The sequence below is a fragment of the Kogia breviceps genome, chromosome 6 (genome assembly GCF_026419965.1).
Source record: "Kogia breviceps isolate mKogBre1 chromosome 6, mKogBre1 haplotype 1, whole genome shotgun sequence".
In the NCBI taxonomy this organism is placed as follows: Eukaryota; Metazoa; Chordata; class Mammalia; order Artiodactyla; family Physeteridae; genus Kogia; species Kogia breviceps.
Genome location: NC_081315.1, coordinates 95,883,785 through 95,955,659, shown reverse-complemented (window position 1 = coordinate 95,955,659; position 71,875 = coordinate 95,883,785). Strand labels below are relative to the sequence as shown.

The 71,875-nt window shown below is 45.7% G+C and overlaps 1 protein-coding gene across 3 annotated transcripts; it reads left to right on the top strand.

Annotated features, from left to right (window-relative positions):
- The first annotated feature begins 13,372 nt into the window (after positions 1-13,372).
- On the top strand, positions 13,373-70,054 carry SMIM20 (small integral membrane protein 20). Of its 3 annotated transcripts, XR_009336349.2 has the most exons (4): positions 13,390-13,591; positions 14,032-14,086; positions 23,914-23,970; positions 24,710-24,742. XR_009336349.2 is itself a non-coding variant. In XM_059067748.2 (3 exons), the coding sequence occupies exons 1-3, from the start codon at positions 13,483-13,485 to the stop codon at positions 24,745-24,747; spliced, it is 204 nt and encodes a 67-aa protein (XP_058923731.1). In that variant the 5' UTR covers positions 13,373-13,482; the 3' UTR covers positions 24,748-25,393. The 3 variants fall into 3 exon arrangements, 2 of the variants coding, with proteins under 2 accessions (XP_058923731.1, XP_066892424.1); XM_059067748.2 differs by lacking the exon at positions 14,032-14,086 and having other exon boundaries at positions 13,373-13,591; positions 24,710-25,393; XM_067036323.1 differs by lacking the exons at positions 23,914-23,970; positions 24,710-24,742 and adding an exon at positions 70,045-70,054.
- The last annotated feature ends 1,821 nt before the right edge of the window (positions 70,055-71,875 follow it).

Sequence of the window (71,875 nt, the reverse complement as noted above, 5' to 3'; positions counted from 1 at the left end):
AGTGGGAACTGGCAGAAACTCCATTCAAACTCCATTCAAAAAGCAGCCAGGGAGGTATTTATTAGCTCACATAATGCCCTACTCTTTAGCTTCAGGCAAGGCTTGATCCAGAGTGCAAACAATGCAATCAGGGATCTCCTGTTTCTCCAAGAGGCCCTTGTTCTGTGGCTAGCAGAGCCTCAGACTGAAATCCTCCCAGCCTAACAACCCCAGGGGAAAGACAAGGCCTTTCCTGATTGCAGCATCAGAAAAGATCCAAAAAAGATCCCAATTTGCTTGATTTGGATCATGTGCCTGTCGGAACCAGCCTACTGACTGGTTAATTAGCCAAGAGCATAGGATACGTGAATTGGGCAGTTCCAGACTCCTTTGAAATGGAGTCCCTACAGAAAAAAAGGTTCTGTTACAGAAAGAGATGCTGAAAAGATTTAAATAGGAAATGCCCCTGATCCTTAAAATTGCCCATAGAACAGAAAATATTTAATGAGGCTAAAAACCATGAGGCTTCTGGAAAAGTACCCAGTGTAGTTTTTGAAAAAAAATAAAAGCAGAAACCATAGCTTATATATAATAACTTGCTGCTTCAGTATAAAAATACTGCCTTTGTGGTCCTCATAGCACATCAATTACTGCTGGGATAAGGAGGGCTGCTGGGAGTGACATAGAGTGAGAGGGCCTATCAACGTATCAGTTGTTAACACTAGGATGTCCCTGCTAGGAAGACTGGACCACAGCCAAGTGAGGCAACTCCTCATGGATACACCGAGGTCTCCCCAGGCTGGGGACGTGGGGTGGGGTGGGAATAAGAGGAGGTTCTGTGGCAGGAGTGCCGGTGTGCTCAGGAAAGCCCTGCCTGAATCCACTTAGGTTTACCTCACAGTGTTTTTTTAACTTGTTAGTTTTATACTAGACTTTGCTTTATGCAAAATACTCCATAACTCAGGTTTAACTTCCCTGGGGGAGACAGATTTTGAAATAACAATCAAATCAGGTTTTTTCCTCCTCTTTTTGCTGCTCTAAGCAAACTGGGAAATATTTCCCCCTGAAGGACGATAGTCCGGTCACTCATGCAATCATCATTTAAATGCTATTTGCTTTTTTCTTTTTCTTTCTTTTTAAAAAATTTTTCAGCAGTGTTTGCATACAGCCCTCCCCATTTTATATTCCTACATTTTTAAAAACTGAGTAAGAGAGACGGCATGTCCATGTTTAGGGTTTCATTAGAAAGTCAACTTAACTTAATGGCCAGGGGTAGATGCAGGTGACTCATTGATGAAAGTAGCTAGGATTTGTACAGTGCTTTTGATCATTTATCTTGCATTCTTATTTCATCGTCACACAATCACATTATCCCCATTTTATAGATGAGGAAACTGAGGTCCAGAGACGTGAATTAGCTTGTTAAGGTGCCACACACAGACTTGAACCCAAATAATATCAGCTGACATTTACTATTCTAAACAATTGCATGCAGTGTCTCACTTAACCCTCTTTAAAAAATTGTGTGGTAGGTTATAGTTATCATCCTCATTTGACAGATGAAGAAATTGAAGCTTAGAAGGTTAAATAAAATCGGTAAGATGCAAACCCAGATCTATCTCACTGCAAAGCTGCATCCAAATACAGAACAGGCCAGAGTGGGGAGTGGTCAGATTTACCCCATGCTCCACTGAGAAGCCTTCACCTGCCGAGCAGGGTCTGTGGTTGAACTATTTCCAGACCTTGCTCATTCAGAAGTGCTGAGGCAGCCTAGATGGAGGTCCAAACACTGAGATGAAGGTGCCCAAATGACAAAGCGTCAGAGTGAGCTGCTGCCTGCTGGTCTCACCGGCTGAAAACTTGGGGACCCCCATGTCCACAAAGATGCTGTAGACAGAAAGAAACGTCTGATCAGCAGAGAGGTCCCAGCAAGTCCAACCACCCACTGCAGCCAACAATCGTGTGCATATCCTTCTTCCCACGTCGGGTGTGGACCACATGGATACAGGGTGGAAGCAGCTAGAACATGCCAATTCCTTCACCAGCAGCTAAGGGCAGCCCTGGTATCTCTCATCAGCCCTAAGCACCCTTCTCCAGACTCCTCTAAATGAAAAGCTCCCACTTACAAGTTAATCAAAATCCTGACCATCAATGAGAAAGAAAAAAAATACTCCATTAATTAAAATCTCAAAAGATGCCAATGGTAACAGTTTGCAGATGCGTTCTTGCTGTACTAATCCTTTCAGGAGACCAGACACCACCAAGCAGTATAGAGTCACAGTATAATCAAAATCCTGACCATGAATGAGAAAGAAAAAAAATACTCCATTAATTAAAATCTCAAAAGGTGCCAATGGTAACAGTCTGCAGACGCTTTCTTGCTGTACTAATCCTTTCAGGAGACCAGACACCACCAAGCAGTATACGAGTCACAGGTGCTATGATTAGGCCTAGAGCATGTAGCTGTGATACGTGGAATAGGGAGGATTTTTAATCTTCCTGAAATCCCAAGCTTTGAAGGTAATTAAATAATTAATGAGAAGCAAAGCTTTCCCTGCCTTCCCAAGAGAGGTTAAATTTCCAACTATCTTCCCTGTACAAGAGTTTTTCTAAAATGCCTGGAGAACATAAGAAAACAGATATCTTCAGTCATTCAACAAATATTTATTCAGCATCTACTATGTGCCAAGTATTCTGGAAGGTGCTAGAGATGCAGTGGGGAAGTAGATAACATTTGTGCACTCATGATGCTTACATTCTAGAGTAAGGGGCAATGGTGAATGTGTAAACAGGTAGGTTGAGGGCGCTGTAGAAAAGAGAGCAAGGAGACAAATGGAGGGTGAATGGAGGGAGACGAGATTGGAAGAGGTAGGCAGGAGCAAATGATCTAGAACCTTCTAAGGACATGATAAGATGTTTGGATACTATTCTAAGTGATTGGGAAGACTTGTGTGTATTTTCGCAAGAGGTCATACAATCTGATTTCAATTTGTCAAAGTTAGCTCTGGCTTATAGGTGAAGAATGGTTATGCGGGTGACTGGCAGGGATAAAGGGGACGAAAACATTCAATGGGACCAACAGTCCATGTTAGGTCATATTGCCTCTGATAGAACCCAATTTTCTATTGACTTTCCTACACAACTAGTTGGTATTTTCAGGACGAATTTTCTCTGTTGTTTGGCAGAGTTCCATCATTTCAGACTTTCTAGGGTCTTAAGGCAGTATTTTTATAAGCTGACCTACCCTTTTATCGTTCTTGGGGCTGAGGAGTGGACCTGGAACAAGGAGAATTGACTAAAGGATTAAGAGTGTTGGCTGACCAGGCCAACCAGTGAAATTCTTTTTTCATTTCCAAGGTACATACATAGAGGCTGCATGACTGTGTCCTTTAAATAGTACAGACACACCTGCATTGTGATGTCCAAGAACTTTCCAAGGCAATGTTCTTCAGGCATGGTGAGCCTGTGGGCAGGGGACCATCAGCCCTATGAATGTGGGAGTGACAGGAGAGAGAGGCTAAAAAAATCTGTCTCTGTTTTCTGCACCGACTGTTCACATTCTCATTGAGGAACTGCTATGGTCTGAATGTTTGTATCCCCTTAACATTCATATTTTGAAATCCTAACGCTCAAAGGTGATGGTATTAGGAGGTGGGGCCGTGTTTAAGTCATGAGGGTGGAGCCTTCATGAATGGGATTAGTGCCTTAAAAATAAAGAGGGTTCAGAGAGATCCCTCCCCGCTTCCACCACATGAGGACACAGCAAGAAGGACCCAACTTATACAGAATTAGGGCCCATACCAACCATGCTGGCACAATGATCTTGGACTTTCAGTCTCCAGACCTGTGAGAAATAAATGCTTGTTGTTTATAAACTACCCAGTCTAGGTATTTTGTTACAGTATCCTGAATGCACCAAGACTGGAACTAAGGCTGTTTTTTTGGACTTTTGGTCCATCGATGCCCTTATGTTCATAAAGAACAGAGGTGTAAGAGGTGGTTTAATGTAAGAAATATTAAAATTGTATTTCTCATCTCCCTGGATATGAATTTTCCACTTATTTTTTGTTTCAGTGTCTCTTCTTCCACAGAGAGGGGCCTTCTACACATAGATTGATGTCACCAGGATAAAAGTGGAGTCTTCTAAAACTAGGATCTCATGGAGCACGGAGGATGTCTTGTTCCTGATAGGAAGTAAATCTAGGTTCACTTCTAGCTAGAAGGAAGCAGGCCAGAAATTCAGAATTGTAGTTCCCTGGGCTGGGTGGATGTGCTAGAATGGGAACCATAAACCTCCATCACTTATCTTGGCAGATAGAAAATCGGGATTTGGGAGGAAAGTTTTGCATCAGGTGCTCAGACCGAATAAATACTCCCACTTCTTGCTGAGATCCCAAACGCTCTGCACTCTGTCTACCAGACTGCAAAGGACTCTCAGCCCTGGACTCCTGGACCATGTATTGACTGGAGCCACCTGGAGCACTTGATGACAATTCCATGCCACCATTCACTTTCTGTGTTGCTTCCTTTCTTCTTTCCTTTTGTTCTTCTGCCCAGCGACACTTCTGTCATGCCAACACAGATTGACTCGAGCACGTTTCCTTGGTGCCAAAACTGTAAGGTGACAATAGAACAGAGAATGAGAACACAGATTCATCAGTGGGTTCAAATCCTGGCTCTGCCACTTACCAACCATGTGGCTTTGTGCAAGGCTGAATTTCTCTGTGCCTCAGTTTCCCCATCTGTAAAATGGAGATAACGTCTACCATGTCTGGGTAGAGATTAGACGAGATTGTATCTTTATTTAGATGAGATCAAGTACATAGCAGGCACTTAATATTTGTTGTTGCTATTGTGGTTATCACATTGAAAGAATTGGGTTAAATAAGAGGTAATCTCTCAGCAGGGACTTAAAATCTAGTATGTGAGGTAAAAGACACTTAAATAATTTTAATATAGGCAAAAGGAGATAAACATTCTAATCAGTATGTGGGAAAATCACTATGCGAGCTATGGTGGATTAAAAATAACTGCAGAGCTAGGGGCTAGGCCCCATCCCATGCCCCACCTCCCAACCCCTTAAAACTAGTCCAGCCATGACCTTTGACCAATAGAATGTATCTGAAATGACTCCAGGTACCTTCCAAGTCTAAACCATCAGAAGTCTTGTGGCTCCCTCCTGATTTCCTTGCGATGCTCCCTCTTGCAGTGGAGTCTCCATCTGAGAAATGCCACCTATGGGTGCTCCCATCGGCCCCGGCTAAGCATCAGCTGTCAGCCATGGGAGTGAGTCGTCTTAGATGGTCCAGTCTGGCTAGGCTCCCAGATGGCTTCAGCTGTACCAGCGCCCAGCCACACCTGTGATGTGCAAGAACACCTAGTAAAGTCACAGCATTTCAAGAGATAGTAAATTGTTGTTTTAATTCTTAAGCACTAAGTTTTGGGTCATTAGGTATGCAGCCAAAAATAATACCCATGGGGGTTTAGGAGAGAAGAGTCCATTTCCAGTCAAGTGATCTAGAAGGTTTCCTAGAAGACGTGGGATTGGAGAACGTCCTAGGAGAGAAGGACTGCGACAAGAGGCTCTGGAGAGAATGTCATCCAGAGACAGGGAAGAGTTAAAGCAAAGCTTGGAGGCAGGCAAAGGCGGGCTGCATTTAGCACCTGGCAAACAGATCCGCGGCTGGAGTGAGGCCCTGGGACAGACGGGTGAGACGGAGAAACAGAAACCCAGAGCGTCGTTCAGGGTCAAATCATGGGACGCGCTCACTTTGTTGCCAGGAAGGAAAACTTGTTCCTGCTCTTCTGAGTAAAGGGGCTTTGTGGGAAACAACGGGGCCCCATGGGTAAGGCAGACAGGCGTCTGCGGGAAGAATGCAAACTGCATTGCAGGTGGACTTCCCTCGGAGACCCTGGCACTGGAAGGTTGCTCCGGATCCCCCAGTGGCTCTCCACCGCCCCACCCCCGACGCCAAACTCACCCGCAGTGATATCCTGAGCGCTCCACAGCCTCCGAGGTCCGAGGTCCCCGGCACGGTGCTCTTGCCCCGGCCGCATCCATGTCCCCTCCGCTCACTCAGCTCCAGCCACACCACCTCCTTGCTGCTCTTGGAAGAGCAAGCACATCGTGGGCTCAGCACTTTTGCACTGGTAGGTCCCTCCACATGGACGGCTCATCCCCCAGATATTCACATGGGCCCCTCCTTCCGTTCATTCAGGGGTCTGTTGCCTTCGTGGAGAGACCTTCCTCGACACCTAAATAAAAACAGTTGTCCCCCACCTGGTCCCCAGTCCTCTTGCTGGTTCTGCTTTTCTTTCCAGCACTTACTACTCCATTTATTTGTTTATTTATTTATCTGTCTTTCTAGGTAGTTAATTATGATTGTCCCTTTAGTTTCTTTTAATCTGGAGTAACCCCTTCCCACAGTGTTTTGTTACGAAATAGATTTTTTCCCTCCTCAGAATCCATTCCTTCCTCCTATGGCTCCATGATGCCAGAGCTTACTAAACCTCTTCTACTTTTGGAGGGGTGGGGGAAGAGGACTTTGCTTTTACATAGACTTTATTTGGTAGAGCAGTTTTAGGTTCCCAGCCAAACTGAGCCGAGAGTACAGGGAGTTCCCGCATACCCTCTGCCCCCATATACACATACCCTCCCCCACTATCAACACCCTCCCCCAGAGTGGAACATGTGTTACAAACCATAAACGTACATTGACACATCGTTATCATCCAAAGTCCATAGTCCAGAGTTATGGTTCACTCTTGGTGTTGCATACTCTGTGGGATGGGACAAATGTACAGAGACAGGAATCCATTATTATGGTATCATACAAAGTATTTTCCCTGCCCTTAAAATCCTCTGGGTTCTGCCTGTTCACCCCTCTCTGTGCCCCAGCCCCTGGAAAACACTGATCTTTTCACTGTCTCCATAGTTTTGCCTTTTCCAGAAAGTCATGTAGTGGGAATCATACAGTATGTAGATTTCAGATTGACTTCTTTCACTTAGGCTCCTCCATGTCTTTTCGTGTCTTGATAGCTCCTTCTTTTTAGTGCTGAATAACATTCCATTGTCTGGATGTTCCACAGTTATTTATCCATTCACCTACTAAAGGGGATATTGGTTGCTTCCAAGTTTTAGCAATTTTGAACAAAGCTGCTACAAACATCCATGTGCAGGTTTTTGAGAGGACACTCCTTTGGGATTTTATGGGAAGAGTTTGTTTAGTTTTGTAAGAAATTGCCAAACTGTCCCCATTTATTTTTTTTAATCCATTTATTATTTACCTCCCCAACTAGAATACAAGCACCATGAAGGCAAAGACTTTGTCTAAAGCTTAGAATAGTGTCTGGCATATAACAGGTGCTCCATAAAACTGGTAGAACTCAATGAATGAATAAATGAATCCCAGGCAGTCCTCGGGCTTAAGGTACCTCGTTACTTCTCAGCAGCAGGGATTTGTGGATCTTGGTTTTCACTCTCCTCCATGGTGCTCCACTTCCTGTTATTCCCAGGCAATTCCTTCCCCATCTCCTCAGCCCAGCTTTTCTCTCACAGCTTCTGCTAACTCATCACCATGGCTTACTCACTGCTCCTCCCGTCTTGCTACCGCCTCCCCCGTGCATCTGTCCAACCTCTGCTCTCTCTGCCGACCTCTCAACTCTCCCTGACCTTCCAGTTGAAATTCCAGAGGCAGAGAGTCTGACTGGGTCAGCCCATTCCCCATTTAGGCAGAGATTTGGGGCCTTTGACTATGTTCTGGGTCTTACATACCTGCTGATTCAATCAGCCATGGCCATGGGCACAGAGCATGGCAACCAAGACATAGAGCACTACTTTCACGCAGCAGAAGCCCATGGATGCAGCGGTGACCTTTAATGGCCTGTTGACCAGAGCCTGGGGTCCAGGATGAATAATTCATCCTTTAGAGAGATACTGAAAGCTTCTGAGAAGAGCAGTGATTGACCAGATCTATGGTTTCAGAAAATAACTTTGGCTGCCCTGCAAATGAGACAATTAGTGACTGAAGAAGATGATGCATGCAAGACAGGTTGGGCCGCCGTGGCCAAGTGAGCAGGTGAAGCCTCAAGCCAAGCCAGTGAGCTTGAAAATGAGGAGGAAGGAGCAGGAACAAGTGGGTCTCGGACCTGAAGATGGCCATCAGGCCCATGAGGCTGGAGTTTAGCAGAAAGGCTGGGTCTAGACACCTGGAAATCATAAAGCCCCTCACCCTACAGTTAAAACTGTAGGGTGAGGCGCTTCCCTGGTGGCGCAGCGGTTGAGAGTCCGCCTGCCGATGCAGGGGACACGGGTTCGTGCCCCGGTCCGGGAAGATCCCACATATCACGGAGCGGCTGGGCCCGTGAGCCATGGCCACTGGGCCTGCGCGTCCAGAGCCTGTGCTCTGCAACGGGAGAGGCCACAACAGTGAGAGGCCTGCATACCGCAAAACAAACAAACAAACAAAATTTTAAAAACCCTGTAGGGTGGATGGTGTGGCAAGAGATAAGCCAACATGGACATTTGGGGAGACCTCTTAGCTGTAAAAAAAACAGATCAAAGAAGAAAAACTTGACAAGTAATCTAAATTGGAAATATTTATACAGATGGGTAGGGACTCAGAGAGTCACAGAGCCTAAGAAAAATAGGGAAGCATTTCCCCAGCTTACTCTCATATTCTCAAAAGTACAGGTCCAGAGGGTCCTGTATTAGATTTTGCCCCACTCCAAACCCCAAGCTTCTAGTCTGTTTTCCTGCAGAAGGTAATGATACTTCTTGGGAATCCACAATAGTCTAAAAATACAGCAGCTGGGCTGCAGTGCCACAATTAGAGGAGCTGCTGTCCCAGGAAACCCTCATCACATTTTGCTTAGATCAGAGAGTGGATTAACTTTGAGGTCTGTCTGAACTCTGCAAGACACCACTGGTGGTCTGCTTCCGGCAAGCATTCAATCTTCACATCCAAGGGAAGAAGGAGGAAGTGCCGGATAGGAGCCCAAAGCAATTTTTCTCTCGGTGACTGAGATGAAAATATGCACCCTAGGACTCCTGACATATTTGATTTGCATCCTGTCTCCCTACGTCCCTTGAGCTCTCTCTCCCTTTGCATGAATACCTTCCCCAGACCTGAACCTCCTTTGGCATTCACAAACATTAGCACAGCTATGAAGCCCCAAGCCCTTCATCTATGTCATGTGTTGGAAATAAATGTGGGAATTTCTTTATCTATTAGGGCTCCTAATGGCATGCAACTGAAACTGACTCTGACTAACTGAAATCCAAAGGGAGTTTACTGGAAGCATACGGGATGACCTGCAGAAAGAATACAGCGAACAATCGAGACTCAGACTGCAAGGCGGGAAAACAAGGGAAGCTCCAGGACCCCGGCAAGTGGGAGATGTGTATTAATCTTACCAGAACATTAGCAATGGAAGAAATCCACTGCAACAGTGCTGTCTGTCCTTGTGTCACCATCTTCATGACTCTTATTTCTGGGAGAAAGAGAGCAATTGGACCCGGTTGGAATTGAACCCATACTCAGACATGAACTCACTAACTTTGCAAGGCAGTTTAGACTGATGGTAAGAGCAGGTCTCTGGTGCCTCATGGATTTGAATCCAGGCTCTGCCACTTACTAGCCATGTGACCTTGAGGTAGTCCTTTTTGCAATGATCCAGCTTCCCCCTCTGTAAACGGGGATGCCTATCCTTGGGGATTGGTGAGTACTAACTAGGTAAACCTGTGTTAGTAACTGGCACAAAGGAAGTGTTCTACAGCTTCGATATTAATACTGCTAGGAACGCACAGGGTCCCTGGATTTACAGTCCAACCAAGAATGACAAGATGAGAGGTCATTCTCTGAAAGGAACCAGGAGCTATTATTAGGGGAGGCTGAGCATCCACAAAGCAATTACTATCCACAGCCAATATCTTATCCCTCCGCCAGACTGTAACCACCATGAGGACAGCAGACTCTCTTCTTAATTCACCGCTGCATCCACCAGCACTTGAGAAGTGCCTGGCTCAGTGAACCTTTGTCAAATACGCAAATGTTGACTGCTTCCTTTTTGTGCTCCTGATCAACCAGCACAGCGCTTTGCCTGCACACAATAAGTATTTGCTGATTGAATCTATAGGCCAGTGGGATTCTTAGAAAGGGGAAGAACATTGGGATCAAAGAGATGAACTTATATTTAATAGGACGAAGTGGCAGGCAAGTGATGGTATAATGATGATAATAAGCTGTAGATGGACTACATTGTTTGTATAGATTAGTGTATTTGTATAGATTATAGGCTGGCTGCTGGCCAGCCTGAAACCTCTAGATCAGCATGAGGGGACAGAGAAACCACCAGTTACTTCCCTCATCACCTTGGAGAAGGGGTGGCTCATCTGTCCCACATTGGTCCTGTCCCTGCCTTGGAGGCACTGCTGGTACCTCATCAGGACACCCTGGCACCCTCCACACTGGCTTTCAGAGGTTCTGAGGATAGGGCTCAGCCAGCCATCTGCCAAGCTTGCTCGCAAAGACAGTAGGATGTCATGGAGGAGCATATTCGATTAGGAATCATGAGAGCTCAGTCCTGGTCCTGGCTCAGCCAATGGTGTGAGGTCTCTTGCTCTTAGTGACCTGATCTAAATCACAGAGTAATCCTTGACTTGGAACTCATGGAGATGTTGAGCAAATGAAATCACACCTGTGGTGATTTCATCTGGAACTCCTTCTGTTTTAAAAGAGTCATGCACCACAATGTTCATTGCAGCACTATTTACAACAGCCAGGACATGGAACCAATCTAAATGTCCATCGACAGATGAATGGATAAAGAAGATGTGGCACAAATATACAATGGAATATTATACTCAGCCATAAAAAGAAACAAAATTGAGTTATTTGTAGTGAGGTGGATGGACCTAGAGTCTGTCATACAGGGTGAAGTAAGTCAGAAAGAGAAAAACAAATACCGTATGCTAACACATATATATGGAATCCAAAAAAATAAATAAATAAAATGGTACTGATGAACTTAGTTGCAGGGCAGGAATAAAGAGGTAGACGTAGAGAATGGACATGATGTCATGGGGTGGGAGGGTGAAGCTGGGGTGAAGTGAGAGTAGCATCGCCATATATACACTACCAAATGTAAAATAGTTCACTGGTGGGAAGCAGTAGCATAGCACAGGGAGATGGGCTCCGTGCTTTGCCATGACCTAGAGGGGAGGGATAGGGAGGGTGGGAGGGAGACACAAGTGGGAGGGGATATGAGGACATGTGTATGCATATGGCTGATTTGCCTTGTTGTGCAACAGAAACTAACACAGTATTGTGAAGCAGTTATACTCCAATAAAGATCTATTAAAAAAAAAAAAAGAACCCAATTCAAACTGGCTTCAGTGAAGAGGAGACTTTACTGGTTCATGTTACTGAGAAATCTAGTTTGGGGCACAGTTGGCTTCAGGGGCTCAAACGTAGTGTCAGCATCTGATTTCTCTCCATCTCTCAGCTCTCCTTCTGCTATAATGTCCTCATTTTCAGTTTCTAAACCATGGTCCCCAGCAGTTCCAGAGTCCCATCCCTTCAGGTTCAAATCCAGCCTCCCAGCAGCTGGGATAGACTATGGTTGGCTCAACATGGGTAATGTGGCCAGGCTGGACAATCTGGATGCAGCCACCCTGGACAATCAGGCCTGGGTCCAGTGCCCATGATCCCCTTGATGAGTGAGGGAGCTTGGTCAGGCCTGGTTATCTGCTTAACCTTCGGAGCTGGGAAAGAGTAAGGGTTGGGGTTGGGGGGAGAAGCCCCAGTTTACCTCACAGATCGGGAGAGTAGTGGTTTGCCAAAAGATATTTGGGATACTGTTAACGAAAGAGAAGTGGATGCTGGGTGGCTAAAACAACAAATGTGCCGTACACCTGGGCTTTTATATCACGTGATACAAAGCATGCATTGCAGCTTCCCTCTTAGCTATGAAGTCTTTTGTCTTCCCCCTAACAAGCTCCTGCAAGCGCCTGAGGAGGAGCTGTCTCACCCTACAGTCATCTGTCTTCCTGTTCTGAACTTGGTAGCCCACAGGACCGTATCACTCACCAGCAACAGGTGGTGTCGGGTCATTAGTTACCTTTTTATGTACATGTCCTGTCTCTTCATCCATATAGCAGGATCCTGGAGAACAAGGGTCACGTCTTATTCATCTTTGTGTCCCCTAAAGCACTTTGCCTGATGTTTGGGGCATAGCAGACAGTCCCTAAATCTGCTGACAGATCAAACACCTGGTTTATATGCTTCTGGAACTACGGAAGGAAATAGCTTGACTCAACTACAAAACTACAAAGAAAGAGCAAACCTGTGTCCTCTACACCATTTCTGAAAGATCGTAGATCTTTTCTGGACTAACTAATGGTGCCGGGGTCAAGATGTGCTGGGGTCTTTTTTCCTCTGCAGCCCCCAGCCACTGGTATCATTCTTTTTAATAAAGGACTGAATGAAGGCCCAAGGAATCTTAGTCTCAGCTGCCCAGTACCCTTGGGTGGGTCATATGCCGGCACAGCCCACCTGGAAGCACGGAGGATGGCAATCTCAGGAAGAGGAAGCAGATGTCTGTCCTCAGTGACTCCCACCTCAGGCCACAAGGCAGAGCCCCAAGGTCCCATCAGTGGGACTGGCTGCTGGCTCCCCGCCCTGTGCTGATCTCTACTCCCCATCCTCATTCGTAACCCTGACATCCAGCAAAGGGAAGAACGAGAGAGGAGGGCATGGAAAATCAGAGTCAGATGTAGCTTGGATGTTGAAACCGTCGGTTCATAAGCCCCCTGTGGCTCCGATTTCAGAATCCCCTCCGATTTCAGAATCCTGGGCCAGGCGATTTGCACCTTTGTCTCTAATCCCCTCAAACCGCCCTTTAGGCCAAGTGACTTGGCCAAATCCGCGCAGCCAAGCCAGTTTTCCCTCATCTGTAAAAAACACAAGGATTAAATCAACGAGCCATAGAGAGCATCCACCTCCTGGTATAGTCACAGAAATCAAATCAATGGGTGAAGAACGAAAAAACGTGGTTGGTAAAGGAGGGAGTGGTAAATGATGTCAGAAGACCGGTGGGTGGAGCGGCTGAGAGAAAAACCAGGCTGGGGGATAGGGGGTAGAACAGGGAATCACCTAAAGCTCCAGTCTGCAGCCGCGGCTCGCACTCGCCCCGCGCTATGAGCTGCCAGGGAGCGCCCGGGAGGCGGTGCACCGGCTACCTGGCCCCGCCCCGCTCTAGCTCCACCCAGTCCTAGGCCCCGCCTTTGGTTCCACCCCTGCCCTCAACCCCACCCCTGCCCTCAACCCCACCCCGCCCCCGGCCCCGGCCCGCCTCCTAGGCCCGCCTTCTAGCCCCGCCCACAAGGCCCGGAAGCGAAAGCAACTCCTCCTCTTCCGAGCGGGGTCACGATACCGCCGGCGGGATCCGGGTTTCCGAGAGTGAGGGCTGCTCGGCGGGTCAGGGCGGCCACGGGCTGGAGCCATGACCTCGAACCTGCGCACCGCGCTCATTTTCGGCGGCTTCATCTCCCTGATCGGCGCCGCCTTCTACCCCATCTACTTCCGGCCCCTAATGCGGCTGGAGGAATACCGTGAGTGACCTCTGACCCCACGCGGTGGCCAGGGCCCAGTAACTGAGAGTGACCTCTGACCCCACGCGGTGGCCTGGCCTCAGTAACTCCCCTCCCTTCCCCACGTGGGGCCATGGTCAGAGCTTGGTTCGCCAGTCAGATAGATCCGGGTTCGAATCTCGCTGTGTGCAGCTTTGTGACAGTAGACAAGTGACTCAATCTCTCAGAATCTCAGCAACCCCTTTAGTAGTTATCTGTTTGTATAATAAAATCATCTAGCCTCCGGTGAGACTCAAAGGTGGTAATGAAAGCAATCTGCACATAGTAGGTCGGCACTAAATAGTAGTTCATACTCGTAGTTATAGTCACTGAAGTCTTTTTATGTATCTCATTAGGCACGCATTGGAACATTTAATTTACACAACCTCACTTTGAGGTAGATATTATTATCTGTTTTACAGATGGGGAAACTGAGGCTCAGCGAGGTTGTTCAACATGCCCCAGGACACACAGCTAGTAAGTGGCAAGACAAGTATTCCTACTCCTGCCTCTGTTTCCAGACCTTCCAGACACTGAAGCTGGGAATGATGATGTTGAGGGGAGGGAGATGGACCCTAATTATCCTGAGCTTGAAGGTGTTTTTATTGCACTTCATTTCCACTCCCAAAGATGTCTGTGAGTGGAAATGTTTCAAACCTAAACTGTTAACCTGGGTTTTTGAGTTTTTCCTCTCCTTTTTCCTGAAATATTTTTTCAGATTCTGCTGTCTTCCTTCATTTTAAGCTGGTTGCTCACATGACAATGGTCAATATCCTGGGAGTCATTTTCTTCCTTAATCATTCAAGTCCTATCATTCTAAAAGCCAAGCTTTCCTTCCTTGAGACCTATACCTCAGCAAGGATTAGCACTTTGATACGTCTGAAACCATCTGTCAGAGAGAAAATATTAGGCGTTAGAGGCTCATTTTGTTCTCCAGGAAACCTGAACCATCTTGAAGATGGAAGAGGGCCAACTGTGCCCCTTGACAATATTAGCGAAGGCTGAAAGCTTGGCGATTTGCAGGCGAAAGCTCGGTGTAAATGCTCTGCCCATTACAAATGCTACAACATTTGGTTTCTGAGTTAGAGCGTTTTAAGTACACAGATTTCCTTGTGGCTTCTTTTCATCAGCCAAGATTGAAATGGCCTCTGCATTCTGCCTTCCAGCCTATCTCCATGCACCATGTGTGAGGGTGAACATGGGGCTGTGTGAAGCCCTGCATAATCTATCTGCATTATCCTTCCTTACTGCATCCTTGCCCCATGCTGTTTTATGACAGCCTCTAGAGTTGAACTTGGGACAAGGGGGACTGCTTTGGATCCCACTAGAAAAGTTTCAGTCACGAAGACTAGAGCAGTGGTTTTCAACTGGGGATGGTTTTTGTCCCCCTAGGGACAATTGGTTCTATCTGGAGACATTTTTGCTTGTCACAGAATGGGCGGCATGGGGTGGGGTAGTGTGAGTGTGCTACTGGCATCTAGTGCATAGAGGCCAGGGGTGCTGCTAAACTTTGTGCAATGTACAGGACAGCCACCCCTGACAAAGAATTATCCAGCCCAAAATGCCAATGGTGCCAAGGTTGAGAAACCTTCCTCTGGGTCAGATGCTTAGGGTGTGGGTTTGCGCTGTGTCTCCCAACAGCAGTCTTATAGGGGTAGTCCGGAGTCTATGGTTGTCTGAGTCGCCTTGAGACAGACAGATTAGGCCTTTTAAGTGAACATTTAGTGCGTGTGGCTACAATATCTGCATTTTTAACTGTAAGGCAGTCAACACCTGCCCACTTTTCTGGCTCAGTTTTAATTAATTTGGACACTCTTATCTGAGAGTTATAACTGATTCCTTAAACAGGTAATGATACTAAATAGCTGATATTTATTGGAAGCTTATTATATGTCTGACACTCTTCTAAACACTTCTTATGTATCAATCCATTTGGTGCTCATAACAACCCTTCATTGTAGCTGCTGTGTGATCATCATCCCCATTTTATATGTGGACAGACTGAGGTATGGAACAGTTAACTTGTACAAGGACTCACAACCGATGAGCCCCAGATCTGGGATTTGCACCAGTACCCTTAATCGTGACACCAGAGCACCATACTGCCTCTCTAAGAGGGTGAGAGAAGTAAGTCAGATGAGGGTCTAAATCCCATACTAGAGGAGGACCTTAAGGTGCGTTACTTAACCTCTCTGAGCCTGGCCTGTTTCCTCATCTGTAACAGTGGAATTTGCAGGACTGAATTTACATGTTTTGGGGTGAATTAAATGAGATAACAGGTGTGGAAACACATAGTATACTTTTACACTAGGCATCCCATAAAAACATTTCAAAAATAAGGAACCACAGGGGCAGGGAAGTGAGACAAGGAGATTTAAGCAGGTGGACCGACCCAGGCAAGGCATTCGTCACCAGGTCATAGGGACCCACTGTGAGGACAGAGCTTCAGTTCATTTCAGTGCGTTCAGCTAGCATTTAGTTAGCTTCCTTTTCATTTTTTTTTAAACCTGGATTTTAGCAATTCTGGCGCTATGTTAGGTGCCGGATGTATGTGACTGGACAAGACGGTCAGAGCTCTTCTCTCACATCACTGTCCTCACACGTGCCTAGTCCCCCACCCACTCCCTGCACTCTGAGCTGGTCTCCCTGCTCCACTGGTCCCCAGGACCACCCATTCTTTACCCAGCAGCCACTGTGGTCTTTCTGGTTAGTGTGTTGCTGCTGATCTACCTTCTTTGCATTTGTGGTCAAAGAATTCAGACTATATGATTTTGATTTTTTGATAGGTCAAGATTTGCTTTGTGACTTGGTACAAGTCAGTTTTTGCAAATGTTCACTGTGTGCTGGGAATGATGTATATTCTCTTGTTTGGGAATACAGAGTTCTGTATATGATGGTTCCAGATCATTCTTAATTCTGTTACTTAGATATCTTGAGGCCATATTATTCTGTGCACACAATCTAGAATATTCTGGGGGGGGTTTTCAATTATTATTATATGAGTCCTCTTTACCCCTAATATTTCTCCCAAATTCTGTTTTATCTGATATTATCATAGTTACCAGCTATCTTTTGGTTAGTGTTTTCCTGGTGTGTGTGTGTGTGTGTGTGTGTATGTATCTATATGTATATATATAGATAGATATAGATATAGATATCCTCTTATATTTAGCCTTTATTTGTCCTTAAGTCTTATAACCAGCCTAAACTGGGATTTTTAAAAAATCCAATCTCATAATCTTTTTAAACTGTTGGATTGAGATCATTTTCACTTATGTTTACTGATATATTTACATTTATTTTTCCTATCTTATGTTTTCTATTTATTCTTCTGTTTCTTTACTTCCCTTTTTTCTCCTTTTCTGCCTTCAAGCCTTCTTTATTTAATTGTCTTCCCCTCTACTAGTTTGAAAGTTCTACAGTCTCTTTTTCTTTCCTGGTGACAGTTTAAAGTTAGTCAATATCTTTATCTCCTATGAAATATACAAAGACCTTAGAATGCCTTAGCTCCTGTCCCAGATGCCCCACCCATCCTGCCTCCTGTTTATTACTCCCCAGATCACTTAGTACCATCAGTGTTTTATACAGTCAATGATTGTTTCTCTTTACCCTCATTCTTTACTCACTGATCCTTGTTTCATCTCACACCTTTCTAGTTTCAGTTTTCTTCATTCTGAAATACATCTTTGTGTTTCTTTGGTGAGAATTTGTAACTGGGAATATCCATTCTTCTGTGTCACAGAATGTATAGAACTCCAGGTCTTCCACTGTGGCTGTCGAAAAGTCTATTGTGCTGTTTGCTCTTTGAATTTGATCCTCTCACTCGCTTAGTCAAAATACTTCAGTAACCCTCCGCTGTCCTCAGAGTCCAGGCAGTGGAAAATCATTGAACAGTTTGAATCCGGAGTGCAAGGTGATCAGATTCACTCTTTCCAGGAATCTCTGACTGTGTGTGACGGAGGGGCTGGGAGGGTCAAGGTTGGAAGTAAGAAGGCCAGGTATGGGAAGGCTGTGCTTCCTGTGACCTCAGGGAGAGGTGACTGTAAGCCTTAATCAGAGTGGTGGTGGTTATGGGACTGGGGAGAAGGACTGAATTCCGGAGCCAGATTTAAGAAATAAATCCTCTACAGGGATTTGTGACTGATTAGCTCAGGGGTGAGGGAGGCAGAGGAAAGAGATTGACACCCAGCTTTCTGGGTCCAGCAGCTGAGGAGATATGGTACTAGGCATTATGAAATACAGGAAGTCTGTGTAGGGGACGAGAGGACATGCTAGTTCGGTTTGGGGTGTATTGAGTTTCAGCTACCTGGATGTGCTCCTGGAGATTTCCTATAGGCGATGGGAGCTGAGCCACAGGATCTGAGCTGGAGCTAGAGATGGCACGTCACTGGCATTGGATGGGAAGCAGAGTCATTGCAGTAGGTGGGGCTCCCAGGCAGCATTCAGAGATTGAAAAAGACAGGCTGATCCAGGGCAGAATGCAGGTGAACACTAGCATTTGAAGGTCTGAAGAGCAAGTGGTCAGAGGAGGAAGGGTCCTCAAAGGAGTGGCCAGAGCGCAAGGATTAAAACCAGAAGAGGCTGCAGTCACAAGCCCCAAGAAGATAGCTCTTCATGAAAAGGGTGTGGTCAGCAGGGCTAGGCTGCTTGAAGACGGTAAGAAAGAAAAAAAAGTGAAAATATCCATTGGATTTGGCAAAAAAGAAGGTAAAGCTCATTGGTTGTTTTGTTAGAAGTGCTTTCAATGATTTGATGGCAGATAGCAGTGGATTGAAGAGTAAATAGTATATTAGGTTGACTGTTTAAAGATGTTGGGCTGTATGGAGAGGAGAATGACGAATTATTTTGCAGCTGGTCAAGGGGCCTGTTGTGTTTTCGTTTTGGCTGGGAGCAGTGGGAGAGCCAAGAGAGCCTCTGGACAAAGAAGACTGCTGGAGAGAGAAGACAATCCATAGAGTGGGAGGTGGCATGGGATCTTGAGATCAGATGGAGGAGGGAGACTTGGACCAAAGGCAGGACACCTCTTCCAGCAACTGAGGAGGAAGGGCAGGTGTGGATACCGCTAGATGTAGCTGTGATGTTGGGACGTTGTAGATGCTTCCTCTTTGTTGTGGCTTCTGTTCTCTTTGTGATGCAGGAGGTCAGGTGACTATGCGTGAGAGGCACACAAGCCCCAGCCAGACTCCCCCTCCTTGAGACACTCTCTTCCCTGGGCTTCGTGACTGCCCCTCCGCCAGTACTCCTGGCTTTGCTCTTTTGCTCCTGCCTTTCATCCACTCCTTAGCCTCTCTTGTTGGCTGTTTCTCTTCTGAGCGTCCTTCATACATTTATGGTCCCCAGAATTCTGGGCAGACCGAGGAGAAGCCCACAGTCCTTGGAAGGGCCGGGCAGACACCCAGTCCTTGAGAAGGGGAGCCAGAGGCTAGCAAGCAGCCCAGGCCATGTAGGGCCCAAGTGTCGAGACACTGCTGACCCTTCATCTGGGCCAGCCTGACTGATGCTGGCCGGCCTGGGCCTGGTTATGGGGGACAGGTAGGCTCTAGGGCCCCTGCTGGAGTAAGCCTTAAGGCAGTAGAAAAGAGGCACAAGGCTGCTTAGGTAAAATAAAGCCAAGGAGATCTTCTATGATTTAAAAGCAGACATGCCATTATCACAAGACTGCTGTGTTGAATTTCATTTTGACATTCAGTGTGATCTCTAGCTCTTTCACTAACTCAGCCAGACTTTACCAAGTATTAGGGGGAATACAAGGTCAGTTCCACACATGATACCTGAGTACTGAAATGAGCACTGGGGAGATGGCAGTTGGCATTGGCAGTTGTCAGTCCCACACCAGAAGTATGGGGACAGTTCTGTGCTTCTGGAGGGAATCCAGACGTTGCTTATTAGCTTTCAGCCTATCGGCACAGCATGGTTCGTGGGAAGAGCCCACATTTAGGGAAGCATACTTGAAGCTATACATATAGCACACATTCAGGCGCTATAACTTGAAGCCTGGTGTGCCTTTTGTCTCTGCATCCTGGAACCAGACAGTGATCCTGAATGTGGCTTTAAAAAATAACAGCATTTCAGGGCAACCTGTGAAATGAGACAGAATAAGATCATTTTCTGTGATCCTGTTCATTTTTAACTTTAGTTAGGTGTGCAGAAGCACAAAGGGTTTTGCCAGAAATCTTGTGTTCATTCAGTCCCCTCATTTAGGTGACTTGTCCAAGGTCACTTAGCACATTTATTCCTGGATAGACACTAGACCCTAACTCCCCAGCCTTGTCTGCTGCTTAATGATGCCCTGTTTCACCTGCTTTTAGGACAGGGGAGAGTGTCTGCCAGTAAAGCCAGGTTACGTGGTAGAGCTGTGATACCTCACTTCTCCTCCCGTTCCCCTTCCGCCCCCAACCTCAAGTGTGTGGTACAGAGTCAGAGCAGGCCTGCGAGAAATCACTTGACTCAGAAATGCCTCTTACCTTGGCAGGGCATTTTCCTGATTATATGGCAAGTGCTCAGAATATGCTTTTTATTCCTTTCACCTTAGAGTCGAATGAAATGCACAGACTAAAGTCTTATTTTCTAACAGGCCTTACAAAGCTGCCTGGATTCTACCACACAACCTGGTGAGAAACTAAAGTGTTCATGGTATTGGAAGGAGTCCACGCTTCCGATGGCCATTTGGTCCCCTCAGCCGCTGGCTCACACTCACCCCCAATACAGACATGTAGTTCTGGATCACCCCGAAGTCAGACCGCAGCAAAGTGGGAGCACTAGAAAAGTATTATTTTATTTTTGCTATTTTAAAAAGATACTTTGAATTAATCATCATGGAATAGCCACAGTGCTGTTGGACTTCCTTATACTTGTTTTGCAGTTGTGTATTTTTGTTGTTAAAAAAAAACAATCCAAACCAACAGAGATCTAAGAATAGTACAATAAATCCCTTTATGTCCAGTTGTTAACATTTTGCCACATTTGCTTTCTCTCGCTATATATATGTTACACATATATACATACATATGGATATGCATATGTTCATATATAATTATATTACATATATAATTATATATTATAATTGTTACTGCTATTTTGCTGAACCATTTGAGAGTGAGTTGAAGACCTTGTGAGCTTTGATGCCTAAACACTTCAGCATGTATTTTCTGAGCACAAGGACATTCTCTTACATAATCACAATCATCCAATCCAGGAAATTTAATATTGACACAATGTTATTATGTAATATACAGTCCATATTCCAATGTTGACATTTGTCCAATTACCTCAGGTTGTGAGTTGCTTTTATTTTAACTGTGCATTAGCAGGAGGAGATGGAGGGGTGTTCCCCAGGTGGTGGTTTCACTGTGTAGGGCCCCCCGAGGTCAGATTCTGTACCTGCTTTTAGGTTTTTATCTGCTGGTCCTCCCCAAGAGCACCCTCAACTAGTCAGTAACAAGCCCACTGAGGGGGCTGGTGTTTGGGCATGCTGTGTCAATTTACTGTGAATCTTAAATAAAGTAGCAAGTCGCACAGATTTCACAGTATGGACATTTAATATAAGGATAGGTTTCATGTTCAAAGACTTAAACATTACGAGGTAGGTTCTTTTGCTACCATGAAAAAAATGAGCCTATCTCCATGTATTACTAAATTGTTTGGTTTTTTTTTTTTCAGTACGCTGGCCTCACTGTTGTGGCCTCTCCCGTTGCGGGGCACAGGCTCTGGACGCGCTGGCTCAGCGGCCGTGGCTCATGGCCCCAGCCGCTCCGCGGCATGTGGGATCTTCACGGACCGGGGCATGAACCCGTGTCCCCTGCATCGGCAGGTGGACTCTCAACCACTGTGCCACCAGGGAAGCCCTGTATTACTAAGTTTTAAATAATCTACCTTGGCCCTTTGAGTAGAGCTAAGGATCCTCAATTAAAACTACAAATCAGCTCACTGCCTTAGCACCAGGGGGCAGAATCGGGCTTGCTGAGACACCAGAGAGGGAACTTCTAAGGGGCATCGCAGAGCTCCAGGCCCCATGCTGCATATTTGCGTTTCAATCATTTCACTCCTGATAGAAGCATGCTCACTACTAAAAGGTCAGTAATTAGCTTACCCTGATTTGCCCACATAGTTAAACCCCTGACTTCTGTGTTGCCCTTTTTTCCAGAGGTTGAGAGACATTTGCTGTTCCTCGAATGATAGCAAAACAGAAACCTGTCAACCTCATCAAGATGTGCTTGCTAAGTCCCAAGGGACCAGTTTATTTTCCCTTTAGCATATCTCACATTCACCAATAAAGATTCTTTGTGTCATATCATGAATTTATATAAGACTGCTTTGGCCTTAGAGTATTTATAAACATTAATGGATTAAAGAACCAGGGGATGTAGATAGGATGCTAATACTGGTTATCACTTGGTAGGAACTCGTTCTGCAAATCCTGCAAATCGGTTTAAATTGCCCATCCAAGCCAAAAAAAAGAGGTGGTTGCATAGGACAAGGATTATAAAGAGATTATGGTCTATTTAAAATAAATCCTCAGCCTCTCTCCAACCTCATTAGCAATTAGCAAGGAAGTGTGAAGACAGGGATTCTTTTCTCTTCACATGGTTCTCCATTTCATTGTAAGAGGTGAGAACACAATTAGGCATTCTTTTGCCACCAGAAGTCAACTTCCTTTGATGCTTGGCAGCCTTCCAGCTTCTTTGGCTTTGCAGGACCTGCCTCTTGGAGAATGTGTTCCGTTCACCACGTTGTCTGATTCTCTCAAACCTGGACATCTAGAATGCTTTCTGGCAATCAAGCATGTGTTAAAAATTCATCTCTTCCTTCTTCCATGATACTGGAGAATGGACCTTTTAGGTGTGAAAAATGATATCTGTTTTTGTTCCTGGCACGATCGATGACAGTGTAGTCTTTTACTAGTTGGCATTTTCTAAGAGCATGTTTGAGACACATCCATACTTGGAGACTTACATGGTGACAGCATGGTAGGGCTCAATCCTACAGGAATTTAACTTCTTAGGAATTGAGATCGCCTTTTGTGTTATTTTAGAAAGTCTGACACCTCAGAGGTCCCATTGTCACCCACTCTTTTGGCATCTCTTGGTCCACAGGGTCTTGGTTGTTGTTTACCTGCTACTTTTCAGAGAGGCCCGGTGGAGCCATCAGACCATTCTGTATAAGCAGCTTCCTTGTGCTGTGTCTTCTCTGTCTTGCTTAGAATTGGATGTCAAGATTCAGAGAATCCCTGTTGCCTGGTGTTTTATTTGCCAGAGCAAAACTTAGCATTGATAAAACTCTCAGACAGGTCACTTAGGATTGACTTTCCGTCACATCACTGGAGAAGCAAGTTCAGTGAATATTTGATTTGGAAAAGCCCTGTTTCCTATACCTTTATGCTTGTGTATCTTTATGAGAATAAAGAAAACTGCCTAATATTAAATAAGAGCTAAATGTGGATTTAAAGAAACACTGTCAGCCAGATTAAAACAAAGGTTTGATTACAACACTTAATTACTATAATATAGTGGTAAACATGCTCTGGCTGCAAGTCTTTCTGCTGAAAAGCCACCATTTGTTTTTCAAGATACTTAAAATAATAAGTCTTTGTTTTCACAGGCCTTAGGTTTATTCGACACCACTTAGAAAGATGTGTCAGAGGGCTTGAAGCCCACAGACATAAAATGCCCAGTTTCTCTTGGCCTTCCCTGTGGGACATCTCCAAAGAGACTGGCTAAGCTGCTGTCCCTAAAACGTGCTTACTAATTGGCGTAGCACCTGCAGTCAATTAGGGAAACTTCAGTTATCCAAACCAAAGCCACCCACCCAAAGATTAATTTTCTGCTCTATTTCCTATCAAAAACATAGCATATTTAGTTCTGGGTCTAGGCCCTCAGTGGAGTACATTTTAGACACCTAAACTGCATCGTTTTCTCGTGAATTGTACTTGTCCCTGCAATTCAGCAGCCTTGCTCTCCTCACAGCACACCCACCACCACCACCAGTTCTTTCAAAATTCTTCTTTTGCTGTTGTTTCTGTTGCCTTTCCAAACTGCTGAGATCACTGGGAAAAGATGTTCGTTAGGAGCTTTTCTTCTGAAATACGCCTTGCTTTCTTTCACTGAAAATATCCAGTCTTTTTGTTTGATAGGATCTAACTTTTGTAACCTAAAAGCTTTGGACAATGGCATCTCTGAATTTAATAGCACTCAGATATATTGTTTCCTGATTGTCCTGTGTCATTGTTCCACATAGATACAAAGATCTCCACTGCCCTGCCCCGCAGTCCCCTCTCTAATGAGTAATTTTTCTGTTGTGTTTCTCAGAGAAGGAACAAGCCATAAATCGAGCTGGTATTGTCCAAGAAGACGTGCAGCCACCAGGTAAATGTAAAAATCAAAACTAAGTCTCACATGTACTAGTGTGTTGTCATTGGGAGTGGTGCTTTGCAGCGGAAGAAATCGCTTCAATGCTAGATTGTAACTGTGCCATTTTAGAGGTTGCCACCCCAAGACTTCCTCTAAATATGTCACTCCAGAAGAGTTTTTGCAAGTTTGCACGTTTCTCTTCTGCATTTGATAAGTGGGCATAAATGTGTAACGAGTGTGCAATTAACTATGAAGCGTAAGTAGATGTTTTGCAGACATATTTACCAAGCACCTATTTAAATACCACCCTCATGGGAAAATACTGTTTACTTATGAGCTATTTTAATCATTGCAGGATTCTGCTTTATACAGAAGCTCAAAAGTTCCCTGTATGGCTGAATGGTTAGTTACTTTGAGAGGATCCAAGTTGGCTGAGAATGAGAGGTTTCTAGCTTATTAGCCGAAACTCTTGTAATCTGTGGCAGCGGTCTTTTTTTATTCATTTATTTTTTAACTAGGCCAGATACATATCTCCCTGCTGTGGGGCAATTTCTGAGCCATTTAAAAGTCTCTTGTCAGCTGCCACAGCTTCCCAGCCGTCCTGTTCCGGGATTCCGGCAGCTTGCCCGCACTAACTCCAACTACATGGAAATAGCACAACTTCATTCTGATGTCATCTTATTTGTTTGGGGTTGAGGGAAGTGGTAGGAAATTTTAAAACGAATCCTGTTTTTATTCGTGTTTCTTTCTATAGGGTTAAAAGTGTGGTCGGATCCATTTGGCAGGAAATAAAAAGGCTATCACCACCTCTGATTATGAAAGTAGAGAGTCTTCATGCTTTCAGTTCTGCAGCAAGTACAATAAATCACCTGGCTAAAGAATGATGGCTGGAGAAGAAAACTCTAGAAGGCTGTAAAGAAGAGTAGTGTGCACCAGGATTAATTCCCTTCTTAAGTATCAAAAGAACCCTGAAACAAATCACACCATTACGAAGGTTTTCATGATTTGGTTTCCTTTCTAAAAATGAAACTTTCTCACCCAGCTGCATTTGGAGGTGATCTACTTATTATTCAGTCTCTACCTCTTACCCACCTGAGCTGTGATATGAATACAAGCAACCAGTAGACTTGGGAAGATCCTAGTCTGTTTTGCCATCTTCCAAATAAGAAGTTTCAGTGAAAACCCACCATATTGAGCAGCCTCATAGGGGGTCTTTGAAAACGTTAAAGTTGATAAAACTCTTTGGGGACAAGGTACATTGTACTCTTTAAGAATAAAGAGTTCAACTCAGCTATCTCATTGGGAGGGTTGCTGCATTTTGAAAAATAAATAACTATGAAGCAAATCAAACTAAATAGGTATGCATGCCTAGTAGAAATCATGTTGAATTAACTGAGTGAAAATGTGTATATTAAAATGATTTCTTTTTACTTCACAATGGTGTAAGATTTTTTTGTAAATCCTTTTTTGTAAGTGCATTAAATGATACCCAGAAGTATTATTTGACTATATTTGACTAGGTATTTGACTGTTTGGTGTTTGTCGGATTGTATACAAGTAAAAATCTTAAAGGTAAATAGCAAATGTGTTGAGACAAATATTTATTGAATGTGATTCTCTACCAGATACCTCACCAGGTGCTGCAAAGATGAACATGAGAATACGAATTTCTTTCTCTAATGCTCTCTCTGGCCCCTTACTAGATTATGTGCTTTTGAAAGACACATCTTTTTCATTTTTACATTTCCCAGAGTGCCTTGCACATTACTGTATGCTGTCTTTTAGATGAGCTGCCTGATGACATAATTTAATTATTGTGAACTGGAAGATGGCTTAACAGACAACTGACATAATTATGTTACTGTCAAAAAAAAAGATTGATAGTTCCAAAACCAAAGTCATCGTTTTTGGTAGGCATTCCCTAACATTTAATTGACTTACAGTTAACAACCCGATAAAAGAACTGACTCATTTGGGGTACATTTGACCACTCTTTTCCTTGGAGGGGGCACCAGAAGATTGTGTGACTTAGAGTCAAGCCTCTTGTGGGTGCTTAATTGAGATTCCTCTGTGACTGAGGCCAGTGCCTATACATCTGCTTTGGAAGATACCCAGGCTGAAATGACTGTGTCTGCATGTCATAGACAAGAACTTTGGGGCCTCGATGGCCTGTTTGTTGGCTGGAACAGACTCAGTTTAGTCTTCTGAGTGGGACCTATGTCCTGGCCTTGACCCTACCCTTGGTCTACTTCTTTGCAGAGATAAAGAGGCTTTCTGTCCTGCTCAGCTGCCTTGATGCTTATAAAAGGATCGCTCTTGATGTTATCAGAGCTGTAGTGTCAGTCTGTGCTGCCCACGCTTGACAAAAGCCAGGTTGTAAAAGATGCTACTTGTGAGGACTGACTGAGGGCCTGGTGGTTCATCTACACTCCTCCCAGGGGTGCCTCCAGGTTGATGAGGAAAGCACTCGAAAGAGGGGACCTTAGTCAAATACAGTTAGGAAACAGAGTTCAAGTTAATTAGGTTTATTTGCTTCTAATTTGACAATTTCCAAGAGAGACATAACATTTCCCAAGTGTATTTGATCACAGAACATTTTTTTACCGATTATCTTCTGCACCTAGTGACCAACAACATCCTTTTGAGAACATTCTCCAAATAGTCTCAGGACCCTTTAACACTCAAAAATTTTTGAGGGCTTCCCTGGTGGCACAGTGGTTGAGAGTCCGCCGGCCCATGCAGGGAACACGGGTTCGTGCCCCAGTCCAGGAAGATCCCACATGCCGCGGAGCGGCTGGGCCTGTGAGCCATGGCCGCTGAGCCTGCCCATCTGGGGCCTGTGCTCCGCAACGGGAAAGGCCACAACAGTGAGAGGCCCACGTACTGCAAAAAAAAAAAAAAAATTTTGAGAACTCCAAAGTGTTTCTTCTTAGGTGGGTTATATCTATAGATGCTTACTGTATTAGAAATTAAAACAAATTTTTCATTTAAGAATATCAATAATAAACCCATAGGTTACTATGACATATTTTTGTGTGAAAAATTTATTTACCAAGATGGAAACATAATTTGCAAATTTCTTTAATGTCTGGCTTAATAGAAGATGCTAGATTCTCATATGTATTTCTGCATTTGATCTGTTGCTGTGTCACATGTCATGTGGCCTCTGGAAAACTACTGTACACCCTCATAAGAAGAGAGTAAAGAAAAGCAAAAAGCCTTTGATAGTACAGTATTATAAAAATACTTTTGATCATGCAACCTCCCTAAAAAGATTCCAGAGACCCCTCCAGGTACCTCCAGGTACCACAGTTTGAGTCTAATCTGTTTGCATTAGCTCCCTCAGAGTTGCCTGTTGAGGGAAATTACAAGAGGAGGGGAGAAACTGACAAAATTTCCTGTCCTTATTGCCAAAATGAAGTTGTTGGATCCTTTATTTTCAATGTCCTCTTTAGGAAGACCCTGGTTGACTTTATTTTAATCTCAGCACCAGAAATAGCCACACTGCTGAATAGTTGGTACATTTATCCCGTGAACATTGATTTGCGTAACTTGTTTCCTTCTTTGCATTGGCTTATAGGAAGCTCAACCACATTTGTGGTCCAGATTTTTAAAAAGTACCTTGTGGAATGAATTTGGGCCATTACTTTACCTTCATTCTTTTTTTCCCCTGACCTTATTTTCCTTTCTGCTTTCTCACTTCAGTTTCCTATCTTATATTGTATGTTAGACCCATCATTTAAAAATGAGCCAGGGCACAGACAGTATTTATTCAATTGAAGAACCACTTATAATCTACTAAGGGAAATGATGTAAATTCACAGATAAGATTAAAATAATGTGGAATGTTAGAAGGACCTTTAAGGAGGTTTGGAGTGTCTCCTGACACTGGGCACATGCAAACCCTGTGTCCCTGCAGTTCTAGTTATTTATGCAGCAGAAATGCATCCATAAATCCACCAAAAGACACGGACTAGAATGTTCCCAGCAGCTCTGGAAACTCCCCAAATGCCCATCAACAGTACAATGACTAAATAAACTGTGATATATTCACACAATAAAATACAATATGGCAATGAAAATGGACAACAATTCAATGAATCTCACAAACAGTACAGAATGAACAAAAGCAAGTTGCAAGAGTACTTTTAGATTCCATTTAGAGAAAGAATAAAAATGGTAAATTAAGCCATGGAGTTGGACGTCAGGATAGTGACTACTGTTAGGAAGCGGCGTCGCTGTAGCGGCTGGCAAGGGATACAGGGGGTCTTCAAGGCGCTGATATGCTACTTTTTGATCCGGGTGCAGGGTACACAGGTGTATTGAGTTTTTGAGTACTTTGAGCTGCACAAGTTCACGTACTTTTCTAAATGTGTGTTGTACTTCAGTAACATTTTTAAAAAGAGATGCAAAGATTGTGGAATCAGGAAACTTTCCAGAGAAGCACGTTGTCCGGTGGGAGGAGCATGGGTTTCAGGAGGGATGAGAAAACATACCCCTCAGGGTTGTTGGGGAAATTATGAATACTGTATGTGAGATGCCTAGCAAATACCTGGACCTGGCAGAGGTCGGATTAATGATAGCTATTATCATTGATGGAGTAGCTGACATTTAAACAGAGCTATGAAAAAAATGCCTGGGACTCAGACATGCGGTGAGAGACACAGGTGCAGAGGCAGCAAAGCTAAGCATTTGAGGGATGGCTTGGCTGGGATGTGGCGGTGTGTGGTGAGACCACTGACCCAGGGGCTTTGCCCATCCTGTGCACCACTGGCCCGGGCTTGACATATAGCAGGCACTCGTCAGTATTTGGATGGATTGAATGAGTAATTGAAAAAAAGACTGAAGGAACAAATGAAGGGAATGGTGTTTAAGACCACGTGGTGGTCACCCTTAAATGTCAAGCTTTACTTAATTTACAGACATGGAGTACTGGAAGCAGGCAGTGGTCTGAAAACTTTTCAACAAAGCCAAGCTCTCTCCCCGGAGCAGTGCAAGACTGTTACCTGTCCGCGTGAGGAAGGTACAGAAACAAACAATAAGTAGTGAGAAACATCAATAGCAGTTTGACAGAGTAGTTTTTATCTTTTGAATCTGAGTTTTTAAAATGGGGCTTTCCTTAAAGTAAATCCTTAAGGATTTACTGTATAGCACAGGGAATTATATTCAATATCTTGTCATAACCTATAATAGAAAACAATCAAAAAAAAGAATATAGATACATCCATGTATATCTGTATAACCGAATCACTTTGCTGCATACCTGAAACTAACACAATATTGTAAATCAACTGTACTTCAATTTTTTAAAAAATTGGGCTTTCCTATTGTACTTTTTTGCTTTTTAAAATTTTCTAATAAAATTAATTTTATTATATTTTATAGCTCTTCAGTAGATTGGTGGTTAGAAGCAAACAACTGGGCTTCACCCCAGGTAGTTTGAAAAGCACTGGCCTGGAGGACGGATCCGAGAGGGTGTTCTCGGGTCCGGCCCCGAGGTTCAGAAGCCTGCGTGCTCAGCTGGTGAAAGAACCCCCTGCCTGCTGGTGGCTCTGGGTTCTGAGGCATCAGCAGATGAAACACCCTGGTTTCTTAGCCCACGGCCGGCCTCCACGGGCAAGTGATTTCACTCTCCCAGACTTCACCAGCACCTGCTGAGTGTGGGAGGCCTCCTGCAGTTTATTCTAGCCTGTTGGTAACAAAATACACAGTTCCCTGGCAACCCCTGTGCCTGGGAAGGTAGCAGGAGCACTGGGGGGCCTGCTGCCCCACTGAATGTGGCCTGAAGAGGGACATTAACTCCGCCACCGTCTTCCCCGGAGCAGGACAGCCAGGCAGTGGCAGTAGGGCGCCCTCCCCGAGGATCCCCCAGCTAACTGGAAGCAGCAGGGTGCCTTTCACTCCTCACTGCTGCTAAGTGGTGTTTCCCAGACTCTGATCATCTGAACACGATGGGGAGAAACGAGGAGTCACTGCTTCTTATAAAGAGTCAAGCAACGGTGCGCCGCAGCCTCTGCCTGGGGTTCTGTGTGTCACCTTATGTGATTACAATAAATGCCAAAAAAATAAATAAATAAATAAAAGGGATGCTTTGTCCAGACCTTTTTGGTTGCGAGTGACAGAAAACCAAGCTCCAGATAGTGCAAAAAGAGAATTCTGTCATGTAATTGAAAACTCCAGGGTCACAATTATTTTCTATTGTCACGATCATTTCTTAAACTGTAAAAGTCATTAAGTCACAATCATTTGTGAATGTAAAATGCAATTATATCCAGCACCCTCGAGAAATAGTCATGCTGGATATCTTTGGTAATTACAGGTTTTCTCTCCTGGTTGACATTAGCTGCTCTCTCTGCTCGACATCTTACTCCCTCTCTCATGGGGACATTTACTCCCAACTCTAAGCTTTGTTCATCTTCCTCCCACTCTGTCTCCCTGCTTTGGGTGGGGCTGACTTCACCCCATGCACCAGGAACAGACGTCTGGTCCAAGTTTGGCCGATAAGAACATTGGGCAAACTCCTGGCCACAGAGATTGGATCTGAGATGAGCATGGGGCCCAAACGATGCTAGTCAGCTCAATCAAGCTAGTAGAGTTAATCTTGCCTGTTGGCTTGTGTGGTCAGACTAGAGGAGGGTCTCTCTTTCACCGCATTTGGAGCTATTAGCAGCCACCTTGCCACCATGAGGGCTGATCTGAGACTAACACCATCGTAGAAGAAAACAACAGGAGGTGGAAACCAGGTCCTAATGATGTTGTTCACACCTCCTGAGTTCACTTGTGTCTGAAGCAAGGATATCTCTGGATTGATAAATAATGTTAGTAAATTCCCTTTCTATGCCAGTTTAGATTGGGTTTTGTCACATGCAAGCAAGAGAATCTTGACAAGGCATCTCAACTTCATATTTTAATCATTTTTTCTAAAATGTATTCCACATGTCATTTCCACCTTAAATAAAGCATGTTGAACATAAGTCAGCCTCCCTTTATGACTTGGGCTTATTATTATTATAGAGTTGTCCCTAAGGGGCTATTGGGGTGGGTCAGACATTTACCTGCTGTGCTTGTGAGATTTCTGGCTTTTCTGTTTTTCTTATCTCTGCCCTGCCTCACAGCTATAAGGAGCAGGCTCTGGCTTCATCTTGAATTTGCTGCTTGTAGTCTGTAGTAAGATTGGAAAGCATTAGCCAAAATTCAGGAATCTGGCATCAAATGAAAGTAAATGCCTTTAATGTGGATTTAGAGGCTCTGGTAGGGATAATGGCAGGGACTTGTGACATTTTGGCTGCCCTGAGTTCTTTCTTTCTTTTTCTTTCTTTCTTTCTTTCTTTCTTTCTTTCTTTCTTTCTTTCTTTCTTTCTTTCTTTCTTTCTTTCTTTCTTTCTTTCTTTCTTTCTTTCTTTCTTTCTTTCTTTCTTTCTTTCTTTCTTTCTTTCTTTCTTTCTTTTCTTTCTTCTCTCTCTCTTTTTAATGGTATTTGCTTTCTGTTTCTGCATTGTTCTGAATGGATAAGGTTTCTTGACGTTTCTGTTGGTTGAGAATTCTCCCATAACAAAATTATCACACTAAAGGATTGTGCCATGTGAGCAAATGAGCTAGGGTTGAAATGTCTTATAACTTAGCAAAGTTACTTAGTTTCTTCGAAGAGGGAACAGTAATACACAGCAATATTCTGAACCTCAGGCTGACTTTTAAATTGTTTTTCTTCTTTTCTAAAATACCTCCTTATTTCAATCTCTAATAGCATACACTGACTTGCGAGGGGAGGGAAAAAATAAGCAAGCATGTTTGTATCAGAAGGAGCAGGTTTACTTAAAGCAGATGTGGAATCAAATTGGGCAAATGTGAGTTGCCAGCCTCTGAACTTTGCTGCTAAGTACATGCGCCCTGGAATACATCAGAGTCACTTAAGCCTCATAAATGTGGTGCTGGAATACAGGGTAAACACGTGTAGGGGGCACGCAGCTCGCTGCCCTTGCAAAGTTGAGTGAAAACCCCAAGGGGCACACTCCCTCTGAGAAGTTCAAATGAAGACAATTGTGTTTAGAAAAACATATAACCAATGTCTGGTTTTGAAATTACTAGGAAAATGGCAGCTCTGGTGATTTATCTTGCAGAATAAGCAAAATCTGCTTTCTAAAATGGCTACTTTTATTTTTATTTGTGCTGCCACTTGATGTGGACTCACATTACAGACATAAAATACCCAAGCACAAAACCATTATTTGTTTCTGTAACGAAAAGAGCAGGACTTAATTTTTGTCAGTCCCTGCCTTCTGAACACTCGGTCTGCGGCTTTGGAGAACAAGTTAGGCAGCAGATTGAGACTCCAGAAGGGTGACTCCTGTTCTTCACTAACTGAACATGTGACTCCTCAGCCCGTTGGGGCTCCCCATTAACGTTTGCACCAGCTCTTGTGAAACACAGTAGTTTTCAGTGATGATGAGAGTGATTGCAATGAGCTAGTGTCAGAGAACACGGGACAGCCAGTCCCCAAGGCCCTGGCCTCCTGGATGTGTTTCCAGTAAAGGGATGAGAAGACAAGGACGGTGGTTGCTCCTCTAGTCTCTAGATGCCTAACACGATTACATGGACTAGTAGGTATGATGGGCTCAGTTGCATCCCCTCAAAATTCATAGGTTGAAGTCCTAACCCCCAGCACCTTAGGAAGTGACTGTGTATTGGAGATGGGGTCTTTAGAGAGATGATTAAAATAAAATGAGGTCATATGTGTGGGCCCTGACCCAATATGACTGGCATCTTAATAAGAAGAGGAGATTAAGACATAAACCCACACAGAGGCAGGACCATGTGAGGACGCAGGGAGAAGACATCCATCTATAAGCCAAGGAGAGAGGCCTCAGAAGAAACAAACCCTGCAATAATCTTGATCTTGGACTTCCAGCCTCCAGAACTTCAAGGAAATAAATTTCTGCTGTTTGACCCAGCCAGTCTATGGTACTTTGTTATGGCTGCCCCAGGAAACTAATACAGTAGTTGGCCAGTAGACACTTGTTGGATGTTGTTTTATCATCTCTTGTGAATAGTTCTCTAGAATAAAATCTCTTTGTCCTACAGAATCATGGTCTTAGTTTGAGGCTGAATTTCCTCCAAGGTTTACACTGCCTCCCTTCCCATATTGCTCACCCACGGGACTCTCCAGTTTAGCCCCCCTAATCTATTCACGACCCTCAAACTACCATTAGTGCCCTCCTGCCCCCTCCACCCATCTGCTCACCTTAAGTCGTTTTGGAACACCCTCCTCCCTTCTCTTCACCCATCTAAACACCGCAGTTGTTTCCAGACCTATTTTAAATTTGTCCCCACCCCCAAGGCTTCCCTGACATTACCAGTCTGGGGAGACTACTTTCTCCTTTGTCTTATTGGTTCACACCGTTCATTCGGCATAAAGTGGCATGGCTACCTTGGGCTGTGATTTCATTACCAGCAGATGGCAACTCCCTCCCACCTTCAGCTCAGGATAAAATCCTTGGCATTGTCCTTGCCTTCTCTCTTTCTCTCACACCTAACAGTCAGTTGGACGCGAAACCAAAGGACTCACCCATCCAAAACCTCCCGACTCTGAACTGTCTCATCCCCTCAACTGTTACATCACCAATGTCTAAGCCACCATCTGCTCTTGCCTGGATTATGCCAACTGCCTCCTAACAGCACCCTCAGCTTCTATCCTCGTCCCCTGTGGTAGGCAGAATTCTACACTGGGCCTGCGTACTCCCCTCCCCTGAGCACGGGTGGGACTTGTATATGTGATGGATGTCAGGCTGTGATTAGGTCACTGATCAGTTGACTTTGAGGGATATCTTGGTTGGTCCTTACCCAGACAGGTGAGCCCTTTGGGGGCTGGGTCCTTCCTGAAGGAAGAGATTTGAAGTGTAAGAGAGATTCCCCTCTGGCCTTGAAGAAGCAAACAGCTATGTTGTTAAATGTCTGCAGAGGGGACCACACGGCAAGGACTTGAGAATGCCCTCTAAGAGCCACCCCCAGCCAATAGCTGGCAAGAAAATGGGATTTCAGTCCTGCAATCACAAGGATGTAAATTCTGCCAACAACCAGTGAGCCTGGGAGAGGACACTGAGTTCAGGATCCTGAGATCATAGCCCCAGCTGACACCTTGATTTCAGCCTGGCGAGACCCTTAGCAGAGGGCCCAGCTGACCCAAAACTGGACTACTGTTGACCCAGGAAACAGAGACAATAAATCTGTGTTGTTTTAAGCTGCTAAGTGTGTGGTCATTACTTACGCAGAATGGATAACTGATATACCCCACTTCAGTCTATTCTCCCCGCACTGGTCAGAGTGAGGGATCCTCTTGGGACACAAGGCAAAGCGTGTCCCTCTTTCTTTCAGGAGCCTCCGATGTCTCCAGTTGCCCTTGAAATAAAAGCCACAGGACACCCTCCATGATCTGGCCTCTCCCTGCCTCCGACCTATGTCTTCTTATTTTCTCTCATCTTCTCTCTGCTCCAGGCACAACAGCCTCCTCACTACTCGGGGAGCACACCGGGCCTGCTCATGCTTCCACCTTAATGGGTCTGTTCTCTCCACCTCAAATTCTCTCCCTCCAGATTTCCCCATGGCTCCTCCCATGACCTCCTTCAAACCTTGTCTCAGAGAGGGTCTCCTCGTCCCCACAGTTAAAACTGTAACCTCTCCTCACAGAACCCAGCACTCCCAATCCCTTCCACCCTCCACTGGCACTGTATACTTTCCATGTTTACATGAGAATATTATTCTGTAACACTATGCATATAATTCACTTATTCATCACATACAGTATGTGTTTGCTTCTTCTCCTGTTGGAATATACACTCCACACACGCAGGGATCCACGTCACTTTTGCTTACTGATATATCCATGTGCCTAGAACAGCATCTGACATCAATCAATACTTATTGAAAGAATGGATGGATATTGTTGTGACTTTTAACAGTGGGATGTTTTCTGTTTAGTCTCCCTGGGAAAGCTGTTGATGGTCCTCCACCCACCCTAGAGTTCACCTATGGACAGTTCCCAGCAAGCAGATGCATCCTGAGTCATGGGGCAAGTCAGAATTGTCAGGGAGCTGACCCCAAGGAGCAGCCCCCAGTAGAAGGGGTTGGCAGTTGGTGGAGAAACACCCCAGCTTTCTTACCTCGCCATGGGACTGAGCCCCAGATGTATATAGCAGCAGTCCACTTACTGACACCACTTAACTGGCATTCTTCTTTTCCCTGTCCCATTTCTCTCTCTCACATCACCTTCCAAATAAATGGCGTGTCTTTAAACCCTTATTTCAGCATCTGCCTTTAGCCCAAAGGAACCTAAACCCGTTTCCTGGTTTGAAGTATTAAGGTTGCCAGCCATCTTCTTAAAAACAAGCTTTGAGCTTGACCAGTAGCTGAAAACTCAACTATTAACCCCTGAGGAAGATCACAGGATTCACCCCTGTAATAATTTTATTTTTTATTTTATTTTATTTTTGTGGTACGTGGGCCTCTCACTGCTGTGGCCTCTCCCGGTGCGGAGCACAGGCTCCGGACGCGCAGGCTCAGCGGCCATGGTTCACGGGCCCAGCTGCTCTGCGGCACGTGGGATCCTCCCGGACCGGGGCACGAACCCGCGTCCCCCGCATCGGCAGGCGGACTCTCAGCCACTGCGCCACCAGGGAAGCCCTGTAATAATTTTAGAATCAGAGGACTAAGGAAAGTTTTAACCCAGTGGATCCCAAGATTTCTTGGGATGGGTTAGAGATGGAGTTCCATCAAGGTAGGAGGGAAATCTACAAACTGCGCTCAACATTCTGATAGCCTGAGAGAAATCATCCATTTACCAATGACCAAACCATGCAGGTAATCGTTTACATTCACTCTTGGGGTCTGGAGGCCTCTCTCCTTCTTATGGAATACAGTATTATGCTGATCAAAAGTGATTACAATAATGGATCTGTGATTAATTTCTACAAAGAAGGGAAACACCTTATTACTTCATCAAGGGCATTGGTGTTTGAAGGGATCTTTCTAAGCAGAGGCTTTTGGTGTGAGCACAGTTGGAAACCACTAAATTAACCCAACCCCCATGTTCTACACAGGAGGCATCTGAGGCCGGGGGAGACCAAGGGGCTTAGCCAAGGTCACTCAGCTCAAGATGAAGGGCCAGGGCTACAAGTGGGCCTCTAGACTCCTATTTTCACACTCCTCACCTCACACAGGAAGAGAATGGCATACTGTGGAGAATCTGGGATTGATGTTTCATCTGGAGAATATTTTGACAGAGCCGAAGTTTTCCTTAAAAAGCACAGTAAATGAATTTTACCCACTGGGAGATAAATTAGCCACAATGACAAAATGCTGAATATTTACGACAGCAAATGAGCTTCTCTGTGGGAAACAGCTGCATGGCATCCGAAGAATAGTACTAAAAACACATTCACTCATTCCAGAAGCAGTTGGTGTAATTACATGCCTGGCACGTACCTGGCACGTATCTGGCACATAGTAGGCAATTAGTGCTTAACTCTTTGACCTTGGACCAGTGACATGATCCCCTCCAGACCTCTTTCTCCTAATGCGGAAAATGGGGAGGGGGAGTTCATGATATAGTGGGAAGACCTGGTTTCCAATCTTAACTTTGTCATGGGATCCTGGATGAATCACGCCTCCCCGCTGAGCCTCAATCTCCACATCTGCAAATAGAGAATCGATTATAAGCTCTCTAACATGTCTTTTAGCTCAAAAATTCTGAGTCTGAGGGCCTCAATGTCCTCACACATCCCTTTCCAACTCTCACAATCTCTGATTTTATTGGATTTAGAATTGATTTTTCTTTTTTGCCGTACGCGGGCCTCTCACTCTTGTGGCCTCTCCCATTGTGGAGCACAGGCTCCGGACGCGCAGGCTCAGCGGCCATGGTTCACGGGCCCAGCTGCTCCGCGGCATGTGGGATCCTCCCAGACCAGGGCACGAACCCGTGTCCCCTGCATCGGCAGGCGTATTCTCAACCACTGCACCACCAAGGAAGCCCCCGTGTACATTTTTTAAATTCATTTTTTGTTGAAGTATAGTTAATTTACAATGTTGTGTTATATATACTCTTTTTCATATTCTTTTCTATCATGTTTTATTACAGGATATTGAATATAGTTCTCTGTGCTATACAATAGGAACTTTTTGTTTATCTGTTCTATATATTCTAGTTTACATCCACTAATCCCGAACTCCCAATCCATCCTTCCCCCACCCTGTTGGCAACCACAATTCTGTTCTCTATGTCTGTGAATCTGTTTCTGTTTCATTAATACGTTCATTTGTGTCATATTTTAGATTCCACAGATAAACATTATCATATGGTATTTGTCTTTCTCTTTCTGACTTACTTCACTTAGTATGATAATCTGTAATTGCAGCCATGTTGCTGCAACTGGCATTATTTCATTCTTTTTTATGGCTGAATAGTATTCCATTCTATATATACACCACATCTTCTTTATGCATTTATCTGTCGATGGACATTTAGGTTGTTTTCAGGTCTTGGCTATTGTGAATAGCGCTGCTATGAACATAGGGATACACGTATCTTTTTGAATTATAGCCTCGTCTGGATATATGTCCAGGAGTGAGATTGCTAGATCATATGGCAACTCTGTTTTTTTTAGTTTTTTGAGGTACCTCCATACTGTTCTCCATAGTGGCTGCACCAATTTCCATTCCCACCATGAAACTGAGTACATTAAATAGTAACTCCCCATTCCTTCCCTCCCAGAGCCCCTGGCAGCCACCATTCTACTTTCTGTCTTCATGAATTTGACTTCTCTAGGTAGTTCCTATAAGTAGAATCATAGAGTATTTGTCTTTTTGTGACTGGCTTATTTAACTTAGCATAATGTCTTCAAGATTCACCCATGCTTATGTCAGAAGTTCCTTCCTATTTAAAGCTGAATGATATTCCATTGTGTGTCTATAACACATTTTGTTTTCCCATTCATCTGTTGATGGACCCTTGGGTTGCTTTTAGCTATTGCAAATAATGCTGCTTATGAACATGGGTGTGCAAATATCTCCTCAAGACCCTCTTTAAATTCTTTTTGGTATATACCCAGAAGTAGAATTGCTGAATTTTATGGTAATTCTATGTTTAAGGTTTTGAGGAACCTGCATACCATTTTTCATAGCAGCGACACCATCTTACATTCTTATAAGCAGTGCACCAGTGTTCCAGTTTCTTCACATACCTGCCAGTATTTGTCATTGGCTATTTATTTATAGCAGCCATACTCATGGGTGTGAGGTGGTTTCCTTGTGCATTTCCCTGATGTCAGTTTCTTTTTCTTGACTTGATCCCTTGTCTTCAATCCTACTCTGTTGCTATAGTCCTTAACAAGTCTGTCAGTTTCTTGACGGTTTTTGTTTTCCAAATGTACCAAGGCATTTATTACTTGTGTCTGTACAGATTTCGGAGGCCAAAGACTTTTCTGACAGATGTGTTGTAAAGTTTCCATTTAGAGAGTCAGTTTCTGACATGAAGCAGTAGAATAGTTGATTTAGAGGAGCGAAGGTGGGAAAGCTGATTCAATTTAGCTCTAGAATGTCTGCTCCTCAGAGATATCTTTGCAATAGGTTTGCGTTCTTTTAGTGGATATTTTTTGAGATTTTAGGTATTGCTTTTCATAGTATTGGCAGATTTTTGTATTTTCTAAGAGGCTCCAAGTGCCTGAAGTGTGGGTGGTTGTCTTTAAAACTTTTCACCTCCTAAGAATGTTTTCTGAAGGAAGGCGTCCTGTGAATATCTGAGGTAAATCACTGGAGGAGGAGAGCACAGTGAGTGCAAAGACCCTAAGGTAGGAAATTGCCTGGAGTCTCCTGACCACAGCAAGGAGGCCAGTGGGGCTGGAGCACTGCTGAGAGAGAGGGCAGTGGTGTGAGATGGGGACAGAGGCAGTAACCGTGGTGGTAAAAGGTGTATTCCTTTACTAAGGTCACCATAACAAAGTACCACAAACCGGGTGGCTTCAAACAGCAAAGATTTGTTGGCTCACAGTCCTGGAGGTTAGATGACCAGCATCAAGGGGTTGGCAAGGTCATTTCCTTCTGGAGGCTGTGAGGGAGAATCCATCCGAGGCTTCTCACCTAGCTTCTGGTGGTTGTGGGCAATCCTCAGCATTCCCTGGCTTGTAGATACACTGCTTCAGTATCTGCCTCTGTCTCTACATGGCATCCTCCCTATGCGTGTCTGTGCCCAATTTTCCCTCTTCTTATAAAGACACTAGTCATATTGGGTTAAGGTCCCTCCCTACTCCAGTATGACCTCATCTTAAGTAATTACATCTGTAGCCACCCCATGTCCAAATAAGGGCACATTCTGAGGTACTGAGGGTTGAGGCTTCAACACATCTTTTGGGGGGACACAGTTCAGCTCATAACAAAGGGCAATACTTTGCTGAACTGGGGAGCTGAAACAAAATGCATTATTTAACCGTAAGATAGCAGAGGCCTCACACTGGATAGAGGCCCAGAGACCATACAACTGCAGCCTCCCTGGAGCGTAGAAGTTTAAGGGTCTGGGAGCCAGAGTAATCAATGAAACCAGGGGATGGAGGCCAAAGGAACACTTGACAAGGCCATAGGGGATGGAGGAGGTACACTGGGGCCACACGATCCCACCTATAAGGGTGGGATCCACTGTTCCAACATGTACCAGAGCTTATTCTTTAACCTGTGGATTGAAGTGTGGGATAGTAGGGTAGGTGTTAGGAGCAAGGACTATTTAGGTGCAAATTCAAGTGCTGTGTGATCTTAGGCAAGTTACTTACCCTCTCTGTTTCTTTATCTGAAAATTGAGGAAAATAATATAATCTATCTCAAAGGGTTATCATGAGGATTATATCTGTCTATACAGAAGAAGAGCTTAGAATGGTGCCTGGCCCCTTGTCACTGCCCCCCACATGTTCATGGATGTTGTTCCTGGGGTAGGGCTGGGAAAGATGATCCTTTCCAAGTGGAAAGATGGTTAATTCAAATGGAAGTTGAAAAGAGGTTAATGAAGACGAAGATGCTATATTTTCAGAGGCTTAGGTGGAGTTAAGGGAGCCAAGAAAGGTGATGAAGCATCCAGGGACCAGCAAGAGCAAGATGTCAGGAAGAGCAAGGGGAGTTAGTGGAATCCGACGAGCATTGTCATAGGGACCGAGGCTGCCTTACAGGCTCTGTAGCTGTGGGGAGAAGCAGCGCTGCCAAACCAAGGCTGGCAGGGAGGGAGTGGGAGGAACAGTGCCTTCTGCCTTCCCTCTCCTCCAGCTTCCCGATTTCCTGCTGGTAACTTCCCATTCCTGCTGGTGATTCCCCAGCACTCATTTTCCCCTGACTGAACCCACCTGGCAGTCAAAGGACAGAGGAATCCAGCAGATTCCAGGGCCTAAAAGGACAGAGGATGGATCTAGAAAAGTAAATGCAGAATCCACAGCCCTCTGGCCCCCAAAGACTGCTTCTTACTGGGGAATCCAGGGCAACATATTGAAAGCGGTATATATTCCCCGAGTCACACCGACTGGGAGAGAAGATGTAGCAGCTGGTGCTCACCCCAAATTCCACGTGTGTCCTACGGTCAGCTCAGGACCACACCACTACTTTGGGCCAGTGGTCTGGGACCAGAGGTGACATGTGTCACGTGCTGGTCCAAGCGGTTAGGAGCCAGTGTACCTCCTCCATCCCTCTCTTGCTGTCACACAGTGAAACTGTGGAGGTCACAGTTTCAAGACAGCGCAGCTTCATGGTGGAAGAGGAAAGTCCAGCTTATATCAGATTTAGCCTAAATGAGAAGAAGCCCCAGGAGTGGAGTAAGCCTCTGAGATATGGGGACGGAGCATAACCTATCACATCCTCACCGACACGGAAGGAGATGATCCGGGCCAGGAGGTGCCCTAGGCAGTGGAGAAGAAGTCCATGCTGAGACTTGGAAATATGTTGGAAATAGTTAAAAAGAAAAAAATCACCCCACCCACCTCCATCTCAGAAGGTGGCTGGAAGTTGACTGGTTCCTAGGGTCCTAACTGTGTCTTCTTAGTGAGCGGGTCTCAAGAAGGAGAGCTTGGGGACAGGGAGTGGGGAGATGAGACTGAAGGTGCAGGATGTGCTGGGGTGTGGACCAGGGTCTGAGGCTCCTGGGTGTGGAGGATTGAGGCAGGAGGTGGGAGGGGCACTTGCCCTGCGTCCTCAGCCTGGCCGGGGCTCTAATTAGAAATGAAGTGTTTCAACAATAAAGCATTTTTTCTTTTAAGGAACTGAGGTGCTGAGGTAAATATTATACCCTTTGAAGATCGGTTTGTACCAGGACCATCAAAGGGTAAGGAGGGTCGCCCTCTGAAAGTTAAATGTAAGGCTTTACCTGTCTTGCTGCTGTTTATTTTTTAAAATATTTATTTATTATTTATTTGGTTACACTGGGTCTTAGATGTGGCACACGGGATCTTCATTGTGGCACACGGGCTTCTCTCTAGTTGTGCCATGTGGGCTCCAGAGCACGGGGCCTTAGTTGCCTCACAGCATGTGGGATCTTAGTTCCCTGACCAGGGATTGAACCCACAACCCCTGCATTGGAAGGCAGATTCTTTTTTTTTTTTTTTTTGTGGTACGCGGGCCTCTCACTGCTGTGGCCTCTCCCTGTTGCGGAGCACAGGCTCCGGACACACAGGCTCAGCGGCCATGGCTCACGGGCCCAGCCGCTCCACGGCATGTGGGATCCTCCCGGACCGGGGCACGAACCTATGTCCCCTGCATCGGCAGGCAGACTCCCAACCACTGTGCCACCAGGGAAGCCCGGAAGGCGGATTCTTAACCACTGCACCACAAGGGAAGTCCCTTGCTGCTGTTTTAAATTAATGCCTAGAACATCACAGGCTTCACAAAGGAAGCAGAAGTCCTGATGCATGAGCTGGGCCCAAAGGGAGCAGGCCCCGGGGCAAGTCCAGGGAGCGAGCGCCCACCCGGGCCCAGTGATAGGAGAGCTCGGCCCGTGCCAGGTCAGAGTCCAGAGTCCAGGGGGTACCCGGTGGTCAGTGGTGGGCCTCCTGGCCCTGGAAGCTCAACACAAGAGAGATTCAAACCCGGAGACAGAAGCCTGTCAGCAGGACCTGCCACCTCAGTCAGCCTTGGCCTGGGTCTCGGGGCCCAGGACCTGGGTGGTGACCTCACAGGACCCAGACATGGGCAGCAGGAGATGCCAATGTGGAGAAAGGGAGGCGAGGCTGGGTGAAGGCACCAGGAGAGGAAAATTTTCAAGTGAGTGTGGGAGCTGGACCATATCCTCCCCGGGAAGACTCGAGGCTAAGCTGGCAGAGCCCCCAGTCTCCTAACCGAGACATCGTGTGCACGGCCATCACCCCTGCACAGCCAGAGAGCCAGGGATCCCCAGCGCTGCACACGCAGAAAAGGTGGGGAGCATTAAAAGATGTGGTGCCTAGGCCACACCCCAAACCACTTGAATCAGAATGGCAGCAAGGGTGTGTATAGCGCTCCCTGGTGAGTCTCGCGTGCGGCCAGGCCCAAGCGCTGCCACGTGACACCAGCGGTTCTCAGAGTGTGGCCCCCAGGCCAGCAGCAGCACCTGGGAACTTGGTGGGAATGAAGATTCGCAGGCCCTGCCCTGCCCTATTGCACCAGAAACTCTGGGGGTTGGACCCGATGAACTGTTTTGACAAGTCCCCCAGGTGATTCTCACGCACACCGAAGTGTGAGAACCACTGCATTTTGGTGGCAGAAACGACCACCCGTCTGTCTGCTTCTCTTCTGCGCAGAATGGCCCTCCCTCTGGAGCGATAATCATAGTAGCAGGAGCTGGGTTCTGACTGCAGAGAGCTCCGATGGTCCAAGCCACTCTCTGAGGCAGGGACTCTATCTCTCTCTAACAACCTGGAAACACCCCTGCAAGTGCTGATGCGAGGAGAGGAGGGGAAGGAACGGCTGTGCATTGGTAGGTTCTGTCTTCTCCTCAAGCCCTTGTGGTCTTTAAAGAGCAACATCACTCAGGGAGGCTCTGGGAGGGTTGCTAAGAAAGGCTAAACTGTTCCGCTTCTTCCCAATGGGAAGGGGCCCAGCCGTTCGATTTCATCTCAGCCACAATTTCCCTCCCAGCCCTGTAGCTTCCCTGAATTATTTGGAGCAGGCGTTCTGAGAGCCACAGACTCTGTACTCTCTCGTGGGGTTCAGGGTCCCTTTTGCCCTCTGGATGGTCTTAGCACCATGATATGAGAAATACAGAAGGAAGCACCTAGGAGAGCAGGGAGGCCTGGGAAGCTGCCTGCCACATTCTCCACGCACCAAATGCACAGAGAGACCGGGGAAGGGGTGGCTAAGTAGGAGGTGGTATGAATCCATTCTCTCCAAAAACTTCTATTGGCATTGTATTGTCAGGGCTCTCCCGAGAAACAGAACCAAGAGGAGATTTTACATGTATAAAATAAGTTGGTCTGAGAGAATGAGACACAGGAAACAGAGGAAAGTGAAGAAGAGAAATAAACAGCGTTCCAATAACATTGGAATTCCTGGTTCCAGGAACGCCTAAGCCCTCTCCTCCTCTGATTTTATTATATGAGCCAATCAATTCCAGCATTCTGCTTGATATGAGTATATTAGATTTCTGTTGCCTACATCAAGAGAGGCCTGAGCTATATAAGGAAGGAGGGGAAGAGGTCAGGGCTGGGGCCAGTGAGCGAGGCACCTGGGCCCACAGTGCAACGAGGCCTCGCTCCGGCTCCTGAAATTGCACAGCTGGCATCTTATGTGAGCCTCTTCTTAAATTTGGTGCCCCTGGCACTTCTTTTCCCTCACTCTTCCTGGCCCTGGGTAGAAATCCCAGTATTTGGCCACAAATGGAAGTCTTGACTTTGGGGCACTCAAAAATATAATTGTCCTCTGACTCCTTTGTTTGATCATTTATTGGGTGCCTACTGGGTACCCAGTGTTGTGGTTGGCACTGTAAGGGGCAGCAGATGAAGTTTGGTCTCTTTGGGGCTGACAGTCTGGCCAGGAAGACAAATGTTGAGAAAATAGTAACTTGAGCGGTGAGTCTTAGAGAAGCTCAGGTATGGGTGTCGGCACGTGTAGCTGGAGGACCTGGAGTGGAGACTCTAACTGAAGACTGAAGGATGAATACAATTTAGATTGCGGGGGGGTGGGTGAGAGCGAGAACCTGTGTATATTGGAGAAGGGGACATCATCTCAGGTAGAGAGGCAGCACATGCTCAAGTACTTTCCATATCCATTCAGTAAACACTTGTTCAAAGTCTATTAGGAACCAGGCATGTGTTAGCCTTCAGCGATTATGGACATAAAATCATTATCCTACCCTCAGGGAACTGACCCTAACAGGGAAGGAACCAGACATGTTAGGGGGCCTTGACCACGCAGAGCAATGCATTTGCTGGGGTACAGGATAGGATGTTCAATTCAACCAGAGTGGATAAAAGAAGGCTTCCAGGAGGGGTAATGCCTGCCTGAGCTGGATTTTGAAAGATGAGTAGATATTAGCCAGTCAAAAAAGTATTCAGGGCGGACTTCCCTGGTGGCGCAGTGGTTGAGAGTCCGCCTGCCAATGCAGGGGACACGGGTTCGTGCCCCGGTCCGGGAAGATCCCACATGCCGCGGAGCGGCTGGGCCCGTGAGCCAGGGCCGCTGAGCCTGCACGTCCGGAGCCTGTGCACCGCAACGGGAGAGGCCACAACAGTGAGAGGCCCGCGTACCGCAAAAAAAAAAAAAAAAAAAGTACTCAGGGCAAGCCAAGAAGAAAGACCAGCCAGGGAAAGGCAGAAAGGTGAGGGATCGCAGGATAATGCTTTAAATGATGATTAGGTGCCGAAGCTAACCCATGCAATTTAATATGGACCTGAAATACTATATATTTATGAAGAATAACAGTAGCAATAATACTATAGTAGAGTTGCATCCACGGCATCTTTCAGTGAGTCCCACGCACCAGTTTTTCTTCCAGCGTGAGAACAGACAGCTATTTCTTTAGCGGAACACAAGATGAAACGTTTGGCTTGCATCTGAGGATTTGTGCTGCATGAAAAAAAAATACACATCTTTAAACTAGAATGGAATTCAGTGCACCAAGATGTTTGCACCATTAGCCTAAGAAGTTAGAAGGAATTGAGATGGACCAAGGGATCTCCAGATTTATGTCTCACAGGTATCACACTCTCTGGGGCATGGCTAATTGAGAAGAATGGCAAGCAATTGTCTACACATTTAAATTGTTATTCTCTCTTTCTTTCTCTCTCTCTCTGATCACATAGATATGAAAATTTGCATATGATGCAATTTTACTATTTGCAAGGAACATAGCCTCTTAGGAGAACACATGCTGGAACCAGAATGCCTGGTCTGAATTCCAGCTCCACTTTCTGTGTATTGTTGACCAAGTTACTTCTCTTTGCCTCATCCATAAAATAGGAATAATAATACCCTTAGGAGAAATAAATGAGTTGACATACATAAAGTGCTTAGGTGAGTGATTGCACATAGGAAGTACTCTTTTAAATAGGAGTCCTCGTCATTGTTCTTATCGGTCTGTTATTTTAAATAGTCTTAGAGCAGCAGTGTTAACACCTTTCAGACTGTTTCTGTGGGAAAGGCAGGAGGGAGCTTGTTTCCTGCCCACAGGAGCCCTTGTTGAAGGGCTGATGGGGTAGGGAAGATAGGAGACCAAGCTTGGGTTGGGGTTTGAGAGTTGGGGGGGGCAGATTTGAGGGGTATGGAACGCCAGACTGAGAACTTGCCCCCATGCCACGCCCTGGATCAGGGCTCCAGTACAGATCAAGTATGTGTCATTGCTTGGTGTGGGCAGTAAAGGGTGTGTGAGGCCAGCTGGCCAGTGTACTCCCAGCATCTTTTCATTTGGCCCATATCTGGGGCAGCTTTTTCCAGAACAAAACACTTTGTCAGGCATGGCCAGAGGTCACCCCATGGGAGATGGGTTCACCTTTGATGTGTATGCCCCCCATCCCTGCCCCGATATCCAGCTTGTCTGGTCTTTAGCCCCACAAGTCTAGGGTCTTAGTCCTGTGAACTCAGCTGTGGCTGCCTCAAACCTGTTTCTTCGTCTCCCAAACCATCAAGTCCCCAGGCCAAGTCCTTCCTCTCCACTTAGACCCCTTCAGCCTGCAGCGTTTTTACTCAAAGTGTGGTCAGCAGCCTTGGCACCTCCTGAAAGCCTGTTAGAAATGCAGAATCCTATTGAACAGAATTTGAATTTTAATACGATCCCCCAGGTAACTTATTTGCGTGTTGCAGTTTGAGAGACACTGACCTACATGACTGATTCCTCTGACTGCTCTCCCATGGTCCTTGCCAACCATCTGACACTGCCTTCACCATCTGTGCCCAGAGAATGGCCCTCCTATTATTGTGCTTTTGGGGCATGGGATTGGAGTTCATCTCACAATTTCAATATCTGCGTCTCCTGTCCTCTTTCTGCTCTACCATTCTTGAGACACACCCTCTTCCTTGAATTTCCCATAGCAGCACATATAACCTCTATTGAAGGCCTGGGTTATTACATTGCAGCACAGAAGAAAAACAACAAAACTTTAAATTATATATATATTAAATTATATATAATATTAAATTATATATTATATATAATTATATATTATATTAATATATATTAAATTATATATATATATATATTTTTTGGCTGCACCACACTGCTTGCATGATCTTAGTTCCCCAACCTGGGATTGAACCTGGGCCGCTGCAAGAGCACCAAGTCCTAACCACTGGACTGCCAGGGAATTCCCTAAATTATATTTTTAATCCAAGTATCACATCAGTGTTCAAAAAGTCAATGAAGACTAAAAAAATACAAAAACAAAACTAAAAAACAGTAATGTCCTGTTCACCTCCATCCCCACTTCCCTCTGGAAAGTCAAACATTCTTCTAGGTTTTTCTTCAGGTGGAAACCTCCATATACTGCCATTTCTTAATTCAATCATTTTAAACTTTTTCTCTTGGCTTTCTGTTTTATACATGAGGATTTAGCTCTTTAAAAATCCATTCCCTTGTCCATTTTCCAAATACAGTTTTATCCCAAATTTTGGTCAAACCAGTTATTTGGTGTTTTCAATACTCAAGTTATCCCTGCAATCCAGAACATGCCTTTCTATTTGGGTAAATTTTCTTATATTATTTCTTTAATAATTTCATCCTCTGTACTGAATTATCTATTTCCTCCATCTCTGGAGTGTTTTGTCACTCATCTCATTATTTTTGTATTAATCTTACCCACTGCAGGGACATTCAGTGTCCCACATTACATATTCACTTTTGTGTAAATTTTAATTTTTCTGTAGTTATTAATTGCATCATTTGATCACTTTTCTTTGAAACTATGATTAACTTTCCTGCATCCTATCACAGCTCTGTACAAAATGTCTTTCCACACAATCTTCCACTTGGTTATAGCAGTCAAATAATTTATTGTTGTCATTTTCTACCAATCTTAGTTGGTTTGGACTGCTATAACAGATTACCATAGACTGGAGGTCTTAAACAACAAATATTTATTTATCACAGCTCTGGAGGCTGGGAAGTACACGATCAGAGTGCCAGCAGATCTGGGTCTGGTGAGATCCTGCTTCCTGGTTTGCAGATGGCTGTCTTCTCATTGTATTCTCACATGGCAGAAAACAGAGAGAATGAAAGCAAGCGCTCATGTCTGCTTGTAAGGGTACTAATCCCATTCATGGGGCCTTCGCCCTCATGACTTAATTACCACCCAAAGGCTCCACCTCCAAATGCCATCACATTGGGGGTTAGGATTCCAATGGATGAATTTTGGGAGGACAAACATTCGGTCCATAACACCACACCTCTCCCCTCAGATATCCTCGATTTTCCAACTGCCCAAATATAAATCTGGGATCTTTCTTCACCATCCTCCCAGGGATTCCTTTTAACTCTCTCCTGTGAATCTCATTACCTGACTTTACTCTTTTTTGTTTACCTCCTAATTTTGACTAAGAAATATCTTTCAGTAGTTTCCTGATAACTTTTTTGAGATTTTGGATGTCTGAAAATGTCTTTATGTATGTTCACACTTGATAGTTTGGCTGGGTATAGAATTTTAGGCTGCAAGTTCTTTTTTTAACTCACACTTTTGAAGACGTATCCATCCTACTGTGTTTAAGTTCCTAGTGTTGCTGTCAGATGCCTTTGTTAGTCCTTATCTTTAATGTATGACTTTCCCCCCCCTCCATCTCTCAGGAAGCTTTTAGTGTCTTGGGGTGTTTTGCCATTTCACAAAGATGTATTTATTTCTATTCATTTTGTTGGGCATTCCATGGGTCCTTTTAATCAGGAAGCTTATTAGTTTAGGGAATGCACTTCAGTTTGGGGACATTTTCTTGAATAATGGCTTTAGTGATTGTCACTGTACTGTATTCACTATTTTCTCTTTATCTGGAATTCTTATTCTTTGGAAGATGGTCCTTCTGGGTGAGTTTCCTAATTTTTAAATTTTTTTCTTCTATTTATCATGTTGCCTTTTCTCTCCTTTCTGGTAAACATATTTGACTTTCTCTTACAATTTTAAAAATTAATTTTAGATTTTGGCTCTCATAGTTTTAATTTCCTAGAGCTCCATTTTTACTTTTTCCTCTGAATGTTCTGATGATTCTTGACTACTTGTTTTTACTTAGATTGAGAATCTCAAAGCTGATGGGAAGCTCATAGATGATTAGAATGTCTGAAACGAGGCAAGGGCACTTGTCTATTTGTGGGTTCAACTCATGGGTAATTTAAGGGGCTAGCAGATTATTTCCTGGAGAATCCCTAATGTCAGCAACTGTAGACCTGTTCTGAAACTGAGCAAGAAAAGGGGCTGAGGATATCACCATTCAACAGATTTTCACTTTCTCCCTGTTTTTAGTTCAGCATCTCAGCCCCACCCTCTATGCCTGGTGTCCTTGAATCCAGGGCTTCACTGATTAATTTTTTCTAGAAGTTATAGCTCATGTCTACACTGTAGGTGGTGCTGGAGGTGGTTTCCTGGGCCTCTCTGATTAATTGTTTCTAGAATTTATATCTCATATCTATGCTGGAGGGGGGACTGGATTTGTTTGTCTGACAGGTAAGGCAGAAGTGGGGACCTGGAAGTTCTAACTGCTCCTTATTCTGGCTTTCAAAGGTGTCTCCCATTTTAACCCACAGTCACACCCTCCCTTTCTGCATCCAACGACTCCCACCTCAGAGTGGGCAAATGGATGGGATCCTTTCCAGTGTCACCGTCTCAGACACTCAGGTTTACCCTCCCTGGTTCTGCCAAGTGGTTGGCCATTCCTCCTTCTATTTCCTTCACCTGTTTTTCATTTTCACATATCATAGTTTAAGGTTACAAAGGTGCATCACAAATGTGTCTGTTTTCACCTTCCTTGTTGTTTGAGGTTGATTTTGGTACAAGAAGAGATTGAAACTGTCACTTATTCTGCCACCCTAAAATTTAGCAAACACATTAAGTATGCTTTTCTCAAAGCCCCTCTGCCATCTCTGCCAGTGGGAATTCCACATTTGCCATGTCTTCCCCTCATATGCTGCTTCCTGCTGGCCTTTTCTCCCCCTGTATTCCTTATCTCCCCTCACACCACCCCTCCACTTTTCCTATTCTCCTTTCCTCCTGCGGAGAAGTTCCGGCTTCTCTTTATTCATCCCTCTTCTTTCCGATTTTGTCCAAGAATCTTTCTTCACTCAAATGGTGTATTAGTTCCTAGAGCTGCTGTAACAAATTCCACAAACTGGGTGACTTAAAGCAACAGATATTTATTCTCTCACAGTTCTGGAGACTCAAATTCCAAAATCCAGGTGTCAGTAGGGCTGTACTCTCTCTGAAGGATGGAGAAAACTCTCTCCTTGCCTATTCCCAGCTTCCAGTGGTGGCTGGTGATCCTGTCACTCCTTGGCCGTCAGCTGCATCATTCCAATCTCTGCTTCCAACATCACATGGCCCTGTTCCCTCTGTATGCATCTGTGTATTTCCAAATCTCCCTCTCCTGATAAGGACACCAGTCATGTTGGATTTAGGGCCTGCCCTAACCCAGTATGACCTCATCTTTTCTTGATTAGTGGACAGGAACTTTCGGAAGACACTATTCGACCCAGTACAAATGGTTTTTAAGGTGTTTTCGTTTGCTGAGCAAAGACTAGTTCTCTCCCTAAAAGGAACTCCTCTTTTTGCTCTAAAAATAATCGATTTTTTTCTCCTCACTACCATAATCCTTTAATTTCTTAGGGCTACCAGTTTTGTTTCCCCAGTTGTTTTGAAGTGACATTTCTCCTGGGATTGTATATGATGACACTGTATGTTCCCACAGTCCCTAGCTCAGTGCCATGCCCATAGTAGGTGCTAATTGTTAAAAAGAAGACAACAGGCCCAGAATAGAGTTGCTTATACTAAGCCTCACATCACTAAACTGAGCTCTCCCAGAAATGGAGTCTTAAACCAATCAGGAATCACCTGACCAGCACTCATTAGGTCATCTGCCTGATAGATCCCTGCCATTATCTAAAGGAAAGCAACTTTGCAATAACCAAATCCCTTGTTTGCCTAGTGTAACTTTATTGTTCCTACTCCCTTCTGCCTATAAAAGTCTTTCATTTTATACAGCTCCTCAGAGCTCCTTTTTATCTATGACATAGGATGTTCCCCAATTCAAATTGATTTTTGCTCAAATAAACTGTAAACATTTTTAATATGCTTCAGTTTATCTTTTGTGTGTGTGTGTGTGGTACGCGGGCCTCTCACTGTTGTGGCCTCTCCCGTTGCGGAGCACAGGCTCCCGACGCGCAGGCTCAGCGGCCAAGGCTCACGGGCCCAGCCGGTCCATGGCATGTGGGATCTTCCCAGACTGGGACACAAACCCGTGTCCCCTGCATTGGCAGGCGGTTTCTCAACCACTGCGCCACCAGGGAAGCCCGATTTATCTTTTAACATTAATAAGTATTAGGAAATAAATTTGGCTCTCACATTTGCCCATGCCCTGGTTTATCTGGCTCTTGAATGGGAAAGTGATCTGATGATTATTACCCTCCCAGAGCTTCTGCATTTTAATAGTTCCCATGGACAACCTTCTGTGAGTCCCCAGTGTTTGCTGAATAAAATCAAAACTCAGCCTGACATGTAAGTACTTCACAATCAGTCTGGGGGCATTTCTAGTCTTTTCTCCCATTTATCCTTTGATGTCTCCATTCTCCAAACCAACTGGGCTCTTCCCTAGCTCAGTGCTTTTGCTTCGCCACACTCCTTGCCTGAATTAGTCTCCCTTCCCTAGCTCCCAGTGAACTTCTACTCACCCCTGAAAACCCAGTCCAAAAGTCCCTTTCTCTGTGAAGTCTCTTTTAATTCCCATAAGCAGAATTCATCTCTTCTGCCTGGTTGATACCCACCATTGTGAGCACAGCTCCATTTTAACACTTGCCACATTGTGAGGGAATTTGGAGTGTCTGTGTCCACCCTGAGCTACACTGTGAGGTCCTGTCATGTCTACTAAGCACAGTGTGTGGCAAACAGTAGACATCATTATGTTTGTCCAATGAGGTCATGATGGTGGCATTGACAGCAAACAGGTACAGAAGCCTTTCAGGGCTTCTCAACCCATACCTGAGGAACTTCTGCATAATTTCTCATAATTTCTCAGCATGGTCATTGGGAATTAGAGGAGGGAATGGTAGTTTATGTAAGTAATCCAAACTCTATTACTTAAAAATCAATCCAAGGCAACTTAATCTTTCATAGCTTCTAAACCTTAGGCAATATAGGACAGTCCTTTCCTTAGAGGAAGCTGGGGAGGGTGTGGAGTCCTGGAGAAAGGAAGTGACTCCTTCTATTTTCCCCTTCAGTGTCTTAGGCTCACTCCAGGCAGCTCAGATCTCAGGGGCATATTGTAATGAAGCTCAAGAACCAGGCAGTTATAAAAAATGTAGAGCTCAGGGGGACTGACTCTTCCCTCATCATCTCTTTTACCCAGGCTGCAGCGTCCATCTGTCTGTCTGTCGCTCCTCTCTTGGTGAAGTAGACATGCCCAAGGCCCTGCCCAGAGCCCTCAGACCTTGCAGTGTGCCTCTGATCATTCCAAATGCCAGTATGTGCGTCTCTGTGCCTACGGAATGTTATTCTGGAGCCATGGAAGGCAGCTTCTTCCACAAGCGGCAGGTCGGAATGCTAGAAAATCAACCTCTCTGGGTACAGCCCTCAATCAGTGCCTCCCAGGAGTTGCCGTATATATGCCCCAACCTCCTTCCCTCTTGGCTGGGGAGAAATCTGAGGCGTGCATATTCCTATTTCCCCCCCAATGAAGCTCCCGTCGCCCACATCCGTGCACCATTTACTGACTACCTTTCCTCACCCTTATCCCTTCCCGACTCCTCTTCTGGAATTTCCTGGGACTACTGCCCAAATATTTTGAGTGCAAATTTGTGCTCAAATTTTTGTCACAGAGTCTGCTTCTGAGGGAACCCAAACTAAGAAACATGGCAACCCTGTTCTCTGGAACTTTTGCTCTGTTCTCTTGTTACCATTTGACTTATCCTTTCTTCTAATCTCTGGAACATTTTTTAAAAAACTTCATAGCTCTGCTCTTTCATGTCTTTTGCTATACATTTTAATAATTATGTCTCCTTTCTCATAACTTGCACCATCTGCACCTCATGGCCCTCGCTTTACCACGTGCTATGTCTCCTTACATCTCCTTTCATTTACTATTCCCACTGCTAACAGCCTGGCTCTTCTAATTTCTCAGTTCAAATCCCACAAGAGGGAATTTGATGGCCCAGCTCATCTTTGTTGCATAGGGCACTAGCTGACCCATGGATTGGCTGTGCTTGGCTCAGCTGATTACAGCTGGTCCAATCAGCAGTGCCGGAGGAGGGAGATGGCAGGAATCTTTTATATGGACAATTGATGCTTTCTCAATTCTATTATACTCTTTTCTTACCCTTTCTTTCTTTCGTTTTTTTTTTTTTTTTCTTGGCTGTGCCGCCCCATCCTGCGGGATCTCTTAACTCCCCAACCAAGGATTGGTCCTGTGCCCTCTGCAGTGGAAGCACAGAGTCCTAACCACTGGACCACCGGGGAATTCCCTCTCAATTTTATTTAAAATGTAACTTCAACTTCTCCTTCCCAATCAGAGTGTCCCACTAGGTCACTCCAGTGCTGAAATTCTGAAGCCACCATGGGTTTGTATAAACTAAGACATGGCTTAGGAACTGGCCCTCAGCCAGGCTGTGGGCAGGACCTTTTCTGGGAAAAGCCTGTGCACGTGAGGCCAACGTATTTGACAGGGTTAGAAGCCCCAGCTCTCTGTGAAAAAAAAATTTTTTTTATTGGTTACAAAAGAGCTTGGAAAATACAGAAAAGAACAAAGAAAGAAAATAAAAGCTACAGGAAATCCCACAACTGAGATAATCACTCCTTGCATTTTAGGGCCTTTCCTTCTGTGTGTGTCTCTACATTTAGAGGGAAATATTTCTTCCCATAATAAGAAGACTGTCCTACATATGCTGCTTTTTATAACCTGCTTTTTTCACCTTATCACTGAACATTTTTCCGTGCCATTAAATATGCTTGTACGGCCTCATTTTAGGTCAGCCAGCCTTCAGACACCGGGCTTCCTGCCCTGATGAGATGAATTCTCAGCCCTCCCTTCCCCAGGACACTCAACTGTGAAAGGCACTGGTTTACACAGGTAAATCTAATGAGCTCATCTTTCTTCCTGCTACAAAATTTCAGCTAAACCTATGTGGATAGCTGCCCTATGGGGCCTGATCTGTCTACTGTGGTGGGAGCTTCCCCAAGGGCCCCAGACTCACCAGGGAAATCACCAGTCAGCCCTCTACAGCTTCCTCATTCCCCACATGCTCTCAGCAAAGCCAGCTCAGGGCTCTGTAAACTCAAATCATCAAAAACTCAGAGCTGGAAGCTCCCTTAGGAGACTGCTCCAGTCTCCTAAATTAGAAACAAGGAACCAGGCCGAGAGAGGGGAAGTGACATGCCCACACTCGGCCAGGGAGCAGGGGGCAAGGTGAAGACTCAAGCTGTGTCCCTGTAACTAAGCCCAGTCTCTTCTTGCTGTGAACCCAATGCCTTTCGGGAGTTGGGGTTCTCCTCTTGGGCCCATCCACCCTGCAGGACGAGGTCTCATGGCATTCCCAAACCCGGGATGGAGTTTGCGAACCTAAATCCCCAGCCCAAGGATCAACCTTGGGGGATGTGGCTGCCCCCCACCCCCTGCCCCCCGCCCCCCGCCCAGCCTCCTTCTGGATCAAACCCTGGTTTCACATCCCTGGGTGTGGTGTGGTTGGAACAGCTGCTTTTCTGGCTGTCTGCGGTGGCCATGCCTTGGGGCTGAGTAAACATTCCAGCAGCAACAGGCCTTCCTGTCTCTAGGGCCTATGTTGGGGAAGTGTCTGGGCTCTGGAGAAGCAACAGAGAAGGAGCCAGCAGCTTTGCAGACTGTCACTAAGCCACAAAGACCTGCTCCAGGCCTCCAAGCTCTCTGAGCCATGGAGCAGATTGCAGTGGTCGGAGCAGGCCCCAGGAGTCCAGGACAGCCCTGCCCATCTAGGTTCATTGTCATTCGGAGATGCCCTCAGGGCTGACCCCAGCCTGTGTAGGGTGTCTCTGGTTAGCAGGGGAATCTGGGGGAGGCTTTGCCCTTCTGTGATGAGAGAGTTTGCCTCAGGGAGCGGTCCTTCCAGCTGAAAGACAGCTCACTCAGTATGAAATGGGAGAGGGATTATCGGAGCCCCCCGTCTGCCATCCTGAGGAGTCCTGGGCTCCTGCCTGATTACAGAGCCCTGGGGCCTAACATTTAAGCAGCATGAATGGAATTTTGAGGCCTTATTTTCCGAGCCAGGGACCCAGCCTCGGGGATCCCCCAGGGCCCAGGCCTAAGGCAGAGGCAGGGCATCCACTCTCATCCTGGCAGCCAAGCGTTTCCTTCCCTCCCAGAGCTCTGCCTTAGACACCAGGCTGCTTTACCCCATTGTCTAGCCAGCGTCTTTCTTCCAGGGGGAAACATTTGGTGAATGTGAGCCTTCTCCAAATGTAGACCCCTTTAGCTCTTTTTCTGCGTCTTAAAACATACGTCACCTTGTTTCATCTACAATCCATTTGCTTCCCCTGCAGATTTTCTTATGTGGCAAAAAAGACCAAAAAACTCCTGCTGGCTGCTGTGTTTGCCGAAAACCAACACAGTTTTCTTACCGTCTTAGAAACCAGATAAGTAAGACAGTGACTGACCCTGGGGAAGTGACGGGTGGACAGACTCTCCTGTTTAATGATGATAGTAGATCATTAATGATTTCCTTGATTGGGAGCAAAGCCCGATGACCACCAATGCTTCACTCAAGCATCCTCGTTGTCAGGAACTCTTTGTTAACTCTCACACCCCACCTCCAGGCTAGGAAACCATAATTCTTACTTGATAATCTTTTTGGATTTGGAAAGTTCACCGTGATTTCCACACTGCCAAAGACAGTATCCACTTTCACTACTGCAAGCCCACAAATGTAGAGTGCTTCTACCTACCATCCCTGCGGGGAAAGGAGAGAGATGCCTCTGGAGGGGCCAATGGTTCTGAGCTTGGCTGTCAAGCAGAAGCAGGGAGAGTTGGAGGAGAGGGTGGAGACCAAGGGACAGGGAGAGGAGGGGTGAATGAAGAGACACGAGACGGGGTGCACTGGACACCCAAGCCCCAAACTAGCCAATCCTGCTGCATGCAGTGGCCAACAGCACCACTGGGAGAACCAAGCTCGACTGAGGGCAGCCCTGCATGGCTCGGCTTATGCATGAAGCCAAGAAGCCAGTGGGGCCAGTTTTCCAGGCAGGACCAGCTACGTAATTTGTGGGGCTTGGTGAAAAATAAAATTGTGGGACCTCTTGTTCAAAAATTAAGAACTTCAAGATGGTGACTGCAGAGCTGAAAACCAAGTGTGAGGTCCCGTGCAAGCAAGTCCAGTGCTGAGACTGGGGTTTTGATGGGTCGCTGCTCTGATGGAGATGTTGCTGATTAAGATTAAAAACAAACTGGGGGAGGGACATGATAGGTTAAGCTGAGGGACGGAAGTTACATCATAACAGCTCATTATTGTGCACCTGCTGTATCTCAGGCCCTCTTCTAACTAAGTGCCTTCTGTATGTTATCCAATTTAATCTTACAACAACTGTAGGAGAGAGGTGTTATCATCATCGTCAACATCATCATCATCATCAACATCATCATCATCATCATCATCAACATCATCATCAATATCATCATCATCTACATCATCAACATCATCATCATCAACATCATCATCAGCTACATCATCAACATCATCATCATCAACATCATCATCATCAACATCATCAACATCATCACCATCAACATCATCATCATCAACATCATCAACATCATCATCATCAACATCATCAACATCATCATCATCAACATCATCATCATCAACATCATCAACATCATCATCATCAACATCATCATCATCATCAACATCAACATCATCATCATCATCAACATCATCATCATCAACATCATCAGCAGCAGCAGCAGCAGCATCTTCCAGATGAGAAAGCCGAGATACTGAAATGAATATAAAACCATTATGTAACCAAAATGGAAATGGTTACTTGACCACTGTGACCATGAGTTAACTTATGGGTTGAGTAATTTGCTCAAGGGCATAAAGCTCTTAAGTGGGAGAGGTGGGATTAAAATGTGGCCCAGGGCCCATGCCCCTAACCATTTGACAACACTGCCTGTCTGTAAACACGGAGCACAGCTCAGCCAAGTGGATCTTCCTTGCAAGGAGCTCTCCTACTGTAAAAAGAAGCTTCTGACAGAGGTGTTCAGAGAGGCGTGGGCTGGAGACATTTGAAAGCAGGAGGGCCCTTTATCAAAGGGACCCTGGCCTCCCCTCACTGGGGAGTTGGAGTAAATAACAGCAATTCTAATAACAAGAGTTAGCACTCTCTCAGTAGTTGTGATGAGTCAGGCACTGTGCCAAGTGTATTACAAACATCTTTAAAGCCCGGATGTTGGTACCTGGTCCCCATGTCATAGAAGGAAAGAAGCCCAAGGGTCACAGAGCTTGGAGCTGTCACTCCCCAGTGTCAAGGAGGTGGACTCGAACCCAAAGGCCTTGCTTCCAACAGCTGTATAATACAGGCTGACTTTTAAGGTCCCTCCCACCCCGAAGAGGCTGTAATTCTAAATCTTCACTGGGAAATTATTCTGCACCCGCCCATGAGATTTCATTTTAGCCTGTGTTGATATTTTTACCGAGAGCTTTGAGACTGCTGGGGGCCAGGAATCTGTTCCCTGTCTTGAATCAGTCCTCTGGAATGCTGGCCCAAACCCTGGCCAGATCGTTCTGATTCGTTCTCCTTTGCATTTTACAATCTGGGTTTCCGGTAAGCTCCGGTGAAGGCCCATGCTTCCGATTTCATCCTTATTTAAACTGACAGCTTCATGGGTTCTGTCATACTGTCCAAAAAGCTAGAGAACTCTTTCTCTGAGCCAGGAAGTGTGTGGCAGCCCCTATTCTCAGCCTCTGTACTCAGGGCTAAAGGCCCAGATTGAAGGGCTCTGGTTTAGGATTACACTAGAGCTTTCCCCAGTTTTCTCTCTCCATTTCCAAAGCAGCCCCCAAGGATTCCATCATCTGGTCCCAGAACTGCAGGCACCAGCAAATCTCTAAGGATCTGATCCAAAAAAACAGGGCCCGGGACACAGATCTCTGGCTCCCGTCTAGATACTCAGCTCTTCCAAAGACCAGTTGTGTCACCTCTATTAGTTTCCTGTGGCTGGTGTAGCAAAGTCCCACCAACTTGGTGGCTTAAAATAACAGAAATGGATCCTGTTGCAGTTCTGGAGGCCAGAAGTCCAAAATCAAGGTGTCAGCAAGGCTGTGCTCTCTCTGAAGGCTCCGGAGGAGTATCTGCTCCATGCCTTCCTCTTAGGTTCTGGTGGCCAGCAATCCTTGTTGTCCCTTGACTTGTAGACATATCACTTCAATCTCTGCCTTGTGATCACATGGGTTCATGCTGTTTGTCTCTGTCTGTATGCCTCTTCTTCTATGGACAATAGTCATCTTGGATTAGGTCCACCCCTCATCTTAACTTTATTACATCTGCAAAGACCTTATTTCCAAATCAGGTCACATTTACAGGTACCAGAAGTTAGCACTTCAGCATATCTTTTGGGAGGGACACAATTCAACCCACAACATCACCCAAAACTCAGTCAGTGAGTAAACTGCTGGGGACCCTTAGACAGCATTTCCTACGTGCCGACTCACTCCCTGTGTAAGCCTCACCAGGACTTACACAGTGAAGCAGGTTCTATTATCACCTCCACCTTACAGATGAGGAAGCTGGGAACCAGAGAGGTTAAGCAGCTTGTCCAAAGTCACACGCAGCTACCAAGAGCAGCCCTGAGACCACAGCAGGGGACAGAGCTCGGCATTTCACCAGGACGCTGAACAGCACCGTTCTCAGCTTACGATGAGCCGGGAAAGGAAGGCTAAGCCCCGTTGTGTTAAGAGCTTTGGACCCGTTCAGATCGAGGCCTCTCTACCAAGGGAAGTACTGGCTCTGTGTTGGATACCCTGGCTTCACACTCCTTTCCTTTGTGTCAGATCATTTCTCTGAAACCCAGTTTCTCCATCCATACGACAAGATCACATATGCTACCTGACCCATCTCAGAGAATGTCTAGGAGGATCAATACCAAGACTTGCGCTGGCTTCTTGGAAGCCCCATAGATATGCGTTATGATCACCCATGCCCTTGCTTCCTGCAGATTTTTGCTTCCTTCAGGTCTTTGCTCAAATGCCACTACCCTCTTGGAGCTTCCCCAACCACTGTATCTAAACTAGCGCGATCCAACGTACCACCCCCATTTATCTCTTCACCTAAATTTCTGACTATCTGACATACTTATTTGTTTATGGTCTGTCTTACCTGTTTTAGAATGTAAACTCTGAGGGGGCAAGAGCTTTGTCTATTTTGTTCCCCATTGCCGCCCCAGTGCCTACAACAGTGCCTGGCACATAGCAGGACTCCATAATATTTGTTGATTGAAAAAATGAATAGCTTAATGTAAAGTGGCAGCTCCTTCTCAATTACGTGATTGGAGTAGAAGGACAGTTTTTCCACTAGAACCTAAGGTAGAGAGGCAGAGTGGTTGCGTCTGATCATGAATCACCCAAATGCCAGGTGAAGTGACACGTATATTTTCTCCCAGCACTATGCATCAGGGACTTCACAAGAAACGATTGGAAGTATGGAATGATGAGGGCTATGTCGCTGGGCTTCTCCCCCTCTACCCCCTCCAGTCTCACCAATGATCTCAGTCTCAGCAAAGGCCAGCGCGAGTTTAGAAGTAACTGCTTCTCAGGCAATTAAACTACCTCCAATTTTATAAGTCTGAATATGTCAAAGGAACATCCATCTTTGGGCCCAGAGGCCATATTCTCATCAAACCTAATGCGCTTGTAAGAGGAGCCGACATCTAGGTGATAAAGCAGACTCGTTTTCTCCCTGCTCCTGTCTGATTACTGGTTACTGAGCAACCTCAGCCGGCCCCTCAGGGGGTCCTGGGGTTTCAGGGAGGGGGGACGCTCCCTGCCCCTCCAGCACCGGGATGCCAGGAATTCCTTTAACGCAGGTCGCAGGTCCATGCTTTCCATCTCACTTTAGAAGAACAAGGTCTAAAATTCAGGCCGCCCAGGAGAAGCAACAGGCTGGTTTAGATGAATGCCAAAGTGCAAATGACTAAGCGTAGAACTTTGGTCCCTCGAGGGCAGATTTTAAAAAACAATGAGAGGAGAGGTGGGATTGTGAGAAAGGGTGGACTTCGTGCAAGCCCAGTTCTTCTGCTTCCTAGAGGGACTTAGAGAACAAGTTCTTTTTCCTCTCATGTGTAAAAACACCAGCTCTGTGCTGCGGCCAGACCGAGCTGCCTGCGGCTCGCATCGCGTGCCAGACAGTCCCCAGCCCTAACTCTGGGCATTTCTTTGGCCTGGAAACTTCCTCTTCCCTTTTCCACCTGACTCCTCGTCTTTCTGACTCCTTGGACGTCTTCCCAGGGTTGCATGGCCAACGAACACTGTGTCCACATAGTAAAGTCAAGCCCACTCTCCTTCCTGCCCACCGCACACACGCCAGACAGGAAGAACCTAGAAGGCAGCGGTCATTTCTTGTCCTCCTCCAGGTGCCCATGAAAGAATCAGCAAATATCTCCTCAATAATTGAGAATTACCTCTAAGAAAAATTTTCCGAAACGTGGAAATAAAGCAAGAAAGTGACTGCATACGCTTTCAATGGCATGTTGAAGCAACCAGGTTCACCAGGGGTTTTTTTGTTTGTTTGTTTGTTTTTTTTCATCAAGGGTTATTTAATTCTCTAGGAGAACCTACCTGTGTTTGACTATATTGTTTATTATCAAATAGAGCCCCAGCACTGAATATTACATGTTAACTTGCTGATTTTGCTCTGTAAAGATGGAGATGATTTCTTCCTGGTAGAAAAGATAACCTGTGACTTTATTGCCATGTAGAATATTAACCAGTTTCACACCTAGCCTGTGGCTCTTATTCTAACATTCTTTTTTATTTTTTTCCTCCCCTTACCTATCAGTACTTCAAATACTCTATTAATCAGCTTTGCCATCCTACTGGTTCCCTCACTATTTAACAGGTCTTCAATAAGATTTTGCCTTGTATTCATTTTATATTTTATAAGGGCCATTTTTTAAAAACAGCTGTGTTTTTAACTTTTTTTTTTTTTTTCGGTATGCGGGCCTCTCACTGCTGTGGCCTCTCCCGTTGCGGAGCGCAGGCTCTGGAAGCACAGGCTCAGCGGCCATGGCTCAAGGGCCCAGCAGCTCTGCGGCATGTGGGATCTTCCCAGAACGGGGCACGAACCCGTGTCCCCTGCATTGGCAGGCGGATTCTCAACCACTGCGCCACCAGGGAAGCCCTTAACTTTTTAAAAATTATATTTTGACATCTTGCAGGAATTTTGAGAGGCTTAAATAATACCATGCCCCAACTGCTGTGTTTTCTTAAGGGCTAAGCATTGTGCTAAATGCTTTAATCCATCCTCTCATTGAATCCTTGTCACGACCTTATAAAGCAGATCTTTATTTTAAAGGGACACATGTTGTGTGCCGGGAACTTTACCCACCCTCTTGTTTAATCCTCCAGACAACCCTATCCATTTTGTTTATTAGAAAAGGGAGAATTAGTTACTTGTCCAAGGTATCACTGTTTGTACCTGGCTAAGTCAGGGTTAGAAGCCCCGTACTTACCTACCGCTCAATGACCGAGTGACTTAGCTTATGGGAAAGTCAATCATGCCCCACACGTTACAGAAAATATTAATTTCTCTTACATTGACAGTTTAGTGGTGAGGACGTGTGGTTGAGATTGGTAGGTAACCCCATGAAATTGCATCCATTTCCCTTCTTCCATAATAACAGATCCCACAATTTTTAAGAGGGCCCTGATCATCCCTAATAAAGATTACATTTCCCAGTCTGCTTTGCAGCTGCACTTGGCCATATGATTAAATTTTGGCCAACGGGAAGTAAGCAGAATTGTCATGTGGCTCTTTTAGGAACTTCCCTTAAAAGATAGTTGAGCACTTTTTTCTCTATGCCTTCCTCCACCCACCTACCAGGAACACGGGTGTGATGTCTGGAGCTCTAGCTGCCATCCTGTACTATGGGAATGATCCTGGCCCTGGGGAAGTTAGAGGAATAAGCTGGAAGGAGCTTGAGTCCCTGGAGGCTTGGCCAAGTACTACACCAGCCCTAGACTTCTGACTTCCCAGATTTTGTGTGAGGGAGAAATAAACAGCTGTCTTATGTAAGCCAATTTTTTTTTTTTTTTCCCGGATCTCTATTGCTTGCAACCAAAAGTAATCCTGATACGGCACAAAGAAAGTGGAGAGGGAGCCTCAGATGCAATGTTGGCCTTCTTCACAGAAGTGCCCAGGGATGGCCTTGATTCTTAGAACCAACCAGAAGGGCCCTGGAGAGCCCAGCAGTTGGAGCGGTCAGGGAGATAGATGTTGAACAAGTGCTGCCAACCACCACTCGCCCTGACTTGCCCCCTGAGTCTTTTGCCAGCCCTGCCTGCCCATCCACTTTACGGCATCCTTTGTAGTTGCCTGCAAAGACATGAAGCCTCCACACAGCCACCCATGGTCTCTCCTCCTCTAGGTGGAGAGAAACAGCACATCACCAAACTGTAATGAGGAAACCTCTGAAACCCTGGGTTCTCATCTCAGCGACTGTGAAGAGGAAACACCTTCTGTTCTGCTCCTCTGGGCTTTGCCCCCCTCAGCCGTGCAAGAATAAACCACGTCTGTCTCTTCAACAGAGACTGACGAGGCAGAGCACAGAGCCTCTGAACCTGCTAGAAATTTAAAATTCAGCTTTGCTTCCTCTTGGGCTCCTGGAGGAGAAGACTGGATTCCTCTGCAGATGCCGAGCGGGCTGGGGAGACCTGGGAGTGGCACCGTCTAGCAGAGGCTGTGAGACCACCTTGCATGAGGGCACCGACAGAGGTGGTGTCTTCTGTCAGGATGGTGTCGGCCTCAGCTGCCGGGGACCCACTCCTGGGGCCACCCCCAGGTCCAGCTGTCCTGGGTAATGTCCTGGCTTGGCCGTGTACTCGGCACTTGGACACTATGTTCATAGGGCTTAGGTCCTTGCCTGCAAAACGGAAATTATGACAGTTCTGGTCTCCAAGGGCAGCTCTGAAGACTCAATGAAATGTTCCAGGTAAAGCTTTTAGGTGCCTGGCACATAGCAAGTGCTCACTCATTGCTGCTTGTTATCTTTGTTGGAGAATAATAACGATACAAGATAACACGTAGAGCTCTTCCTATGTGTAGGTGCTGTTCCGAGTACTCTTCATATATAAACTCTTTTATCCTCACAACTCTGCGAGGACACTGTAATTATGCCCCTTCCCCATTTTATTGATAAGGAAACTGAGGCCCATTTGGGGCACAATCCAAGCCTGCTGCACCCCTGTCTATGCTCTTCAAAAGGGAGGAAGGAGGGGGTCCTGACTCCTTACCGACTGCTGGCCTCTTGTTCCCCCAGCTTCTCGGCTCCTTCCCACCACAGGCTTTTTAAAAAAAGTTGTTATTGAAATATAGCTGCTTTACAACGTTGTGTTAGTTTCAGGTGTACAGCAAAGTGAGTCAGTTATACATATATATATATGTATGTATGTATATGTATATATTCTTTTAAGATTCTTTTCCATTTAGGTTATTATAAGATATTGAGTAGAGTTCCCTGTGCTATCCAGTAGGTCTTTGTTGGTTATCTATTTTATACATAGTAGTGTATATATTTTAATCCCAAACTCCTAATTTATCTCCCCCTATCTCCCACCACTTTCCCCTTCGGTAACCATAAATTTGTTTTCTATGTCTGTGAGTCTATTTCTGTTTTGTAAGTAAGTTCATTTGTATCTCTTTTTTAGATTCCACCTCAGGCTTTTAAAATGCTGTTGCTGGCGCCTGCTTGCTCTCCCCAGGTCCACCTCAGCTTGTTCTGGGTCCCCTTTCAGCCCAGCGCTGGACCCCTATTTCTCGATCATGCTGCCGTTTTTGCTCTGGTCCCTGTGGTGAGGATTTCTTTCTTCCACGGTTCCTTTCTCTCTCTCTTTCTGCAGATCAGACTGTGAGGCCGCCTTCCTTATGAAGGCAGAAGAACACCTGCTTCGCCTCTGGCTGTGTCGCACCCCCCCCCCCCCGGCGATGCCTGGCAACGTGGCCTGCAGTCGGTACCGAAAGTGCCATGGGGTCTGAGGACAACTAAGAGACGGGGTCCCCTTCAGATGTGACACCTCTCCCTGAGCCCTGTGTGCACCAGGCCCTTTCCTAGGAGGAGCACGTGTGGAGCCTTTGCTGCCTGCCCGGCCCTCTTCAAAGCACCCGATGTGCCCCAATTGTCTCATTTAATCCTCACAACCCCTACTGGGGTATCTGAATCTGCAGGGGCTGCCATGACAAAGTATCACGGACTGGTACTATAAACAACAGAAATGTATTTTCTCACAATTCAGGAGGCTGGAAGTCCAAGATCAAGATGTCATCAGGGTGGGTTTCCACTGCAGTCTCTCTCCTTAGCTTGTAGATGGTCACCTTCTCCTTGTGTCCTCACATCGTCTTCCCTCTGTGTGTCTGTGTCCTCATCTCGTCTTCGTATAAGGACCCCAGTCACGTTGGACAAGGGCTTACCCCAATGACCTCATTTTACCTTAATTACCTCTTTAAAGACCCCATCTCCAAATACAGTCACATTCTGATGTATGGGGGGTTAGGACTTAATGAACTGTTAGGACTTAAACAGATTTGGGGGAACACCCACGACAGGGTAAGAGCTATCATTATCATCCCATTTTTTAGTTGAGGAAACTGAGGCACAGAGAGACTGGGTAACTCACCAGGTCCACAGCTAACAGAGGGCAGAATCTGAGCCATAATAGCCTGACTCTGCTGCCTCACATGGAACCACGGCCCAGACCCCACCATGGCCCTCAGAGGTAGGTCTCAAGCCATCAGCCTTTTTCCAAAGCCAAGGACATGGAAGCAACCTAAAAGCCGATCAACAGAGGAATGGATAAAGAAGATGTGGTACATATATACCATGGAATATTACTCAGCCATAGGAAGGAACGAAATTGTGCCATTTGCATAGACGTGGATGGACCTAGAGACTGTCATACAGAGTGAGTAAGTCAGAGAAAGATAAATATTGTATATTAACGCATATATGTGGAATCTAGAAAACTGGTACAGATGAACTTATTTGCAAAGCAGAAATGGAGACACAGACATAGAGAACAAACATATGGACACCAAGTGGGGGAAAGGGGGGCACGTGAGATGAATTTGGAGATTGGGATTGACATATACACACTGCTATGTTTAAAACAGATAACTAATGAGAACCTACTGTATAGCACAGGGAACTCTACTCAGTGCTCTGCGGTGATCTTAATGGCAAGGAAATCCAAAAAAAGGGGATCTATGTATACGTACAGATGATTCACTTTGCTGTACAGCAGAAACTGACACAGCAGTGTAAAGTAACTATACTCCAATAAAAAGTTAAAAAGTAAACAATCAAAATCACACATATGATATGTGACTAAATATGGATATAAACTTAAATTTTTTAAAAAAATAGCCAAGGAAATCAGGACTAGGAGGAGAAATCTCGTGCCCCAGGACGCTTAGCTGACAGGTGGCACGGTGCTGGCTCCGAGCCCAACTTCTTTAAACTACCCCACCCCTACCTCCCTAAATCTGCTCCCTCCATAGGAAAAGGGCATAGCAATTGGTCCCAAGAGAAGAGTTTGGGACTAGAAAGCCACTTTGACTATGGTGTTACAGGGAGATTAATGAACATGTGTTTTCCTCTAGCACCTCTGACACACGGTTTCCAGGAAGGGCACCTGTGGTGCAGAACTGCCCCCAGCCAAGCTGGGAAGAGGGCAGCAGAGTTCACCGCCCTCTCCTTGCCTCCTGCAGCCCCTCCCCTTGCAACAGCAATAGCTGCCCCAATATTACTAGCACTTTCCAGGCGATCACTGTGTGCTAGGCACCATCCTAAATTTTTTTATTCATTGATTTATTTGTTTCTCTCAACAACTCTAAGGGCAGGGAGTGGCATTATTATTATCTCTATTTTCTACCTGAAGAAGTGAGGCACAGCCATTGGCCCAGAGTCCCCAAAGGAGTAATTGGTGGAGGTTGGATGTAAACCCAAGTAGCTGGTGGCCAGCCCACCTCTGGATCACTCCTGGCCACTGTGGGGTGGATGGCGGACAGGGAGCTAATGAGTTAACTCTCCCAGCTACTCTTTCTTTTTTTTTCTTAATTTTTTTTTTTTTTTTAATCTGAGGAGGTTAATTGTTCACCGTCAGTTGGCTTGCTGTTTTTTTAAAAAAAAATATTTATTTATTTATTTATTATTTTTGGCTGCATCGGGGCTTAGCTGCAGCATGCGGGATCTTTTGTTGTGGTATGCCGGATCCTCTTTGTTGTGGTGTGCTGGCTTCTCTCTAGTTGTGGTGTGCAGGTTTTTCTCTCTCTAGTGGAGGCACGCGGGCTCAGTAGCTGTGGTGCAGGGGCTTAGTTGCCCTGCGGCATGTAGGATCTTACTTCCCTGACCAGGGCTCGAACCTGCATCTCCTTCATTGGAAGGCGGATTCTTTACCACTGGACCACCGGGGGAGTCCCACTCCCCCAGCTACTCTTTCACTGGTTCATCTGCTCACCCATCCACCTACTCTGCTTGCTCTGACTGAGGCCCAGAACTGGGTTCCTCTCACTAGGACCTTCAGGCTTGGAGGGCAGGAGGCCCCTTCAAGGGATGGCATTGACCCTGTATAACAGGAGTGTGTCCATGATGCAAAGAGGGGAATTCAGGGCTTCCCTGGTGGCGCAGTGGTTGGGGGTCTGCCTGCCGATGCAGGGGACACGGGTTCGTGCCCCATCCGGGAGGATCCCACATGCCGCGGAGTGGCTGGGCCCTTGAGCCATGGCCACTGAGCCTGCGCGTCCGGAGCCTGTGCTCTGCAGCGGGAGAGGCCCGCATACCGCAAAAAAAAAAAAAAAAAAAAAAAAAAAGAGGGGAATTCACAGTCCGAGGAAGGCAAGGAAGGCTGGTGAGGGGCAGTGACGGGCAACTGGGTCTTAAAGGGTGGGTAGGAGTTTGCTGGGCAGAGGCAGGGATGTTGCCACAAGAGCTCTAGGGCTGGTGTGTGTGGAGATGGAGGTGGAGTGGGGGAGGAGGAGGGTCCCATGCTAAGGAGGGGGTCTCGACCTAAAGGTTATGGCATTTTAAGGCCCCCATGGGACTTGAAGCAACATGACCCTCAAGCTCGGAAGTCACTTCCTATCTTACTTAGATTAAAATCCCAAGTCCCTACCGTGGCCTAAACAGCATTGCATGATGTGGCCTCCTGGCTGGGCTCCACTTCTAGCCTCATCACCACCCCTCTGTGCCTCCCTCTCTGCCTCCAACTCTACCTGCCTTCCTGCTCTTCCCAGAACAGGCCAAGCAAACGGCCTAGACACTGGACTTGCCTATCTCTCTGCCTGGATCACTCCTCCCCTCCAGCACAGTTCTGTTTAATTGGCTAATTACTTCCAGCCAAGCTTCACACAGCTCTCAATAAATACTTGTTAAATGGATGAATGAGCTCTACTTTATTATTGTCTGATTCACTGAAAGTAAGTATACAGACAGCTCTCAGACATCCAATTCTGCCGGATAATTAACCAGGACACACTGTCCCTCTTCAGGCTGTCCCCATTGCCCGTTAACTCTGGGCTGTTCCTGAGTTGTCAGCACAACCTCCAGAGTGGGACTGGGCTGCCAGGAAAGCCAAGCTCCGCAGCAGTTGAGCTGCTCCTCAGCCGAGGCTGCATCTAACAGCCCCGCTGCCACAGACTCGTCTGAGTGGCAGTAAAGAAGCCATGAAATTGCCTGAATTGAGAAACTGATGGCAAAGTAAAAGGCGCCTGTCAAATTCCAACCTAAATCGAAAGACAAAAGTCAGTTCCTTCCAGCACATTTGGCATGAGCCTGATCCTGGAAAAGAGGAGAGGGAAGTCTCCCCACTTCTGTGCTACCTGCACCTTCCTTTGCCTGGGGTAGGGGAAGGAGGAGGAGAGCCTCGGGAGCTGCTGAGTGACCATGGCCTTGGGTCAAAATGAAAACACTGTCCAAGATGTTCCTGACAAATTTTGGATGGTTGTAATAGCAATAAAGTCTTTGACGAAAAAGGCCCTCCCAAATCCTATTTCTTTCCCTGGAAGCACAGTGTCAAAATAAGTCGTTTTGATATTTATGAATTCATTCCAGTCCACACTGGGAGCTTGTTTTCTTCCTCGCCTATTTCAGAACAACAATAACAAAAAAGAACAACTGTGGGTTCCTAAATCTGGCACCCTAACTCAGGGCTCAAGTTTATTTCTTGTGTTATTATTATTCTTTCCTGTTGAATGGCAACATTAGCTGATATAAATAAATCAAGGCCCTTTTCCAGCAATTGCAGCTGAAAATTCATTTTTCAAGATTGGGTCTGATTGCAAAGTGTCTTAACAAAAAGGGGGTGGAACAGCTAAACCATTTATGCCTAGAATCCTGGTGAAGAAAGTAGGGTTTAATGAACCCTGAAACAGCTACCCTCTTCTCCCCTCTAAGGAGAAAAGAACACGTGGCTCTAAATTTTAAATGTGAACCAACAACTGTTTTTGAAATTGTTATTTGGAGGTAGCGGTGGTGGGGAGCTCTGGAAAGCCAATGTCCTCACATCTCAGGGGAGAGATTTTTCTCTTAGGAACAGCTCAGGTAGCCCCTGAGAGATGCTGAGGATAAAATCTGGATGCCACGTTTCCTGTGATTCTGTGCGTGTGGATGGTGGGTTTTAAATGCCCAGAATGTCCAATTTGCCAGCAGCTCCTTGGGCTTTAGGTAATTGGCAGCCTTCACGGGCTCTACCGGCAATGGGCTCAGGAGGTTTACTCCTTGAAGATTTCAAAGCACAGTGATTTTCCAATATTTGCAAACTGGCAAGCTGTGAAGTCTTTGAAAAGGCAGATGGGGTTTGGAAAGCCCAGAGCCCCGGTGGCTTGAAATCCCAGCTCAGAGGTGCGTGCTGAGCCGGTTCTCCATTTGGGCACTAGATGGCGCCAGCAGCCTTCCCGGGCTGGGCTGCCTCCCCCGGCGCGGCCAGGTCAGAAAGAGCACGCTCCCGGTTCTCAGCAGGAGGTCCATGAAGAAGTGACCGTGAATACAAGCCCGGAACCGCTTGACCTGGCTTCGGGACCAGGATGTGTAAGGCGATCGGTGATGTGTCTAGTCCTGCGTGGTAGCACGTGGGCTGGTCAAATGGTCAAGAACCACTGCTTTGCAAGGTCATGCGTCGCTTTCCAGTTGTTTCTTTAGACACAGGACGGTTGGTTCCCTCATTGAAACTCTGATCTTGCCTTTCTGTCTTGGGCAGCACAGTCTATCTCCTCCAGCCCAGAGATCTTCCCTAAAAGATGTTACTCCTCTGTTTGGGGAGAAACTGCTTGCTGTCCCCTAATATTTGTTTTTCCTTCTTCCCCACTTGATTAGAGGGCTCTGAGCAGCCAGAGGTCACACAGCACATGGAAGTCACCACCCACAGGATGGGGAGAGGCGCAGAGAGGCTCAAATGAGGGAGTTTGCCCACCTCCCACTTTCGTGCATCGTACCCATGGTGTCAATGCTGTGTCTGAGGTCAGACATAATTCTCTCAAACTTGGGAGGTGTCTCCATGTACAAAGGGACATGAATAATTAGTTGTTCGAGACCTCATGTTTGGATAGTAGTTATGTCATGTTAATGTTCTTGGTCAGTATTAGGACTTGATGTTTCTCTGTTTACCTTTTTTCATCCTCCTTCTCCATTCCAAGGGCACCTACCATGTACTTTTTCATAGAAATCCTTGAATTCACATTATCCATGGAAAAAAACCATCTTCTTGGACATGTATACACATATATATGCATTTGTGTATGAATGTACTTACACACACACCTGTAATCCAACACCAACATTGTGAATTTCAATCCAAAGCCCAAGGAGAATAGACAAAGAGCTCAAGGTTTCACATCGGGTTGGGGGCAGAACTTGGATTCCATCCCAGCCATCTTGACTCACAGCCCAGTCCTTTTACCAGAACATGCATGTATTTTTAATTCACATAAATGATTTATTAGTTGGGATCTAGCAAGAAAATCAGAAACCACTCTAGGACTTTCAATCAAAGGGAATTTAATATAGGGAATTGGTTAGACAAGTGATGGGATCATGCAGAAGATAGACATGATGATGAGACTACCCACCACAGGAAACCACCACCACTCCTAGGGCTGGGACAATGGGAAGAGTGATGCCACCAGAGTCCAGAGCTAGGGCTTGTGGCTGGGGCTCCAAGGTGGGGACTGACTGGTGGGATGTGAACAGTTGGGGAAGGAACTATCCAGAAGGAACCAGAGCCACAGAAAAGGTACAGAGGCTGTGGGAGACACCACCAGAAACACAGAAGGAGAAACACCCTGACTCTCCTGTCCTCCGACCCCCCAGTCTTCTACCAGAGCTTCCGATTGCCTCAACCAACCCGGAAGCAGGAAGCAAGGGAACCTGGGAATTGTAGCTCCCTGTGGTACAGAGACCGGCAGGAGAAGGATGGAAATGGACTGAGTGAGAATACACCGGCAGTTCATGGGCAGAATTGGTGGGGGGGGCGGGGCCGGTAAAAGACCTTGCCATTGCATGTGTGTAATTAGGACAGTTTAAGGTGAAGCGTGTAGGCTACCTAGTTCAAATCTTAGCGCCTCCATTTACTAGCTCTATAACATGGGCAATTTACTGAACTTCTCTGTGTCTCTGTTTCTTCCTCTGTACACAGGGGGTGATAATGATGTATATATACCTCAGGGGATTTGTGAGAACTAAATGAGTTCATCTATGTCAAGTACTTAGATGGTGCCTGGCACAAGCATTCAGTCTTATCTACCACATTTTTTTGCTTTTTTAAAGATCTGTCCATGTTACATGTATGTGCATCTAGTTTGTGGCTTCTAACCACTTCACACATCCCCTTGGTGTATGTCCACCACATTTTATCCAAGGAAGCACAAGACAACTCCAATCCTCTGTCTATTTGCATTGGGATGACTGGACTCGTAGGTATGTGTTGAATTCAAGAACAAAATTAGATGGCTGCGTGTAAGTGCTGTGAGAGTGTACTGAAACCCAGCATAGCACCTTTAGGGTCAGCCTAAAAGTGGGGATACTTTGAAGCATTTGTCAATGAGATTTGGACTAAAGGCACTTGGCAAAATTCACTTGACTGAATTTTAACTTTCCATAAGTGAAAGGAAGTTAGCTCTGTTCTTCTGTTACAGTGTAAGCTCCATAAGGGTGGAGTCCATGCCTTACTTTACTCATTGAACCCTTCCTCTGACCCCCGCAGCTGCCCTGAGAGTTAGGCATTGTCATCAGTCGAGGAAACTGAGGTTCAGAGGAATTAAGGAATTTTCAGTGGCTGAGCTAGGACTGAACCCAAGCCTGGGCTTGGGCATTCCTCCAAACTGCCCCTCTTAAGGCAGTAGCAGGGAGCCCAGCCCATGGAGTTGGAAGTCACTTTTTACTTATGGCAGGGAGCTTGGGTTGATACTATGTGCCTGAAACGGGTGAGAAGGACCAGAATCTGTTGTCAAAGGGCCACAGGCCGAACCTGAGATGGAGTCAGAGCCAAGAGCGTATGAGAAGTGACCCCAGGTCTGAAACCATCCAAGGGGACACTGGGAATCTTTGCCTAAGGGCAGGGCTGGTGTGTAGGCTCAAAGGACCAAAGTCTTGGTGGGAGGACAGATAATTGGCAGCTTTATATGATTTCACTGAGTGATTACTGGGATGTCCCATGGTGTCATTGTTAAATGATTGCATTTGTAATTGAAATCTCTGAGACTTCTCCAACTAGGAGATTTGCACTAATCATGGCTCAGTCACTGCAGAGTGTGGCTCATTTGGACAGTTGCTTGCACTTCCAAGGATGGATGTGGCCCATTTATCTATGCCCTGTTGTCCCAGCAGGTCTGGAGTCAATGTTAATAACAGAACCATTTCCCTAAAGCACCTTTTCTATCATGTTCCTCCTGGATTAAAACCCTGCAGTGACAGCCATTACCTCCAGGGAAAAGGCCAAATGCCACATGTGGAATGGTATCAGCGTCCTCCACAGCCCCTCCAAGTTCATGTGTTGAAATCCTAAGGCCCGATGTGATGGTGTTAGGAGGTGCGTCCTTTG

Excerpts from the sequence above, each read along its gene's own strand:
- SMIM20 (XM_059067748.2), top strand. The coding sequence starts at position 13,483 with ATGACCTCGAACCTGCGCACCGCGCTCATTTTCGGCGGCTTCATCTCC. Across the intron at positions 13,592-23,913 it reads AATGCGGCTGGAGGAATACC|AGAAGGAACAAGCCATAAAT; the intron begins GTGAGTGACCTC and ends TGTGTTTCTCAG. Across the intron at positions 23,971-24,709 it reads AGAAGACGTGCAGCCACCAG|GGTTAAAAGTGTGGTCGGAT; the intron begins GTAAATGTAAAA and ends TTCTTTCTATAG.